General features: G+C 44.4%; 1 protein-coding gene and 1 pseudogene across 3 annotated transcripts; both read right to left on the reverse strand.

The window, feature by feature from the left end:
- LOC8084136 lies at nucleotides 12302–16708 on the reverse strand (annotated as a pseudogene). The gene is made up of 7 exons (XR_002454045.1): nucleotides 16383–16708; nucleotides 15308–15811; nucleotides 14586–14933; nucleotides 14427–14506; nucleotides 14253–14313; nucleotides 13987–14092; nucleotides 12302–13745 (listed from the first exon to the last, which is right to left on the reverse strand). The product of XR_002454045.1 is annotated as an uncharacterized LOC8084136 (transcript).
- LOC8084137 lies at nucleotides 48842–52006 on the reverse strand. 2 transcript variants are annotated; one of them, XM_021455359.1, is made up of 5 exons: nucleotides 51848–52006; nucleotides 50357–51764; nucleotides 49345–49468; nucleotides 49202–49240; nucleotides 48842–49116 (listed from the first exon to the last, which is right to left on the reverse strand). In XM_021455359.1, the coding sequence occupies exon 2, from the start codon at nucleotides 51756–51758 to the stop codon at nucleotides 50529–50531; it is 1230 nt and encodes a 409-aa protein (XP_021311034.1). In that variant the 5' UTR covers nucleotides 51759–51764; nucleotides 51848–52006; the 3' UTR covers nucleotides 48842–49116; nucleotides 49202–49240; nucleotides 49345–49468; nucleotides 50357–50528. The 2 variants fall into 2 exon arrangements, with proteins under 2 accessions (XP_021311034.1, XP_021311037.1); XM_021455362.1 differs by having other exon boundaries at nucleotides 49326–49468.

Below are 57159 nucleotides of genomic sequence, written 5' to 3' on the forward strand. Positions count from 1 at the left end.
GTGGTAACTTTGCCTGAGTCTCAAGAAGCTATCCAGTCCGCAGTTCAGATCCTTTCTTCAGTGCAGAATCCTGAATCTTTTGGAGTTGACCGAGCAAATCTTGATGCATGCATAGCTGGATTATCTGCATTGCAGCCAGTTGGTGCTTCCTGCAGCAATGTTGGTGCCTCCTGCAGCATTTCTGAAGCTGCTGAAGCTACCAGCACAAAGAAGGCTGATGAAGAAGAGACCATTGCATTGCAGCCAGTTGGCTCTTCCTGCAGCAATGTTGGTGACTCCTCCAGCATTTCTGACAACACAAAGAAGGCTGCTGCTGCTGCGGTGCCTGAAGCTGCCAACACAGCTGTGCATGAAGAAGGGATTTCTAAAGCTGCCAAGTCAAGAAGCCGTGCTACCAAGACGCCTGGTCTACCAACAAGGAGGAGCGCGAGGCTCAATGCTGCTGCTGTTGAGCCCAATGCTGCTGTTGAGCCCGGTGATGTAATTTCACCAATTAAGTCACCAATTAAGAAGCTAGCCAAAAAAAACAAAAACAAGTAAGAAGAACGTTGATGAGCCTAGTTCCCCGTGCTACTGCAAGTTGCTCCCTAGCTATGACGCAGCAGGGTGTCAGTGTGTCACCTCTGCTGTGTTTTGAGCTGTTCTTTTGCCCCGCTGTGGGTGTGTGTTAAAACTTGTTGACGTTGAAGCCATGACTTGCTAGTTTTTTTCTTCACATTCAGATTTCAGGAGCTTGTCCTGGTTGCAGAACTAGTGGAAGAAGGCACGCCTGAAAGAAGGAAGAAGTGATCCTGCTGCTAATGCATGATAGGTTGTACATACAGTAGCTGGTAGCTGGTAGCTGGTAGCTGGCGGTAGTAGATGTATATTTTGAAGCTGCAATGCTGCAGGGCTGTTATCTAGAAAGAGGGCTGGTTGCCATGAAACTCCTCAATACCGTATTTGTTAATGCCTAGTTCTTTAGCTCGAGGTTGCCGCCGAAATGGAGTACTTTAAAACCCCTTGTTGAAGCTAAAACCTTCCTCGTAAAACCGGTTTTATTATGTCGTCGAGCAGACCATTAAATATTAAGTATGAACTTTGTGCTTTCTGGCGAGATAGTACTTCAGGTTTTACTATTTCTCTCTGGGCTACTAAAATCTCCTTTATAAAACCGGCTTTATTATACCGTCGAGCAGATGAGCACTTCGGGTTTCACTCGATGTCTCTGGGGTGCTAAAACCTTACTGAATAGATGTATCCATATCAAAAGTAAATATGAGACGTCGGTAAAGTGTGATGACTGCTTTTTTTCAACGTTATTTAGTATGAAATAAGTTGTAAGGAGACAAAGTTTCAGTTAATATTACCTACTCTATGCAGACATCCATTTGGGGGAGGGAAAAAAAGTTAATTAGTTGAGTGGAGCCTTGCAAAGAAATATTGCTTCCACTTAGAGGGTCATCATCTACAACTAATTAACTTTCAAATTAATAAAAAGCAGGATGCATTATAAGCAGGATGCATTACAAACTCGTCCCAATTTCGTTTACGCGCGGCCCACTGCGGAAGGCCGAGCCCAGCAGCCTGTTTACAGCCCTCCCCGCTCCGCCACCCTCCCGACCAGATCTGAACTCTCCCTCAGACCTCGCTCAACCCTCCCCGCTCCTCCTCCCCACCTGCGCCGCCGCCACCTTCACCGTCGCCCCGAGCCGCCGCCGCCACCGCCGCCTTCGTCTCACCGGCGCCATCAAAAGATTCTTCACCCTCTTCTCACCGGCAGACAGCAGGTTCAGGTCAGTAATCGACCATTATGATTTAGATGATTAGTTGAAGTTAGTTTAGGTACCACATTTGAAGGGGAAATGATGGCGCAAAGGGTATCTTCTGCATGTTTCCATGATGTCCTTGGCGAGGCGCTCCTGCTCCTAGCGCTGCTCCTCGGCCTTTTGATCGGCAGGGTTGGGAGGAGCGGAGGCCTTCTTGGCGGGGTCGATGAGATCGGAACCGCCGCCGAGGCCGGGAGCGGAGGGGGCTCCAGTCATGGCGCGACAGGGATGGAGGGCGGTGACGCCAGGGGGTAGGGGTCAGCGGCGTCGGTGGCATCTCGCTAGGGTTGCGAAGTCCTCGTGGAGGCTACCGGCTTATAGACATCCACTTAGTTATGAGTCATCCACTTAGTTATGAGACATCCATAAATTTGGGCGAGACATCTACTCCTCCTTGGCGAGGCGCTCCTGCTCCTAGCGCTCCTCCTCGGCCTTTTGATCGGCAGGGTTGGGAGGAGCAGCAATTTTACTCATGACGGCGTTGCACGCCTCCTTGGCGAGGCGCTCCTGCTCCTAGCGCTCCTCCTCGGCCTTTTGATCGGCAGGGTTGGGAGGAGCGGAGGCCTTCTTGGCGGGGTCGATGAGATCGGAACCGCCGCCGAGGCCGGGAGCGGAGGGGGCTCCAGTCATGGCGCGACAGGGATGGAGGGCGGCGACGCCAGGGGGTAGGGGTCAGCGGCGTCGGTGGGATCTCGCTAGGGTTGCGAAGTCCTCGTGGAGGCTACCGGCTTATAGACATCCACTTAGTTATGAGTCATCCACTTAGTTATGAGACATCCATAAATTTGGGCGAGACATCTACTCCTCCTTGGCGAGGCGCTCCTGCTCCTAGCGCTCCTCCTCGGCCTTTTGATCGGCAGGGTTGGGAGGAGCAGCAATTTTACTCATGACGGCGTTGCACGCCTCCTTGGCGAGGCGCTCTTGCTCCTAGCGCTCCTCCTCGGCCTTTTGATCGGCAGGGTTGGGAGGAGCGGAGGCCTTCTTGGCGGGGTCGATGAGATCGGAACCGCCGCCGAGGCCGGGAGCGGAGGGGGCTCCAGTCATTTACAGGCGACGAGATATTGCATGTGGAGTGTGCAGTACGTACCGGCTCTGTTCCTCTAACTAATCCTGTGGCATCCTTTTGCTCTGTTATTAAACTCGTTCAGTATTGTCAATTTTCGTCAGTAATAAACTGCAAGAGGTACTGCAGTCGATGTGAGTGGTTTGTTCAATTGATTAACCACCGAATGCTTCTGTAAAAAGTGGCCAACACTTCTGAAAGATAAGATTATAGAGTAGTAACATTTTGTGATAAAACTAAGACAAGAAAGTACACTATGCAAGAAAGTACACTATGCACAAGTTCCTGAATTCTTACAGAGCCAACTTCTTTGTTTGTTTGTTCTATTTGTTGTGGTAAAAAAATTGTGCTTGTTCACTTTCTTGCAGGGGCGGGCCCACGTGTATTCATGGGTATTCAACTGAATACCCATTATTTTTGACAAAAAAATTTGTATGTATAGTGTATACCAAGCATATATACCAAAACAAACGAAAAAAAATAGCATGTGTTCTCATCAATTCTAGCCCGTTAAGGCAAAAAGCCCATCTCCCTCCTCTTCCCGAAGGCCCAAACGGCCCAAACGGTCCAAACCTAAACTCCACCCACCACCAGCCCATCTGACCATCTCTGATTCAGTCGAATCGTTCCCCATCGACGCTCATTCGCTCCCGTCGCGGCTCGCCCTCGCCCTCTCGTCACGTCGTCACCGCGTCGGGCGTCGGCGGGTGCTAACCCTAGGCGGCGGCCGCCGGCCAGCAGCGAACAGCCCAGGCGCGGAGGCGCCCACCAGCGGAGCAGAGAGGGCAGTTCGCGGGAGAAAAGCAGCGGGAAAGGCTGTCCCGCGTTCCCTGATTCCTAGAATCCAGCTCAGGCTTCAGGTCAGTAATCGACCATTATGATTTAGATGATTAGTTGAAGTTAGTTTAGGTACCATATTTGAAGGGGAAATGATGGCGCAAAGGGTATCTTCTGCATGTTTCCATGATGCTATGGTGTATTATTTTTTTAGACACAAAAATCATGAGGAGCACTGAATCCAAACATAGGTACAACACTCACTAAGAAGTCTACTGGAGACTGGAGTAACTAAATTGTTAGCTGACCCTACCCTGTTCCAATTTCATAGTGTTTACTTTTTTCTACATATAGTTTGGATATCATGTAACATCTTGGGTCAAAGGCCAAAGGCAAGTTTGCATGGCGATATGACCGATCTCCTTACGGACTCGAGGACTGCATCATAGAACTTGAGGTCGCCATCGTCGAGCGCGTAGGAGACGCAGAGCCGTGCGTCGGCTCGGAGATCACGGCACTGGGTGTATTCCATGGCCTTGGATCACACACGAAACCTGGCGCAGAGCACTCTCCTGGTCTCTTGGCCCTCCGCCAGAGCCACTAGAGCAATAGCAATGGCACCCTCCACGAGCTCCCTCAGTCCCGCAACCCTAGCGTAAATCCTGCAGGGGCACGCCATGGATCCCGCTGCCTCCACCCGCGCTAGTAGAGCTCGTGACGTACATCTGCATGCCTGCGCCTCCTTCCCCTCCCCTCAGCCGCCTCATTCTCTACATTTTTTACAGCAGCATCTCTCTCGGGTATCATCTATGTTTGGATTTTGTTCAAAGGTATGATGGTTACTCTACTTCGTAGATCCCCATTCTTTAATAGTTGCTTTCCAGTTTCTTCTGTATCAACCAACTCTTTTGTGAGCTCCTCTGCTCTGTTTGGATTTTGTTCAAAGGTATGATGGTTACTCTACTTCGTAGATCCCCATTCTTTAATAGTTGCTTTCCAGTTTCTTCTGTATCAACCAACTCTTTTGTGAGCTCCTCTGCTCTTCTTTTCATATCAGCCGCCTCATTCTCTACATTTTTTACAGCAGCATCTCTCTCGAGTATAGACCTTAAAAATAAAAAAACTATTAACTTTTTTAGGAGTCAATGGGCCGATGGACGCGCTGTAAAGTGGAAACAACCACCGCCTTTTCTCTCGTCCCTCAAAGTCGGCTGGCTTGCAAATGTCCAATAGATGCGTCTTGTTTGGATTTTGTTCAAAGGTATGATGGTTACTTTACTTTGTAGATCCCCATTCTTTAATAGTTGCTTTCCAGTTTCTTCTGTATCAACCAACTCTTTTGTGAGCTCCTCTGCTCTTCTTTTCATATCAGCCGCCTCATTCTCCAAAGTTAGCCGAGTGTCTCGCGTCCACGTCCCCGTCGCCGCCGAAGTCGAAGTCGAATCACCGTGCGTTGTGTGCGTGTCGGTGTGGTTTCTCGCACACGTTAGGGTTGGGTTTATAACAAACGAATGGTTCTCACGGACGGCGGCACTTGGCATGCGGCAGGGCAACGCCTCGGCTTCGTTGAATAGGTCAACTGAATGGTACCATCCTATTCAGTTTTGTTCAGCCCCCGAGCCCTCGGAAGGTTCGCACTCGGGGGTAGAGTTTTTCCGCCCTCGGAAGGTTCACACTCGGGGGTAGAGTTTTTCCGCAATCTTTTTCACCCTTCTATCAAGTTTTACTGTTAACTATATTTACACCCTTCTATCACTATATTTACAGTGACTTTTTCAATGTAATTTATTGAATAGAGTGGTGTAATTTGATAATAACCCAAATATATGTCAAAATTTTTCAAACAAACAAGAGGACGATGAAGCCGTCCATGGTAACCCATTGGGTGAAATCTGGCTCGGCGTGATGCCGAAGTGGGCAAGCACCTCGAGGAAGAACACGTGTAGCAGGACGCGCATGCCGGCCTCCATCACCACACAGAGACCAACATTGGTGGACCAGAGGGATTGCACAGCAATCAGATATTAGACTCTGGAACCAGGTTGGCAGTTACAATAGTAGCATACATCTCAGGCATATATTCATAGAAGGATCCTTGGTTCAGCTAACACATAATAGTTCATTAGTCCATACCAGTACTCTACACAGTTCATTAGTACCCTACACAGTTCATTAGTACCCTACACCAACAAAAGGCACCAGACGACTCAGGCACAGGAGCAGCTTCGATGACAGATGGCATGGAAACAGAGTACCAGGTGGAGTGAGGTTGACACATGGGCAACCTCTATATTATGGCTTCAGCACCTCCCTAAGTTCATTAGCAGAAGTCCATCATCCTAAGTGCATTAGCCTAAGGGGCCAGAATAAGTCGGCTGAATGCTTCATCCGCCCCATTCATATGTCCCACTACAAACCACCCAATCAATGCGAAAAGAACACACAGTGCCACACTCCCAGGTTTCACTGTAATTTTCAGCTTTTGAGGCTCATTCTTCATCAGTCGCAGCTCATTCTTCATCAGTCCCAATGAATCAGCCGTCGATTCCACATGTTGATCCACGGTTGCCAGCAGCTCAGTCTTCATCAGTTCTAATGCAGTAGCCGTCGATTGCTTGTGTTGATCCATGGCTGCCAGCAGCTCAGTCTTCATCAGTTCTAATGCAGCACCCACCTCTACCATCTTGAGCTCCAGGTTTTCCTTCGTCTCTCTGATGGATTTGGTAAGAGAATCGATGGCTTGCTCATAATCATTAAGTGCTATCATTAACAACTGAGTGACATGGGGAGGATCAGAGATAATCCCATCCTTGATTAACAAAATAGCATAGCTCCCTTCCCAGTGGAAAAAATCACATGACCTCCCATCCTGTATAGAAGAAAAATGGAATATGGTCACGTGATGGTTGAAGTGGATCATATCATTTGGTGATTGGTTGGTACATGTGTTGCATCAACATTGGAGGAGATGGAATGGAATGCGCAAGGCAAAGGTATAACCTAGGGCATTTCCATTTCACCGGTCATAGGTGTGTAGAGAAGTTTATGACCGGATTTAGGATAGATGGCCGTACTATCAAGAGGGGCAAACTTGTTTGCATATCGGTCATCTAGTGCCACTTGAGCGATCTAACTTTGCATAGGTGTTAGGATCGAGTGGGGTGGCAAGTTGAGAGGCTAACTCCTTTGGGAAATTGTTTGTGAAAAGCTAACACACTTGCACATTCGGCGCTTTTAAGAAAATTAAGTGCATATTTTCTATTGCGTCGGTGGGAAATTTGAAGAAGTCGCAGGAGTGTTTCTCGTGGACGCTGGTGTTGGCAGCACCGGACGCTGGTCCAGAGCGTCCGGTGTGGTGTCTTTGACTCAGTGTGCAGAGCGCACCGGACGCTGGCACCGGACGCTGGGCGGTTACTGTTCGAGCGTCCGGTGATGCGTGACGACAGCGAGTGCACGCGAGGAGTTTCTGACCGGCGAGCACCAGACGCTCAGGGTGCGTCCGATGGTTTACGTCCGGTGACCGTGCGAGTTTGCAGAGGTGGACTCGTTGAGCGTCCGGTGGTGCTGTGCAGGCGCGCGTGCGCAGTAGCCGTTGGCGGCAACGGTCGAGTTCAAACGGCTAGTGACACGTGGCTGACGCCTGAGCACCGGACGCTTGGGGTTGAGCGTCCGGTGGCTCCTTATGAGCGTCCCGTGCCCTCGTGTTTTGCCCAGTGAAGGGGCAACGGCTAGTTTAGCCCTTGGGGCTATAAGTAGAAGTGGTGGCCGGCCTTGACCGGTGCTGAGCACCCTTGGGACTTAGTGTCCATGCTTGGGGAGTGCTAGGAAAGCCTCTAACTCACTTGTGCTTGCAAGAGTCAATAGCGAGTGAGTGATTCTAGTGCGTTGCATTGAGAGATTGCATCTAGTGGCACTAGGTGTTCGTGTTGCAAGCCAGTGGTGCTTGTTACTTTTGGAGGTTGCCACCTCCTAGACGACTTGGTGGCTTGTGACTCCGTCGAAGCACGCAAGGAGATTGTGCGGTGCTCCGGAGAATAGATTGTGAGGGGTATGGTGCTCACCCCGCGGGGATCGCGAAGAGCAACTCTATTGGATCGTGCGTGTCATTGAGCTACCTCATTTGTGGGTAGGTTCTTGCGGTGTCCTAGTGGGGACGAGGTTCGTGTAACACCTCTTAGCCGCCGAACCACCAAGTGTTGGTCGACACAACGGGGACGTAGCTTGGTGGCAACCAAGTGAACATCGGGAGAAAATCATCGTGTCAACTTTGTTCTTCCCGTTGGTTTGCAAGTCCCTAACACAAGCTTGTTTTTTACATTCATATATTTGTGCTTGTGTAGTTGCTCTTGTAATTAGTTAGCTTGTGTAGCTTGCTAGTTACCTTCTTGCTTGTGTAGCTAGAAGTAGTTCCCTTGCGTGACTAATTTGGTTTGTGTAACCTTGTTAGTCACATTGCTTAGTTTGTGTAGCTAAGCAATTTGCGCTCTCTAATTTGGCATTAGTTGCCTTATTATTGAGCATTGCTAGTGAGCTTAGGAGCTTTGTGCTTTTTGCTTACTAGTTGTGTAGGAGCTTCCCAGTTTGCAAAGTACTAGTTGCATAGGTTTGTGTGACCTTGCTTCTAGATTTGGTTAGGTGAACTCTTGCTAAGGTAGCACCTTACTTGCTTGTTTAGGATCTTTTCAAGGTGTTAGAGAACTTAGATAGAGGGGTATAGTCTTGGCTAGACCGATAGTTTTAATTCCGCATTTGTTTCGGTTAGCCGGCGCGATAAATTTAGAAAGGACTATTCACCCCTCTCTAGTCCGCCATCTCGACCCTTCACGGTGTCGTTGTCGCCGTCGACTAGTGGTGAAGCTAGAGCAAATAAAAAGGTGGTGCATTTCTTTTATAAAAACATAAACTCTGGCTATAATCATGATGAAAAATTGATTTACTTAATGATGTTTAATTTTTTTTGGGTGTACGTGCACACACTGCCTTGTATGTGGCTTCGCCACTGCCGTCGACTCCGGCGACGATGGATGTCCGTACGTGCGACGCTGGAGGAGACTAAGGTCACGACGTCGTCGGCGAGGTGGAGGCTCGGTGCTACAGCTGCTCGCCGAGGTGGTGCCGTGGCCGGTGCGCACGCCGCGGCTGCTGCCGCACGGTGAACGGCGAGGCGAGGGCGAAGAGCAGCAGGTGGAGGAGAGGTCGCGGCCGTGGACGTGGTGCTGCGTGCGCGCCCAACACGGCAGTCGTGTGGCTCCATGGCGGCAGCGGCGTGGTCGCACCGTCGCGGCCATGGCGGCCTTGGGGGCTGGGAAGGTAGGCAGAGGGGATGCTGTGGCGGCTGGCGTGCGGAGTAGGTGAGGCGAGGCTGGTCGAGGGTCTTTATAGCCAGGCGACTAGGGCTCGGCGCAGGGAGAGGCGTCCTTGCAGGTGGCCGTGATCGTCTGAGTGCGTGCTCGCGGACACGCGGCCTCCATCCGCGGCTCATGTAGGTGAGCGAGCCGAGAAGGTTCGAGAAGCACTCGGCCGCGTTAGTCCGAGGCGTGGTCAAGATGAGTCCGCACTGGCGTAGGCAGCAACGATGGGAAATGGAGCTGCGCCGTCGGAAGGGAAGAGGGAGCGCGTACGGTCGGAGGAAAAAGGAAACGACGCTGGCCGCTGGATGGAAAAGAGACGGAGATTCGGCGTCATCCCGTGCGTGTGCTTTGCTCGTGAGAGGGTAGGGCTGGCTGCCCCTTGTGCTTAGCTGGGCTGGTTCAGTCCTCAGTCGGCTGCATGGGCCAAGACCGAAAGGAGTGGCCTAGGAACAGCAGTGGATACATGTTGAGTGCAGTGCCGTGCATGGTTGCTTGGCTAAATACGTGGTTCACGTACAAACAAAGACACAGGAGCATGCAGCTTGGTGCCACGTACTGCCACACCACGTGCATGCACAGGAATTAGGAGATGGAAATTAGGAAAGAGGGGGCCTGGTGATTAGAGATTAAATAGGGAATTAGGAGAAAACTACCTCCAAGCACAAAAAAAAGAACCAAACATTCATGCATCTAACTAAACATGGTGCATAAAAATATTTGTAAATCCAGTTCGAAGAAGATGGGAGAGAGTTGGGGTTTGTGTTTTAGGAAATAATAAATCATAAGTAATGCTGCATGTTAAATTCGAGTGCGGCTCGAATTCAACCAAGGTTTTAATTTTTCTCCGAAAACATTTTATTTGAAAACGTCGTTTGTCATGTAGGTGATCAATCCAGGTGACAACGGTTTGTTGTAAAAAGTTTTTAAGATCGGATTTTGAATTTGGGCAGGAAGGAGAAGCATTTGACTTAAGTTCGACCTAACAATTCACATGCAACACACATTCAAACAAAATTTTTAACAAGTCGGGATTTTTCTATTACACAAATTCTCGGAATGTTACATTGAAACTCTTCTGCATTGTTTCCAAAATATAGATGTGTTGAAAACAAACTCATGAAACCCTACAGAGGATGGTCTTATCGGAGTCATTGTAGAATCATGGGCAGTGACCAAGGAGAAAATAATTCGACCAATGAAGAGAGTTGTATGCAAATAGTTAAATTAATTAGACCAGTGAGAGGAGCCGCATGTGCTTAAAAAAGATAAAAATAATTATTCCTAGTTTAGATAACTCTGATTTTTAAAGAATTTTTTCGGGTAAACTACGATAAATAGATGGAGAGAGAGTACGTGCCAAGCACGCTTTCGGATAAAGAAGTTCAAAAGGAGGATGGTTGTAACATCAGTCTTCCCAATACTAGAAATTATATATAGTTGTTATATTTATCAATTTTGATAGACACTTCATATAAAAATCATAGTTCATGGATAATTTCTACAAATCAATATTTTATCAAATCGCATATATTCTACCTCCATTCTCTCTGTCAATCATATTCCTCTGCGTCTTGGTTCTCGTGTAAACATGATTTTGTCTTGGTTCTCGTGTAGACATGATTTTTAACTTAGACCTAGTTTGTATGATTCTTATCTCTTTTCAATAACTACTTTGTTACATCAGCAAAAACACTATATGACAATATAATTAATGTTCATATAAACTATGATGGTTTCTGTATTAAAAGTGTACTTAGTGCATCATCATTCATCAATGAACAATTGACAGCCATGGACATTAACTTCTCAGCATACAAACTCTTAGTCTTAAATGAAATAGAGTGAATTCCATTGAGAAATTTTAAGATTTTCTTAACCTGGAGAAAGGCTTTGCGAGTAAGCAGTTCGGTAAAAATACATCCAGCGGCCCAAATATCCACCCCCAGGCCCCAGATCCATACTGCTTCGAGCCAAATAATAATTCTGGTGCCCGGTAAGAACGTGCAAAGACCTACTTCATCCGTCCTATAAATAATTATATTTTTTACCTTTATGATTAATATTTGACTGTTCGTTTTATTTCAAAAAATTTTAATAAATATTATTTATTTTTTCATAACTTATTTTATAGTTAGATATATTTTTATAATGATGTATTTATTTTATTATTTGCAAAAAAACTTAAATAAAATGAATGGTCAAATATAAATCATATTAGTCAAAAAATATATTTATTTGTGGAACGGAGAGAGTACGCGTAAAAACAGTTAAAAGTCAGGTGCCTGCCATCACCAGGGTAAAATAAGAGGGCATTTGGTTAAAGGTGCCGAAACTTTAACAGGTACTACAATATATTTATAACTAAAGTATTTAGTGTTTAATTATAGACTAATTAGATTTAAAAAAGATTGTCTTATAAACTATTTTCAGCTCTATTTTTTGTTTGGCAAATACTTCGTACATACTCCCAGATCCATACTGTTTCTGGTGCCCGGTACGAAGGTGCAAAGACCTACGCGTAAAAACAGTTAAAAGTCACGTGCCTGCCACCACCAGAGTATGTCCAAACATGGATAGATGTTCAAAAAAAAAAAAACAGCACAAACTAACGAGGCCTAAATCTAGTCTTCTAGTTACTAAAGGAATGAAATACAAGGGAAACTCTAAATAACTGCTCAACACAGAGAATTAGAGTTGGCCTTTGACTGCATAGAATGTTACTAAATAGGAACTATGATGAGCAGAACTTCCAGTTCAGATGACAAACAGCGATGGTAATTATGTAAGAAAAATGATATCCTTCACAAATGAGTACTCCCAAATAAAATAAATTTACTAACTGACACAGTTCCAATTATCACTGCTCTTGCAAGGAAGCTGCATAGTCAACAAATTTCGGCATGCCATGGTTTTTCGGGGCGCCGTCTAAGGCTTTCGGGAAAAAAATTCAAGATTCTCCGTCACATCGAATCTTGCGGCATATGTATGGAGTATTAAATTTAGACGAAAACAAAAACTAATTACACAGTTTACCTGTAAATCGCGAGATAAATCTTTTGACCCTAATTAGTCTATGATTGGACAATATTTACCACAAACAAACGAAAGTGCTACCGCAAAATCTAAAATTTTTGCCAGCTAAACAAGGCTTAAGTAGGAGTAATCATCCATGCGACCATGCCGGCACGCAGATTTGAAAGTCCAGCAATGCAGGAATGCAGGGTAAGCAAATGCAGCTTTTGGTATTAGGAATCAGGATCCGGAATTCAGCATTGTTACACCGTGTAAAGCGAAACCAATGATGCAGAATGGGAAACCACTTGAGCAGGTTAATATTTATGGACAAGAATGAATGACAGTACTGAGACGTGTTTTATGCCTAGCAAGCAGCGCTTGTTGCTCATGCCATCTGAAAGCAGCTCCACAAGGAAACCAATTTTTTTGTCAGAAGTTAAACAGTACTACAAGATAACTGGGGCACAAGTAGAGCATTACGTGTGATCTACTGATGACAGAATTAAGCCTAGAAAAAGCTTTCCCAAACAACATGACCATCAGGTTCCCGCCTCTTTATCAGCTCCCACTGAAGGTAAGTTGGTGCCAACTGGGGCACAAGTAGAGCATTACGTGTGATCTACTGATGACAGAATTAAGCCTAGAAAAAGCTTTCCCAAACAACATGACCATCAGCTTCCCGCCTCTTTATCAGCTCCCACTGAAGGTAAGTTGGTGCCATTGGAAACCTCACATAGTTGACGAGTTCAGAGCCCTCCGCCTTGTAAGGCGCATTGCGTGGTGCATCCTCGCCCTCCTCGGTGCTCTCCTTGGTATAAGACCTGTACGGCTCCATTCTGTGTACAGTTCGATTTCTCCAATAATCGATCAGCCTCAGTTGTTTGATCATCTCTTCCTGCTCATTACTCAACACACTTTGGTTCCTAGGTGGATTGATCCCCAAATCATTTAAGCAACCTTTCTGGTATTTATTCAGGTTCCGCTGATCTGGTTTGTTTTGTGGTACCTCATAACTCTCAGGTCTTCTATTGATAGGGTAACTGAGCAAGGCATTGTTCATAACTTTTTTCTTCCAGCCATCCACATATGGTAATTTATCCAGAATTGCTCTGAACTCCTCAAATGATAACACAGATCTGATGGTCTCATACATCTTTTGGAAGAAAAATGAGCACTGCGTCAAAGGAACCAACGAGGCATGAACTGGAAACATTGACCTGGACTCGAATTCCCTCTCAATTACATTGAGCAGGTGCAAGATATCTTCAGGAATGTTGTACTGTATACCAGTTGGAGTAATAAGCTTGAAGAGATCTCGAATAATGTTAGCAGCACACTTGAAGTTTCTATGGAGACGCCTCTTGAATTCTGGACCTCTGCGAAGACAACTGATAATGGTGACATTCTTGAATTTCACTTTTCCTGTTTCAGTAAGTACAATATTATCTTCAGTGAAATCCTCAAAACAGATTTGCAACGCTTCATTGATAACAAGGCCCTTGAGCATAGTCCTGATACATTTCTTGCAGCGTTCGCTGGCAATGGTAAAGCTTTTAGGGTCTTCAGTTTCCCCGGGCAATGGATTACATCCATCTTCATCCAGCCCTACGAGAACAACTTTTGGAACGAGCATGTGGTACTTCAGCTTGTACACCTTCAAGTCAATGTAATGTTCACAGTGTACTTGTCCAGACATGACACACAGGTCATAGGCTACATACGGTAGGGTTCCTGCAGAAAAAAAACTACGTGATTGACAGGAATAGAAATCATCTAAAAATAAGATAGAAGTATGGAAGTTAATTTAAGAAGCCAGCGAACAGTAAAAACATATTTGCAAGCTAAAAGGTTAGTAGGTAGTGGTGTAAAGTGGCATCATTCAGATTATAATGTTCCTATAGACAGTTTATATCCAGCTAAGAATATATCCCAAACACTATGCAATCTCAGAATTTCATGTAAAGCTGCTCACTTGAGAAACTTCCGGATGGCACCCCCAGCAAGACGAACAAATGATGTTCAGCATATTTTACCAGCCTAGCATGCTTCTGTAGTGTAGCCCTCAACACAGATGTCTCCTACAGATACAGAATAAAGTGCAAGTTAAATAAGGTATGTGTGCTTCCATCAATTTTTTTTTGCAACTAGACTGTTACTTGTAACAACACTAGCATTCAAAATGGGAACCAGCACTTTCAGGAGAATGAGTCAGTGAAGCATTGGGGAGGGGGAACTTACAGGCAACACGTTGAGCACAAAAAGAGCGTGTCCCAAAACCAGAGCATCTACATCTTTAGGACTACATAGATACAAAAGGATATATTAGTGATCCATTAGGCCTATCATAAATAAATAAATAAATAAAAACTAATACAAACAACACAGGTATATGCAGGACGATTGTAAGTGTACCTGTTCCCAAAGAGGTACACTTCATCCTTAGTTAATGTTTCAGACAACATATCATAAACAGCCTCTGCCCTCCAATAAATCTGTTTAAATAGAAACCTGCATTAGGTTAGGTTGGCAGTAGCACCTAAAAAGAAAAAAGAATAATAATAAGCAAACCACCTCTTGTCCCAAATCAGCAGTTGACCTATTCAACCTCGAACATAGATCACGTTTTTCATCTCTTAGCCCCTTCCAGTGAAGAATCTTCCGAATTGGCCAAGCGATATCAGAGAAGTAGATATCATTTGCAATGCTTCCATCACTAACTACCCACAGTTCATACTGCAGGGCATCAGCAAGCCAGGTCGAAACCATGACCTTTGTGCGCTCAACAGAGGCTGATTGTGTAATCAGTTGGCTGCATGGAGTTTAAGTCAAGAATGCTGGTATCCCTAAGATATTGAATCACCCCTCCGCCCTCATTGTTCAAAGCCACACAATCTCCAAATTCAACATACGGTATTTGCTCTGCGCAAAAAACAAAACGCAGTGAACTTATCAGCAGGGGGCGAAAAAATCCCAACCAGAACAGTGACCTAGCACACAAATGCAGATCCAGCAGCGACAAGTGATTCTGGCAACAACTATCTAGCAACAAGGGTAGACAGATGCAACTATGGAAGAGCACCAAGCAATTCTGGCAACGACCACCTAGCAACAAGGGTAGACAGATGTAACTATCCAGCAGCAACTAGTGTCGATCCAGTAGAGCATCAAATGATCTACCTAGCAACAAGGGTAGCAACAAGATGCAAATATCCATGTGGATCTAGCAACGTCATGATATAACATTAAGGCACAGTAAACAGTGGATGAGAGGAGGTGGGGACTGGGGAGATCACCTGCGTTTGGGTTGCAGGTGTCCACTTCGAGGTCGAAGGGAACATCAGCCATTCTGAGGTAGAGAAGTACGGTTAGGCACATCGGGCAAGCGGTGGGGAGTCGGAAGCCTGGCTTCCGCACAACCAAAGTCTTCCGCGGCGCCGCCTCCCACTCGCGCGCCACAGGACCAGCACCCGCGGCCCTGGCCGCCACGGCCAACTTCGCGGCCATGGGCCCGGCAGCATTAGACGTCCCCCACTCCTTGACCGTGGCAGCGACCATGGACGCGGCCCCAGCCGCCAGTACTTTGAGCCCCAAATCCGCGGCCGCGGACCAGGTGACCGCCTCCACGACCGCGGACCCGGTCACCGCCTCCAGGGCCACGGACCCGGTCACCGCCTCCCACTCCGCGGCCGTGAACCCAGCCGCCGCGGCCGCCACGGCCATGGCACCCGCCGCCGCCACCGATGGCATTGGCTGGCTTCTGAGTAGGGTTTAGGTTCGGGACTTCGTCTCGGTTTGCCCTGAATCCGATTTCAAGATGGAGGGTTAAAAAATCAGGGCCCAGATAACCACAAAGCCCAGTGTGTGTGTGGTGATAATCCATCACTAGCGCGATAGGACGCTTCGCAATTCTCACGGTGCTTTCATCCGTACAACCAGCTAATCATCTGTTAAAGACGAGCCCAAAGCTGATAGGCTGATTTGTTTTAGGCCCTGTTCGTTTTGCCTCCAAAACGAAGGTTATTGGGAAGCATTGAGGCCCTGTTAGTTTGATCCAGGGCCAAGGGGATTGAGAGAAATCGAGGGGAAATTTACGAGTCAAAATCTTCGTCAACACTCTCCAATCCCTTTGATTTTGATTTTAAAAGGGAGATCCAAAACCAAATGAGTTGGAGGGGATTGAAAGGGCCTATATTGTAAGTCAAAATCCTCGTCTAACCCATTCAATCCCTCCAATCTCAAGATCAAGCGAAGTCCCCTCCAATCCTCATGATTTAAGGATGGAAATAAACAAACAAATAAAGAAACTAAAAAAACATTGTTGTTCAAAAAAAAAAGTAAGCACAAGTAGGCAGATGGATATTATCATACCAACGATAAATCTCCCTGAGGCCTTCTTGTTGGGTTTTGATCCACCATAGAGGACCCTGATGGATGGATCGGAAGCCGGAAGGCCGCCCTGCTGCTGGCTGTACAGCCCGACCGACGGGCCGTGCAACCCATCTTCCTGGCAAAGGTCAACCGGAGAGGCCAGACAACCGGCCGGGCCGATCCCCGATGATGACCATGGCACTTGAGAAGACTCGGCAAGAGCCTCTTCTTCCTCCTCATCGTCTTCTTGTTTTGATGGGTATATGGATGCAAAGAAGAGGACGACTGCTGGAGATGAAAGAGGTGGGGGGGGGGGGGGGGGGGTGGGGAGGGGATTGTTTGGGGGCAAGGGTGGAACAGCTTAGGGAGGGGATATAAGTAGAGGATGAGGAGCGTCCGGGACCGGCCTTTCCCATAAAACCAGGGCCGTCGGTAGAGTATAATTAATAATAACAACAACTGATAGATCACGCGACACGACACGCGTGCATATCGATTCGTTTCCGCCAGCGCGGCGCACGGTCCACATCAAGGCCCCCCACCTTTGAAAAAGAGGGCCCGATGGAGACGGCGACGGCTGCGGTAACCCAAGCGGCCACGTCTCGTCTGGTCTCCTCTCCTCTCCTCTCCTCTCGTCCGGCCCGTCCCACTCCGACGCGGACCCATCCAAATTTAAAGATGGTCCAGGCCTGCTCGGCTAGCGTTCAGCCCATCCAAATCCAAATTAAAGATGGTCCACGCAGGCACGCACGCACCCCACCACGGACGGATCCGACGAGTTGCATTTTATGGCGTTTTCCCTTTGGATTTGGACGCACCACCGCACCAATGCACGGCTTTCCTTCCCTCCACAGTCCACACCAACAACGACCACCGCATTTTCCCGCCCCAGGACCCGTAGTCGTCGCACGTGTCAAAAGGTATGGCCGGGCGCCGGCCATTCCCTCGGTTCCTCCGCCCCTGCTCCCGCTACGCCAACGACTTCGGCCTTGTTTAGATAAAAAATTTTACAAGAGCACGAATATTAAATATAGATAAAAAAACTAACTATATAGTTTATCTGTAAATCATGAGACAAATTTTTTAAGCCTAGTTACTCTATGATTGGACAATGTTCTAAAAAGTTTTTAAATCTAAACAAGGCCTTAGTTTACCAAGAAAATCAAAAAAGTTTTCAACACATTGAATCTTGTGATACATATATGAAGCATTAAATATAGACAAAAATAAAAAACTAATTATACAGTTTAACTGTAAATCGCGAGACAAATCTTTTAACTCTAATTAGTCTATAATTGAACAATATTTATCACAAACAAGCAAAAGTGCTACAATAACATCCAAAAAATTTTCACATTTACAAAACACGGACATGTGCTGGTCAACAGGAGTTTACTGTTCAGTTTACAAAACAATTGAATTTTAAAAATAGTGTAGAAGAGTTTTATTTCTATAAAACTATCTCTATTTTTATAAAACCATCATCTCTACTTCTTCATCAATATAATGTCATATTAACATATTTAATGTGCATAAAATTTTCATGAAACCTCCATCTTATTTACCAAATTTATTAGTCATTAAATAATATTTTCTCTCAACTGAAATTGTTAAGTCAGACATTAGACCAATCTTAGTGGCCCGTTTAATGCACTGTTTCCAAAATAAATCCGCTGACAGGGCAACAATGAAACGAATAATAAAACAACCTCCACAAAGCATGAGTTTCACCTTGACATTTCCTAGGCTGGGCAAAGCATTTAATTACTGCAAAATGATTGGATCACATGTAAGATGGTGAAACGATTTAGCCCTCAATGGGGACTTCATCCCGTTTCACCGCGTGGGAAACAACGTCCGCGGAATTTCACTATGATAAAACTACTTCCTTCTCTCTCCTTTTCGTTTCATGCAAAAAGTGTAATTTTACTTACATGACGCTCTAATAAATGTGCATGACATACTAGTGAAACCCCCCGCTCAGACTGACTTTATTATCACATAAACATGAAAAGTAGCGATCTTCATCAGTTCTATAAATGCTAATCAGATGAGTACCTGGTGACAACACGACCGCCGTAGCCTCTTCGGTAGCTGAGTATTTGCTATAGGACATGTTTAGATCTATTTTTTTTAGATTTTGAACATTGTAATATTTTTGTTTGTATTTATAATTATTGTCTAAATATATAATAATTAGGTTTAAAATATTCGTCTCGTAAATTACAGACAAATTGTATAATTAACTATTTTTTATCTATATTTAATATTTTATACACGGGTCTAAAGATTCGATGTAATAAAAAATCTTATAAACTTTTAGAATTTTAAAGATATCTAAATAGGTCCATAGTCTGCAAAAAATGATTCATCTGAAAACCCTGTAAGGCTGCAAGAATTTATATCCTTCACTGTTAGATAGGATACAGAAAAATCCTGAAAATATTAATAGCAAGTCAACAACATACAGTACCATCAAAAAATAATGGCACACAGCATTTCTCAGTACGTAAAGATAGATCAATAATAGTTTGTTGGTTTGAGATTATCTACCAAATCTGTCAGTCATTCAGAAGTGTTCAGCAAATAATATTTTTAGTCATAACTATTCAAGAGTGTAACAAATAATATTTGCAAGCGACCAAGCTGAAAAAACTAGTAAGACCCATGCGGCAAATGCCGCGGGCGCTAGGCAGCTACTATTCTAGCCAATTAAACAATATTGAGATATGTGCAGCAGAAAAGAGAGTACAAAATACTAGGAAAGAAAGTGCTAGTGCTGAACACGTAAGAGAGAGTGTGTATTGCAACACGAATCTTAAAACACTTTTGAATGGTGGAAGATAAGCACCACTAAACAGCCACATGCTACGATACATTATCGCAAATAACTAGTGATCTTGGAAGAATGGTCATATTTATTCTTTATTATTGTATAAAAGGAGCATCAGAATAACAAACGTAGTCGAAATAATAATTAATGTTCAAAGTATTACAAAATAGAAATCATGAAAAGATCAAAATCGCCTATGAACAGGTAATCTATAGTAGGTACAACCTAAGCCCTATTCTTTCTATTTGAAGTAGGCGAAGCATCAGAATTTACAGGACACTGTGATAATATGGTCTTGTTTATGCTTTGTTTACTTCCACCTAAAAATTCAAAATTTTTCAATATTCTCCGTCACATCGAATCTTTAGACGCATGTATGGAGTATTAAATGTAAATAAAAATAAAAACTAATTGCACAGTTTGGTCGAAATTGACGAGACAAATCTTTTAAGCCTAGTTAGTCTATCGTTAGACAATAATTACCACAAACAAACAAAAATGCTACAGTGTCGCAAAAATTTTTCCTTCACGAACTAAACAAGGCCTTAATTCATCCAAAAAACCAAAAAATTTTAAGATTTCCTGTCACATCGAATCTTACGGCACATGCATGGACCATTAAATATAATCAAAAACAAAAAACTAACTATACAGTTTGCCTGTAAATCGCGTATAACACTCCAAATTTTTGAATTTCAAATTCAGTTCAAATTTGATTTAATTTTGGCTTAGTTTGAATTTTTAGAGAATTATTAAATAATTTACAAAATTAATTAAAATAAAATATAAGGTAGAAACGTGTTTGATTTTTGCATTCATGCTGCTGCATAATTTTGATTGATTTGATTTATTTATTTTGCTGATGCTTGTTTTGTTTTGTTTTGGAGCAAGAAAATTTAAAAAAAAAAGAGAAAGGGGAGAGCCCCCGCCTGGGCCGACTTCCGGCCCAGCACCCCGCGCCCCTCCCCTCTCCCCTCATGCCCAAGTGGGCCGCGGCCCAAGCCGCACGGCAGCGGCCGGCCCCGCACTCACCCCCCGCTGCTCCCGCCCGCAGTCGCTGACGCGTGGGCCCCGCGAGTGGGACCCACCGCCTTCTTCCACCTCCGGCCGGGACGGACTCGGGGCGCAACCGACGCCCCGGTTTCCGCGCGCGGCGCCCCCAATCCGAGCCGCACGCGCCCCAAGGATCGTCGTGCCTTTAAATAGCCCCCAGCCGCCGCTCGCGAACCCCCCCTAGAACCCTAGCTTCGAAATCCGCGCCGCCGCCGTTCTCGCCAAGCTCGCGCCGCCGCCGTTGAAACCGCCGCCGTCGAGCTTCTCTTTGACTTCGTCGTTTCGCGGAGGTGAGCTCGTCATCGCGCTCGTCGTGACGCGCCGACCCCGCCCGTGCCCTCGGCACGCTCCCCCGTGCCCTGCAGCACCGCCGCCGAAGCTCCGGGCGGCGCCAATGGCGCCACCGCCGCCGCCGGCCGCCCCTGCGCTCCGCACCGGCGCGCGGTCCACCGTGGACCGCGGCCCTGCGCCCCCGTGCGGCCGGTCCACTGGACCGGGTCCAGGAGGCCGCCCCCCGCCGCTCCGCAGGCGCGGTCCACCATGGACCGCGGCCTTTCCCCCCCCCCCCCGCGCCCCGGTCCACAGCACAGTGCCGTGGACCGGCCACTCCCGAGCCGCCACGTGGCCGAGCCGGCCAGCACCCACGCGCGCCCCTGCACGTTTTGCAAAAAGGCCCCTGTTTTTATTTAAAATTAACCCGCTATCCTATGCAGTTTAAAATAATTATGTTTATGCCCTTAGTTTTCGCAGTTTAACCCCTGGCTCGGTTAGAATTTATTTATTTAGTCCAAAATGAGTTTTAATTCAGTTTTTAATTAGTTTTAATTACGAAAAATAGTTCAGTTTATCTACAGAAATGCCATTCAACTTGTTTTAGCCATAACTTTTGCATCGTGACTCCGATTTAGGTGATTCTGGTCGCTATGGTTTCGTTTCGTCGAGTAGAATACAGTAATGCAGTTGCTTTTTGTTTCCGCATGCTTTGGTGTACTGTTTCTGATTAAGTTTGTTTGCTTGCATGTATTGTTCCTATGATTGATGATTGTCGCGTATAGCCAACGAGACGTTCGTGAAGGAAGAGGTTCAGGATCCCGCTGAGTTCGAGCAACCCGACTTCGATCAAGGCAAGTGCAGACACCGTTTGATCATTTTGAACCTACTCATTAATGCCATTTACTTTATATGCATGTGTCCAATGAATGCAAACCCTAAGGACATGACTAGCTTTGCTTATTATTCCTTGCTCACCTGGGGTTATGTATTTGGGTAGACTAGGCTATACTAGGTCTGCTTAGCTGCTCTACTCATCTTATACACATGTCTAAACAAGAATTACTCTCTCTCTACTTAACTTGATGCTTAAACTGTGCTGAATCTTTGGTCACTGCGGTGATGGCGATGTTGGATGCTTGCGAGCATCGTGATGATGGTGGTGACAGGGGGAGCGGGTACCGTTGGTGGTCCGGTTTGCCGGGCGTACCCGTCTCTGCTCTCCGTAAGGACTTAGTCAGGGAGCGGCCCCCCTGGGACTTACAGTGCAGCTCCAAGCTATATGGCTCTGGCTTGACTAATTAGCAGGACCTCCACTAGTAGGGTGTTACTTTCCGGGTAGGCGTGAGGAAGTAACTTGGGTAATGAATATTAAGTTGTCGGTTGATCGGTACGCCATGGCTATGGGTATCGACTGCCGAGCGCCCCGACAAAAACTTGCGAGTGGCATCCTATTAGTTGGACCCTGTGAAAGGTCTCGTAGTGAGACCCTGCCTGCTCACCTTGGAAGTGTTTTGGGGAGTCGCGACCCCGGGCAAATGGGAATCACGACTTGGAGTGAACGTGCACACCTCTGCAGAGTGTAAAACTGATATATCAGCCGTGCTCACGGTCACGAGCGGCCCAGACCCTCACTTGATGAGCAAATTGGATTCACTGGTTACTTGGAGATGGACCTTGGCGAGGTTGCTACCTCGTGTTTTGGCGGAATGGCTATTCCGTGATGGCAGGATTGCTATCCTGTGGTAATAATTGGGGTTAATCCCTGGATTACTATAATAGTTAGGATAGTCATTTAAAAGATGCTAATTACTACTTACACTAATTAAGGGTTGGGTTTATACTACTCATATTTAGTAATAGGTTGTTCTAGTAATTGTTATAATTAAAAGCGATCAACTAAAATGCTACCGCAGTCAAACCAAGTCAACTTTACCTTGTTTTAAGCCTTGCATGTCATTACTTTCCGTCTGTGCTTGCTGAGTTCGACATGAGCTCACCCTTGCTATAATCATTAAAGGTTGCTCGGACGATCAGGAGTACAATTGCGATTTCCCTGAGGACTACCCTGAGTCTCCTGGTTGTTAGGCTCGTGTGGTTCTGCCGTCGACCTTCCTGTGGCAAGGTGGTCCTGCTACGTCGGCGTTTAGTTTTCCCTTTATTTATGGAACAGTTTAGTTTATGTTTCCCCTCCGCACTTTGATAAACATTTGGCTTGTAATAATGGTACTTTTACTCTCATTTATGTAATTCGTTTGAACACTGTGTTTTGTACCATTGATGATGTCGGTCCATGTGTGTGAATTTGAGATCCTGGCGCACATGTGATTTGGCACCCGAATGCTCTTTTACATCCGGGTGTGACAGAAGTGGTATCAAAGCCGTGTTGACCGTAGGATCACGCAGCCTAGTTAGAAACAGCCGTTTAGACTGTCCCTTTTGGGTGGAATACACAATTGGATCTATTAACTACCTTACTAACCTGTCTCATTAGACTTTATCTATTAGCCTTGTCTACTTACTTTTACTAACAGTTCAGTTTATTCACTTATTTCTTGCATTTATTACCTTGTTATCATTTATTGCTTTCTATTTCTCATATTGCATTTATATTCTTGTTTCAACTTTTACTACTTGTTATTTGAACCTTTCTTTTATACCTTGTCATTTATTATCATTCTACTCATATTACCTTCTTGTTCCTTGTTTTTCATTTATTACTTGAGTTATGTTTTATTTCTGCCTTGACAATAAATTTCATTACCTTGTTTTCACTTTATACCTTCATTACTTGCTTTTATATCTTACCATAAATACCACCAAAGTTCATATTGTCCATCCATTGTATAATCTGGGTTCATCTTCATTACACATACACTTTTACCTTCATTTATGTTATTCCTTTTACCTATCATTGTCATGATCTATTAACCGTTTCCTGCATGTCTATGATCTTATGCATAAGTAGATGACTCGCCACCTGACCTGCCGCAAGAGCGTTATCCGTTTCCGCCCCGTTCAAGCTGTGGAGTTCTCGTTGACTGGTCGCGTGGATAACATCGTGTTCCAGCCTAACCAGCATCTTGATGACGGTGCTAACCTCCAAGACGCGGAACCCTATGAAGGACAGCAACCACCTCAAGCTCTGGTGGTGCATGGAAGGGCGCCTTGCTGGGCACCTGGAGGAGATGATCCCTTCGGTGATGATGACATGGATGATGATGATGAGGATGATGATGATGATGAGGATGCACCCGGAGGACCCGGAGGACCCGGTGGACCTGGAGGTCAAGATGGACTTTTTGCTGCTGATGATGGGTGGATTGTGACAGTCTGCACCAGGGATGGTGGAGAGTGTTTCTTCCACAGCGAGCTGAAGCGTCTCCTTGACCAGCAGCTGGGACATGGCATGTTCTCAGTGGAGTACCGCAGTGAGCACTGGAGTCACCCAGACTACCCGGCGTACTGGAAGGTCTGGGCACACGTCGGCAGGCCTAACCCGACGTTGAGGGCACTGAGGATCATGTCCATACATGAGGCTGTGGCTGAGAGGTCTACCCAGATGGCAGGCATTAATGATGCTGCTCGCCAGGCTTTCTACGCATACCGTGATCACTTCTTCGAGGAGATCAGCCAGGATGAGCGTCGCTACTACCCTCGCCGTCGCCGTGGAGAGTTGGCGATGACTATTGCTTCCACCACTGATGAGCAAGACCCCCGCATGCACAGGACTGTCAAGCTGGTGGCGGTCACTAACACCGAGCTCAACAGTTCACTAGTGGAGTTGAAGCAAGTCAGGAAGGAGTTGGACGACGCCAGGAAGAGGATAGCACAACTGGAGGCTCAGATCACTGGAGTGCCACCGCCTTCACCTAAGTGGCCTGCTTTCTCTCCGCCTCGTGAAGATCCAGCCTATGGGGATGCCAGCGCTCGTACTACTATAGAATAGGAGCTATTCCCAACTTAGTAATAAATAGTGCCACGCTTAGAACGTTAGCACGATCTTAGCTATGCGAGTTTAGTGCTTAGTCGTTTGCTTAGTGTGCTTTGCTTGGTCTGTGTGAGAACTTGATTTATTATTGTGTTAATGGTGTGATTTGGTTCTTTGTAATGAGTGCGATGAGTGGTGGGTTATGTCCACAACGCATCAAGAATAAGATTAAGTATTAAGTTTATTTGAGATAGTTTGGGTTATCATCGGTCTCCTTTATTTGTGCCTTATCATATTTCATATCGCTTTATCTTATCAGTCTTACACTATCATGATCAGTTCATTATCTATATATTACATCTGTTGTGAGTACTGTGTTTATCAACTGAGACAGGAAAGTAACTATCAGCTGGGTCATACTTTGGGGAAAGATTATTACATTGCAGTTTACATTACAGCTCAGGTTTACACATATGAACTACATCTGATTTTATTATTTCTATATATCAGATGCCTGTCCACACCAGGAGCAACACCAATGGAGGAAACAATGGACAGTCCAACAACAACAACAATGATCAGAGCGGGACTAATGCCAACCCTCCTCCTCCGGGGAATCAGCCCATGACCATAGAACAGTTGATGACTATGCAGACTCAACTGATGCAAGGGATGGCTCATATTATGAACCACATGCAGCAGAACCAAAACCAGAATCAGAACCAACACCAAGGAGGTAACAACGCGTTTGCCCCACCTAGGGACAAGCGTGGAGAGTTCATGAAGGGACGTCCACCGTTCTTCTCTCACTCAGCTGATCCTATGCAAGCTGAGGATTGGCTTAAAGCTGTGGAGAAGCAGCTGGTTATTGCTCAGTGCAATGACAGGGAGAAAGTTCTGTATGGCTCTGGGCAGCTTCAGGGAGCCGCACAGGACTGGTGGGATTCATATTGCTTTGCACATCAGGACCCGGATACTATCACTTGGGATGAGTTCAAGGTCGCCTTCAAGACTCATCATGTGCCTGCTGGATTGGTGAAGTTGAAGAAGAAGGAGTTTCTGTCTCTGAAGCAGGGCTCCATGACAGTTTGTGAGTACCGTGACAAGTTCACTCAGTTGTCGCGGTATTGCCCCAATGAAGTGGAGAATGATGAAGACAAGTAAGATCACTTTCTGGAAGGTTTGAATGATGGTCTGTCCTACATGATGTCGAATGTCAAGTACGCCAGTTTCCAGGAGATGGTGGACAGGGCATTGGTGCTTGAGAGCAAGCGCCGTAAGATGGAGGACAAGAAGAGGAAGTATAACTCCTCTCAGCAGCAGGCTGGTGCCAGTTGTCCCCGCTACAACAACCAGCAGGGCCCTCAGTCTCGCCCTGCATATCAGTCAGGCAACCAAGGACAGCAACAGAATGTCAGGTACAGCAACCAGAGTCAGCAGACGAGCCAGCGCTACAACAACAACCAAGTGCAGCGCCCCGCTAGTCAGGCGCCTCGCCAGAATGCCCCAGCACCATCAGGCTCTCGCCAGAACTCCAACACTGTCCCAATGAAGCCCAATGTCAATCCCGCCCCCACTGGAAATACCTGCTTCAAGTGTGGTCAGCTTGGACACTACGCGAATGCGTGCCCCCAGAGGCAGAGGAATAACAACAACAATGGAAGGGTGAATCATGTGAAGTTGGAAACTGCGGAGGAGGCTCCAGATGTGGTAGTTGGTATGTTTCTTGTCAACTCTTGCCCAGCTACTGTTTTGTTTGATACTGGAGCATCACATACTTTTATAAGTGCACAGTTTGTTGAGAAACATAGTATAGCCACCTGTACCATGCAAAACACCATGATAGTTAAATCACCTGGGGGAAAGATGCATACTAATACTTTGTGTCCAGAAATGAGCATTAAAATAAGGGGGGTAGATTTTCCTGTCAATCCCATTGTGTTGGGTTCAGAAGGTTTAGATATGATATTGGGAATGAGATGGTTGTCCAAGTTTAAGGGTACTATTCAGTGTGCTGAGAAGACAGTGGCTCTAACCGCACCTAGTGGGAACAGAATTGAGGTCAGAGTTTCTATGTCACCTAGTAGTGAAGGAACAATTTACCATCTGAGCAGTGGGTCAGTAGAAGATATTCGAGTTGTGAAAGAGTTCCCTGATGTGTTCCCAGAAGATTTGCCAGGTATGCCACCTGAACGTGAGATTGAATTTGTTATTGATTTATTACCTGGTACTGCACCCATATCTAAGAGACCTTATAGAATGGCTGTTAATGAGTTAGAAGAACTTAAGAAACAACTAAGGGAGTTACAGTCTAAGGGGTATATCCGTCCTAGTTCCTCACCTTGGGGAGCTCCAGTTATCTTTGTAGAGAAGAAGGATGGGACACAGAGGATGTGTGTAGACTATAGATCTTTGAATGAGGTCACCATTAAGAATAAATACCCTTTGCCTAGAATAGAGGACTTGTTTGACCAGTTGAAAGGAGCTTGTGTGTTTTCCAAAATAGATCTGAGGTCAGGTTATCACCAGTTGAGGATTAAACCTAGTGATATTCCAAAGACTGCTTTCACCACCAGATATGGACTTTATGAGTATACAGTTATGTCTTTTGGATTGACGAATGCTCCAGCTTACTTTATGTATCTGATGAATAAAGTTTTTATGGAGTATTTGGATAAGTTTGTGGTAGTCTTTATTGATGATATCTTGATCTACTCCAAGACTGAGGAAGAACATGAGGAACACCTGAGACTTGTGTTGCAGAAATTGAGGGAACATCAGCTCTATGCCAAGCTGAGTAAGTGTGACTTCTGGTTGAAGGAAGTGTCTTTTCTTGGTCATGTCATTTCAAATGGTGGAGTTGCTGTTAGTCCGAAGAATGTGGCAGATGTTCTTAAGTGGAGTCCACCTCAGACTGTTGGGGAGATCAGAAGTTTTCTTGGAATGGCCGGTTACTATCGGAGATTCATTGAGGGATTTTCCAGTATTGCCAAGCCCATGACTGCTTTGTTAGAGAAGGGTAAGCCATTCAAGTGGAATGAACAGTGTCAGGCTAGTTTTGAGGAATTGAAGAAGAGGTTGACTACTGCACCAATTTTGACTTTGCCAGATGTGACTAAAAGCTTTTCCATCTATTGTGATGCTTCCAAGCAAGGTTTGGGATGTGTACTGATGCAAGAGGGAAAGGTGATTGCCTATGCATCTAGACAGTTGAAGAAACACGAGGTGAATTATCCAACTCATGATCTTGAGTTAGCAGCTGTGGTCCATTCACTGAAGATCTGGAGACACTATATTCTGGGTCATAAGTGTGATATCTACACGGATCACAAGAGTCTGAAATACATCTTCACTCAGAATGACTTAAACCTGAGACAGAGAAGATGGTTAGAGTTGATCAAGGACTATGAACTGGAGATTCATTACCACCCTGGCAAAGCTAATGTAGTTGCTGACGCTCTGAGTAGAAAGAGTCAAGTGAATATGATGGAAGCCACGGAGTTACCGATGGAACTACTGGCAGAATTTGAGTATCTCAATTTGGGGTTTGTTGCTAATACCCAAGGTACTTCCATGGACATAGAACCAACTCTTGAGCAAGAGATCAGAAAAGGTCAGAAAGAGGATGAAGAGATCAAAAAGATACTTAAGCTGATAGAGGAAGGTAGAGCACCTGGATTCAAAGTTGATCAAGAAGGGATTGTTTGGCACAAGGACCGATTGTGTGTCCCTGATATTCAGAGAATTAAGGATGTGATACTGAAGGAGTGCCATGAATCTGCTTACTCTATTCATCCAGGAGGTACTAAGATGTATCAGGACTTGAAGCAAAACTATTGGTGGCCTGGTATGAAGAAAGATATTGGTGAATATGTGGCATTGTGTGACACCTGTCAGAGAGTGAAAGCGGAACATCAGAGGCCAGCAGGGTTGTTGCAACCGTTGAAGATACCTGAGTGGAAGTGGGATGAGATCAGCATGGACTTCATAGTGGGATTGCCGAAAACTCAACGAGGTTATGACTCAATATGGGTTGTAGTAGATCGATTGACCAAGGTAGCTCATTTCATACCGGTCAGAACTAACTACCGTGGGGATCAGTTAGCAGAAAAGTATATGGAACGGATTGTGTGTCTGCATGGAGTTCCTAAGAGGATTGTGTCTGATAGAGGTACACAGTTTACATCAAAGTTTTGGGAGAAGCTACATGATGCTTTGGGAACCGAGCTCAGATTCAGTACTGCTTATCACCCTCAGTCCGATGGTCAGACAGAGAGAGTCAACCAGATAGTAGAGGATATGCTCAGGTCTTGTGCTTTACAGTATGGGGATAGTTGGGATGCTAGTTTGCCCTACGCTGAGTTCTCCTATAACAACAGTTATCAGACTAGTCTTAAGATGACTCCTTTTGAAGCCTTGTATGGAAGGAAGTGTAGGACTCCATTGTTCTGGTACCAGACTGGTGAAAGGCAAGTGTTCGGCCCTGATTCATTGAGAATAGCCGAAGAAAGAGTTCAATTCATCCGACAGACTCTGAAGGCAGCTCAGTCTAGACAGAAGAGTTATGCTGATGTGAGACGAAGGGAACTTGTATTTCAGGCAGGTGATTATGTATACCTGAAAGTGTCTCCGATGAGAGGTCTAAAGAGGTTCAATGTTAAGGGAAAGCTAGCTCCAAGATACGTTGGTCCTTTCAAGATCTTGGAAAGAAAAGGAGAAGTGGCTTATGAGCTTGAATTGCCTGCCAGCTTATCCAATGTGCACAATGTCTTCCATGTCTCCCAATTCAAGAAATGTTTGAGAGTGCCTGAGGAACAGTTGCCACTAGAGGAACTGGATTTACAGGAGGATCTAACTTATGAAGAGAGTCCTATCAAAGTTCTGGACACAGCGGAGAGAATTACCAGGAGTAAAACTATCAGGATGTGTAAAGTACAATGGAAACACCATTCCGAGAAAGAAGCAACCTGGGAAAGAGAAGATGATCTAATATCCAAATACCCTCAGTTATTCCCTGGTTCATCCTAATCTCGAGGACGAGATTCTTTTAAGGGGGGTAGGTTTATAACACTCCAAATTTTTGAATTTCAAATTCAGTTCAAATTTGATTTAATTTTGGCTTAGTTTGAATTTTTAGAGAATTATTAAATAATTTACAAAATTAATTAAAATAAAATATAAGGTAGAAACGTGTTTGATTTTTGCATTCATGCTGCTGCATAATTTTGATTGATTTGATTTATTTATTTTGCTGATGCTTGTTTTGTTTTGTTTTGGAGCAAGAAAATTTAAAAAAAAAAAGAGAAAGGGGAGAGCCCCCGCCTGGGCCGACTTCCGGCCCAGCACCCCGCGCCCCTCCCCTCTCCCCTCATGCCCAAGTGGGCCGCGGCCCAAGCCGCACGGCAGCGGCCGGCCCCGCACTCACCCCCCGCTGCTCCCGCCCGCAGTCGCTGACGCGTGGGCCCCGCGAGTGGGACCCACCGCCTTCTTCCACCTCCGGCCGGGACGGACTCGGGGCGCAACCGACGCCCCGGTTTCCGCGCGCGGCGCCCCCAATCCGAGCCGCACGCGCCCCAAGGATCGCCGTGCCTTTAAATAGCCCCCAGCCGCCTGTGGCAGAACCACCCTAATTATATGGCCCACATGCACTTGACATTGTCCTTAAGACCTCTGACTACTGCACATGAGAGTCATATAACTTGGATAGTCTGTCGGGTGCCCTCGGAGGACCCCGAATCATCCACATTTTAACTCGTACAGGATCAACATGGAGTTACCACAACATTACAACATTTGTTACAAAAATAACTTACATCAGAGTGCGGAAGATTTATAACTTAATTTACAACATATGATGAAGTATAAACTTAACTAAATTTCCAAAAGGTGTATAGAGTAGCGGAAGCATCTTAGGTGAAGCTTCTAAGGTAGAAGAGGTGGATAAATCATGTCGCGCCCACCGACACGACCACCATTAGCAGACTAAGTCAGCACCTGCAACAGGGGTTATAAAACCCTGAGTACAAAAGTACTCAACAAGACTTAACCGACTAGAAAAGAGGTGAAGACTCAGGTATGCAGGCTATAGGGATTCAAGGTAAAGCTTTATCAAGATAAAGCATTTCTTTTGCATAAAAGCTTACTAAGATTAAACCTACTTTCAAGTTTTAACTCAAGGTTATCATTTATGACTAACCAAAACTATTATCAAACTTGCATAATCATACCACATCTTTCTTATACCAAAGATTCACTTGTTACTACGATGATGGTGTGAGGATTGAGGCTCCATATCCGAGGAAACACGGCGATTCGAATCGATTAAACCCAGCTGGGGATTCAGTACCACACGACATATGTAGAACTTAATCTTGCATATGTCAACCTGTTTCTATAGATCCTCCCATACAAGAACGGGTCCAGCGTCACCCGAGAGTACAGTACACCACCATCCTACAGCCAATCTAGATGTTTCCCGGTCATCTCAGATCCGTAAGGTGGGTACACGCTACTCTCGCCATCTTTCCACTCCCAGTACGCGGTTAGCCGTTCTCAAGTATCGGAATAGCTATAGGTAAGGCTTACCGCCGCATGTGGGCTGTACTCAAAGGTCTCAATCACAACAGGCCAATCAACGGTACGGTCCTTAATCGACTCAGTTGGAGACACTACTTTAAGACTCCATTCTTAAAGCAAGTCCACCGACCGGTCTCAAGTTTAAACATTATTAACCATAACAGTATACCACAACGACCCTTCAAACTCTTTCATTTGAAAACTTATCTAATAAGCAGGACTAAGCATACTAAACATTTTCATAAAGCAAGTATCAAGGTAAATATTGAAATCATCAAGGTAGATAATGCAGCAAATAGGATTCACTCAACTCCTATTCACCTAATGCATCATATTAACTCAAGTGATATAGATAACTTTATGAAAATACAAGGATAGGGTTTAATGTCCGGGGCTTGCCTTGGTCGGAGGGGACGTTCGGCAACTCAACAACACTCGAAGGATCCACAAACTCGGAAGAAACCCACTGGGGATCAGATTCTTCCGGAGCGTACTCTATACGTAAAAGTGCATATGCATGATTATGATATACTCATGGCATGATAAAGACAGGTTACATGTTCTTGGATGACAACCATAAGCATGACTATCTCAAGTACAATTTACCTTCATGATAGAGAAACAAACTAATCTAGCTATCAAAGCATGGATTATTACTAAGCAAATTTTATCATCTTCATTAAGCAATGTTGTGTAGTTATTAAGCAACAAAGATCATTTACATGAAAGAATCCTTAACCAGGGAGAATGTTATGCTAAGTGACCACTGGTTGTCAAACAATCTAAAATATCACCCAAATCCTAAAGGGATTAATTATTTCTATTTCTTTTATAAGCATTTAAATAGCTTTATTAAGAAACAGAGCATACTTAATCAAAAATAACTGAAAATATTTCTGAAGCTAGGTAATATTAACACAAGTTCACATATTAAATTTCATGCCATTTGAATAAGTATAGCAGTTTCCATGAAAAAGATAAATTTCCATCACAAGAAAGCATGTAACAACAAGATAAATAAGAAACTCGACATTTTCTACAAACACATAGCTAAATTATGTATCTATATGATATAACAATTTCATATAAAGGTAGAGGAACCATATTTTACATTTATTCCTTTTTAGTTTAATTGTAAATTATTTAATAAGCACTACACAAGATAAATCAATAACTTAATCATATGTCATCTACTGAACATGAAATTTTTACTGCAACATTCAAATAACATCATGAGAACACCATAAAAATTTCAGGGCAATAGGATCTACACAGAATAAGATATGAATTTCTCCCTTTTAAACATAATTAAAAGGCATAAATCATAACCAATTATTTTACTACAAAACATGATCAGTTTCATATTTTTAATAAAAACTAGACATCTCAAGGAGCACAACAAAATTTGGTTCACCAAAATTGGAGTTGCCAAACTCCAGATATGAATTTTCAAAGATCTAACAAAACATCTACAAACAGGTCCTGATGGCACTATTCACCCGAGTCACGAACTTCGCAGTTAGACCCTTGCCTTGTGTCGAATTCCAACGCGAAGTCCCTGGCGCGAAATGGAAACAGAGGAGGCGCGCGGGAAAGCCGGATTTCCGACCGGCGACCGTCTGTTGGCGACAAGGGAGAGGTACTGGAGCATGGTTGGGCCTATGTGCACCCTCTGGTGACCACGGCTTGCTGCGAGAAGGCCTGAGGTGGCATGGCCACGGTGAGGTGCTCCTCGGCGGCGCTTTTGGCCGGAATGGAGGAAGAACGGACGTAGCCGGGGCTAGAGATGGTTAGAGCTTGCATCAAGGGGGCGCGAATGGTTGCTGAGACCTTGGTAAAGCTGCTGGGGTGCTCTGGTGGCTTAGAAAGGAAGTGGGAGAGGTGAATTTTTGCGGGCGCAGGGAGCTCACCGGCGTTGAGCGAAAGGAAGAAGAGAGGGTTGCAGTGAGGTGCGAGCCATGGGAAGAAGTGGATGAGGACGCCAGGAGCTCGGCCACTTCACCGCGACCGTAAGCAGGCGAGCAGCTGCGTGGCTGGGTGCGTGGCGGCGTCCTGAGCAGCAGTGTCTGCCGCGGCGGCAGTGCAGCCCGTGATCCTCATCGGTTACTGTAGCAGGCTTTATCCAACCAGTTTTGTGGTTTTGCAAAATTCGTCCAAATTTTGAACTGAAGACAAAATTCCACCAAAACAAAAGTTATTCAGAATTTTACAAACTACAAATCTTCTTTTGGTGACCAAAGCCAATTCTGGGTGGAAAATGACGAATTTGACAAAACAGTTTGAATTTCAAATCCCAAATTGGGGAAATTCCAAATTTTGAATTGGAGCAGATTAGAATTTCCAAAATTACTTTTGATTTTCCAAAACAACTTGAAAAACTCCCAACATGAAAGTTGTTCAACTTTTCAAGCCCTACAACTCTCATGTTGACCATTTTTCAAAATTCCAAACAGATTTTGAATTGGAGATTTAAGTTTGAAAAGGGGACACTTTCCGGAAATCTGTATTTTCAAAATTACTTTGAATTTTGTACTGAAACTTCAAAAACTCAAAACACCAAAGTTGTACATCTTGACAAGATCTACAACTTTGCTTTTGAACTCAACTTCAAATTTTGCTTAGTTTTTAAATTACACAAAAGGGGACAAATCTAGGGTTTCCCCCCTAAGCCTTTCGGAAAAACTTTCACCCAAGGTTTTTAAATTCCAAAACAAACATCCATACATAAAATAAACACACTTTACTTCCTAAACACATTCAACCAAAATAACCTTATTTTAAGTTGATGCATAATAATGTGCTCAACAATTATGCTTTGCAATGCTTATGATGACATGATCCAGTTTTAGTATTCGTAACATCAGGGATGTTACAGCCCTTCCCCCTTAAAGAAATCTCGTCCCGAGATTTCCAGGGTACTAAAACCCGTGGGGTTAAGTAATGGAAAAGGAAATGTGTCAAGCACATTAACTTCTGAGAAGTTCATAAAACAATTACAATTGGTCCGAGAATTACAACTAAGATCAACAGAATGTTGTAATCAATAAGGAATGTTAGAGAATTCATAAGAAGATATGAATCTCCAAATGAGCTTCCAAGGAGAATGAAAGCACACTAACTGTAGACTATAGCGGAGCATGACCAGAGATCCCGATGTTTAACGAGCACCTAGTAGTATTTCCTTATGGCTGCAGTCCACAGGAGACTACAAGGTTCGACGCTATAACGTGATCACGGATCATGGTACCTACTATAGAGTACGGTTATAATAGCTTTCAATGACCTATGTTGGTTATCTAAGTCAGGGGTTTTAGGTAATTCCAAAGAGATATGGGCATGGATTCCCATAATATTGTTCAAAGAGTGAGGTCACCTAAGTTGTGGGTCTATAAGGGATCATGATCATAGACTTTGATAACAGCGAGCGCCCGGCAGTATTTCCTTATGGTCGCGAGCCATAGGAGACCCCAGGTTTCGGCGTTGTTACCTAAGTTATGGGTCATGGTACCTTAAGAGGACACAATCATAGTGACATTCAATCAACAGAAATGTTGACAAATGACATCAAGGAGGTAGCATGTGTCCGAATTAGATGAAATCAAGGAAGGTCACATGCATAACAAATGAATCAAGGATTAGGATCTTATGGAGTAAAAGATTATCAATCAGTTAACGAAACCTGGTACATGATGAGATTCATCAATAAAACAGCTATACCGAATAATAACTGTTTTGAAGCATAAGGAGGGGCTTTTATGTATCATTATATTTGTCATGTTATGCTTGATATGCAATATGCTCGCCTATACGTCTTTACAACGTTAGCTAGGAGATAATTGCTTATATAGGGCATACTTTATACACTATCTTTATTGCTTCAAAAGGGAGGCTGCAAGACTGTTGACAAAGCATTGTTGGAGTAGTTTGATTCTTCACTTGGCTTGTCGAAGACTTGAAGCCTCTTTTAATGTCTTCTATTTGAGTCAGCAGAAAGTCTTCGTAGAACCCGAACAGCAAGCATAAGAAAAGTTAAGGAATATTTATAAGTTGTTATCCTCAAAAACTTTTAATTTGTAAATTTCTTTTGAACTTTTCACAATTAATGTTGTAGAAGATCCATGTATGAGCTCTGATACCAGCTGTGGCAGAACCACCCTAATTATATGGCCCACATGCACTTGACATTGTCCTTAAGACCTCTGACTACTGCACATGAGAGTCATATAACTTGGATAGTCTGTCGGGTGCCCTCGGAGGACCCCGAATCATACACATTTTAACTCGTACAGGATCAACATGGAGTTACCACAACATTACAACATTTGTTACAAAAATAACTTACATCAGAGTGCGGAAGATTTATAACTTAATTTACAACATATGATGAAGTATAAACTTAACTAAATTTCCAAAAGGTGTATAGAGTAGCGGAAGCATCTTAGGTGAAGCTTCTAAGGTAGAAGAGGTGGATAAATCATGTCGCGCCCACCGACACGACCACCATTAGCAGACTAAGTCAGCACCTGCAACAGGGGTTATAAAACCCTGAGTACAAAAGTACTCAACAAGACTTAACCGACTAGAAAAGAGGTGAAGACTCAGGTATGCAGGCTATAGGGATTCAAGGTAAAGCTTTATCAAGATAAAGCATTTCTTTTGCATAAAAGCTTACTAAGATTAAACCTACTTTCAAGTTTTAACTCAAGGTTATCATTTATGACTAACCAAAACTATTATCAAACTTGCATAATCATACCACATCTTTCTTATACCAAAGATTCACTTGTTACTACGATGATGGTGTGAGGATTGAGGCTCCATATCCGAGGAAACACGGCGATTCGAATCGATTAAACCCAGCTGGGGATTCAGTACCACACGACATATGTAGAACTTAATCTTGCATATGTCAACCTGTTTCTATAGATCCTCCCATACAAGAACGGGTCCAGCGTCACCCGAGAGTACAGTACACCACCATCCTACAGCCAATCTAGATGTTTCCCGGTCATCTCAGATCCGTAAGGTGGGTACACGCTACTCTCGCCATCTTTCCACTCCCAGTACGCGGTTAGCCGTTCTCAAGTATCGGAATAGCTATAGGTAAGGCTTACCGCCGCATGTGGGCTGTACTCAAAGGTCTCAATCACAACAGGCCAATCAACGGTACGGTCCTTAATCGACTCAGTTGGAGACACTACTTTAAGACTCCATTCTTAAAGCAAGTCCACCGACCGGTCTCAAGTTTAAACATTATTAACCATAACAGTATACCACAACGACCCTTCAAACTCTTTCATTTGAAAACTTATCTAATAAGCAGGACTAAGCATACTAAACATTTTCATAAAGCAAGTATCAAGGTAAATATTGAAATCATCAAGGTAGATAATGCAGCAAATAGGATTCACTCAACTCCTATTCACCTAATGCATCATATTAACTCAAGTGATATAGATAACTTTATGAAAATACAAGGATAGGGTTTAATGTCCGGGGCTTGCCTTGGTCGGAGGGGACGTTCGGCAACTCAACAACACTCGAAGGATCCACAAACTCGGAAGAAACCCACTGGGGATCAGATTCTTCCGGAGCGTACTCTATACGTAAAAGTGCATATGCATGATTATGATATACTCATGGCATGATAAAGACAGGTTACATGTTCTTGGATGACAACCATAAGCATGACTATCTCAAGTACAATTTACCTTCATGATAGAGAAACAAACTAATCTAGCTATCAAAGCATGGATTATTACTAAGCAAATTTTATCATCTTCATTAAGCAATGTTGTGTAGTTATTAAGCAACAAAGATCATTTACATGAAAGAATCCTTAACCAGGGAGAATGTTATGCTAAGTGACCACTGGTTGTCAAACAATCTAAAATATCACCCAAATCCTAAAGGGATTAATTATTTCTATTTCTTTTATAAGCATTTAAATAGCTTTATTAAGAAACAGAGCATACTTAATCAAAAATAACTGAAAATATTTCTGAAGCTAGGTAATATTAACACAAGTTCACATATTAAATTTCATGCCATTTGAATAAGTATAGCAGTTTCCATGAAAAAGATAAATTTCCATCACAAGAAAGCATGTAACAACAAGATAAATAAGAAACTCGACATTTTCTACAAACACATAGCTAAATTATGTATCTATATGATATAACAATTTCATATAAAGGTAGAGGAACCATATTTTACATTTATTCCTTTTTAGTTTAATTGTAAATTATTTAATAAGCACTACACAAGATAAATCAATAACTTAATCATATGTCATCTACTGAACATGAAATTTTTACTGCAACATTCAAATAACATCATGAGAACACCATAAAAATTTCAGGGCAATAGGATCTACACAGAATAAGATATGAATTTCTCCCTTTTAAACATAATTAAAAGGCATAAATCATAACCAATTATTTTACTACAAAACATGATCAGTTTCATATTTTTAATAAAAACTAGACATCTCAAGGAGCACAACAAAATTTGGTTCACCAAAATTGGAGTTGCCAAACTCCAGATATGAATTTTCAAAGATCTAACAAAACATCTACAAACAGGTCCTAATGGCACTATTCACCCGAGTCACGAACTTCGCAGTTAGACCCTTGCCTTGTGTCGAATTCCAACGCGAAGTCCCTGGCGCGAAATGGAAACAGAGGAGGCGCGCGGGAAAGCCGGATTTCCGACCGGCGACCGTCTGTTGGCGACAAGGGAGAGGTACTGGAGCATGGTTGGGCCTATGTGCACCCTCTGGTGACCACGGCTTGCTGCGAGAAGGCCTGAGGTGGCATGGCCACGGTGAGGTGCTCCTCGGCGGCGCTTTTGGCCGGAATGGAGGAAGAACGGACGTAGCCGGGGCTAGAGATGGTTAGAGCTTGCATCAAGGGGGCGCGAATGGTTGCTGAGACCTTGGTAAAGCTGCTGGGGTGCTCTGGTGGCTTAGAAAGGAAGTGGGAGAGGTGAATTTTTGCGGGCGCAGGGAGCTCACCGGCGTTGAGCGAAAGGAAGAAGAGAGGGTTGCAGTGAGGTGCGAGCCATGGGAAGAAGTGGATGAGGACGCCAGGAGCTCGGCCACTTCACCGCGACCGTAAGCAGGCGAGCAGCTGCGTGGCTGGGTGCGTGGCGGCGTCCTGAGCAGCAGTGTCTGCCGCGGCGGCAGTGCAGCCCGTGATCCTCATCGGTTACTGTAGCAGGCTTTATCCAACCAGTTTTGTGGTTTTGCAAAATTCGTCCAAATTTTGAACTGAAGACAAAATTCCACCAAAACAAAAGTTATTCAGAATTTTACAAACTACAAATCTTCTTTTGGTGACCAAAGCCAATTCTGGGTGGAAAATGACGAATTTGACAAAACAGTTTGAATTTCAAATCCCAAATTGGGGAAATTCCAAATTTTGAATTGGAGCAGATTAGAATTTCCAAAATTACTTTTGATTTTCCAAAACAACTTGAAAAACTCCCAACATGAAAGTTGTTCAACTTTTCAAGCCCTACAACTCTCATGTTGACCATTTTTCAAAATTCCAAACAGATTTTGAATTGGAGATTTAAGTTTGAAAAGGGGACACTTTCCGGAAATCTGTATTTTCAAAATTACTTTGAATTTTGTACTGAAACTTCAAAAACTCAAAACACCAAAGTTGTACATCTTGACAAGATCTACAACTTTGCTTTTGAACTCAACTTCAAATTTTGCTTAGTTTTTAAATTACACAAAAGGGGACAAATCTAGGGTTTTGAAAACTAGGGTTTCCCCCCTAAGCCTTTCGGAAAAACTTTCACCCAAGGTTTTTAAATTCCAAAACAAACATCCATACATAAAATAAACACACTTTACTTCCTAAACACATTCAACCAAAATAACCTTATTTTAAGTTGATGCATAATAATGTGCTCAACAATTATGCTTTGCAATGCTTATGATGACATGATCCAGTTTTAGTATTCGTAACATCAGGGATGTTACACCGCCGCTCGCGAACCCCCCCTAGAACCCTAGCTTCGAAATCCGCGCCGCCGCCGTTCTCGCCAAGCTCGCGCCGCCGCCGTTGATACCGCCGCCGTCGAGCTTCTCTTTGACTTCGTCGTTTCGCGGAGGTGAGCTCGTCATCGCGCTCGTCGTGACGCGCCGACCCCGCCCGTGCCCTCGGCACGCTCCCCCGTGCCCTGCAGCACCGCCGCCGAAGCTCCGGGCGGCGCCAATGGCGCCACCGCCGCCGCCGGCCGCCCCTGCGCTCCGCACCGGCGCGCGGTCCACCGTGGACCGCGGCCCTGCGCCCCCGTGCGGCCGGTCCACTGGACCGGGTCCAGGAGGCCGCCCCCCGCCGCTCCGCAGGCGCGGTCCACCATGGACCGCGGCCTTTCCCCCCCCCCCGCGCCCCGGTCCACAGCACAGTGCCGTGGACCGGCCACTCCCGAGCCGCCACGTGGCCGAGCCGGCCAGCACCCACGCGCGCCCCTGCACGTTTTGCAAAAAGGCCCCTGTTTTTATTTAAAATTAACCCGCTATCCTATGCAGTTTAAAATAATTATGTTTATGCCCTTAGTTTTCGCAGTTTAACCCCTGGCTCGGTTAGAATTTATTTATTTAGTCCAAAATGAGTTTTAATTCAGTTTTTAATTAGTTTTAATTACGAAAAATAGTTCAGTTTATCTACAGAAATGCCATTCAACTTGTTTTAGCCATAACTTTTGCATCGTGACTCCGATTTAGGTGATTCTGGTCGCTATGGTTTCGTTTCGTCGAGTAGAATACAGTAATGCAGTTGCTTTTTGTTTCCGCATGCTTTGGTGTACTGTTTCTGATTAAGTTTGTTTGCTTGCATGTATTGTTCCTATGATTGATGATTGTCGCGTATAGCCAACGAGACGTTCGTGAAGGAAGAGGTTCAGGATCCCGCTGAGTTCGAGCAACCCGACTTCGATCAAGGCAAGTGCAGACACCGTTTGATCATTTTGAACCTACTCATTAATGCCATTTACTTTATATGCATGTGTCCAATGAATGCAAACCCTAAGGACATGACTAGCTTTGCTTATTATTCCTTGCTCACCTGGGGTTATGTATTTGGGTAGACTAGGCTATACTAGGTCTGCTTAGCTGCTCTACTCATCTTATACACATGTCTAAACAAGAATTACTCTCTCTCTACTTAACTTGATGCTTAAACTGTGCTGAATCTTTGGTCACTGCGGTGATGGCGATGTTGGATGCTTGCGAGCATCGTGATGATGGTGGTGACAGGGGGAGCGGGTACCGTTGGTGGTCCGGTTTGCCGGGCGTACCCGTCTCTGCTCTCCGTAAGGACTTAGTCAGGGAGCGGCCCCCCTGGGACTTACAGTGCAGCTCCAAGCTATATGGCTCTGGCTTGACTAATTAGCAGGACCTCCACTAGTAGGGTGTTACTTTCCGGGTAGGCGTGAGGAAGTAACTTGGGTAATGAATATTAAGTTGTCGGTTGATCGGTACGCCATGGCTATGGGTATCGACTGCCGAGCGCCCCGACAAAAACTTGCGAGTGGCATCCTATTAGTTGGACCCTGTGAAAGGTCTCGTAGTGAGACCCTGCCTGCTCACCTTGGAAGTGTTTTGGGGAGTCGCGACCCCGGGCAAATGGGAATCACGACTTGGAGTGAACGTGCACACCTCTGCAGAGTGTAAAACTGATATATCAGCCGTGCTCACGGTCACGAGCGGCCCAGACCCTCACTTGATGAGCAAATTGGATTCACTGGTTACTTGGAGATGGACCTTGGCGAGGTTGCTACCTCGTGTTTTGGCGGAATGGCTATTCCGTGATGGCAGGATTGCTATCCTGTGGTAATAATTGGGGTTAATCCCTGGATTACTATAATAGTTAGGATAGTCATTTAAAAGATGCTAATTACTACTTACACTAATTAAGGGTTGGGTTTATACTACTCATATTTAGTAATAGGTTGTTCTAGTAATTGTTATAATTAAAAGCGATCAACTAAAATGCTACCGCAGTCAAACCAAGTCAACTTTACCTTGTTTTAAGCCTTGCATGTCATTACTTTCCGTCTGTGCTTGCTGAGTTCGACATGAGCTCACCCTTGCTATAATCATTAAAGGTTGCTCGGACGATCAGGAGTACAATTGCGATTTCCCTGAGGACTACCCTGAGTCTCCTGGTTGTTAGGCTCGTGTGGTTCTGCCGTCGACCTTCCTGTGGCAAGGTGGTCCTGCTACGTCGGCGTTTAGTTTTCCCTTTATTTATGGAACAGTTTAGTTTATGTTTCCCCTCCGCACTTTGATAAACATTTGGCTTGTAATAATGGTACTTTTACTCTCATTTATGTAATTCGTTTGAACACTGTGTTTTGTACCATTGATGATGTCGGTCCATGTGTGTGAATTTGAGATCCTGGCGCACATGTGATTTGGCACCCGAATGCTCTTTTACATCCGGGTGTGACATCGCGAGATAAATCTTTTAAGCCTAGTTAGTCCATAATTGAACAATATTTGCCAAAAAAACGAAAGTGCTACAGTATCCGAAAACTTTTCATTTTGCCAACTAAACAAGGCCTATGCTACATGGGCATCACCACTCTTTGCTTGTACCGTCTTGTTCGTTTGAGCTTATCAGCCGAATCTGTCAGTCATTCAACAATGTTTTTCTCTCATAATAAGCCAACAATACTTTTTGTCATATCTTATTAGCCAAACAAACAAGGCTTGCAAAATTTCTCTGTTACAGACAAAAGGTTCTGTGAACTATAAATCAACAATGTAGCATTTATATACCTTATTAGATGGCCCCTTTCAATGAGAACACAAGTTTTATAGACTTAGAGCAACTCCAACGGCTTGGCAAAATTTAGTAGTCAGATTCTATTTGTTTAGCAACTTTGTCAAATAGAAAACTTTTGAAAAAGAAGAGGTCTATAACAGCTTTGCTATTTTACAAAATTAGATAGCTAATGTCACTGGTTGGCTATATATAGCCACCGAAAATCAAGAGATAGCCAAGTTTGTATTTTACAAAACCAGATAGCACATCTGTTCGAACCACCTACATTTTAGGAGCGGATCTGCAGCCCAGGCCTAGTCGTTGGCCCAATAACATCATATATCCTATGTAAACTTTTAGCCCAACAAGGCAACAACCAAGGCCCAACACATAACTGGCCTTAGCTCCAAGGCCTTGTTTACTTCCAGCCCAAAATCTAAAAAAAAATTCAAAATTCTTCATCAAATTGAATTTTTAGACAAATTCTTCAACAACCAAGGCCCAACGCATGGAGTATTAAATATAGACAAAAATAAAAACTAATTACACAGTTTGGTCAAAATTTATAAGACAAATCTTTTATGCATAGTTAGTCCATAATTAGACAATAATTATCACAAACAAACGCAAAATCATGAACTAAAGACGGCCTAAAACTCTCACCTGTCTGTCTGTCTCCCAGTCCCTACTACGCCACACCAGCGTATGCCCCACGACCCGCCATAGTCACGCACGAGGGGAGGGCAGAAGGTGAGGAATTGGCCGCCACTGACCGCTACGTCGCACGCAGCTGGATCCCAGAGCCGCCCATCCCGCCGGCATCCCCAACTTCTTTCGCCATTCCGCGTCCACGGCTTCCGCTTCCGTCTTGCTGATGGTCGCCAGCCCCTAGACACTAGGTATTTATTTTCATCTCAACATATGTGTCTGCAACATTCTTACCATCCTAGAGGCCTAGTCTTGAGTAAAACCGGGCTCTGCCACCGCTACTTTTTGCTATGCAAATTCTAAAACAACCTCCACAACAAGAATAACCAAGCTGTTGGAGTTACTCTTAAATGCCAGCAATTGTAAAAGCTTGTTGTGACACTACTCTGGTAGACAAAGGTAACTTGTGTTTCTTTGCTTCAATTAGCAGAACCATTTAAGTACGATATGTAGACAGCAGGTGGTGCATATCAGTGTTCATTGTCAGGTGGTTTAGTACAAAGCATTATCGAAACTTCACGCACTCCGCATAACACTGAAGGCAGCATTGCAGATGCAAAGTATTCATAGCTTGAAGAATAAATATAACCAAGTAATCATGATGCATAAATAATAATTAGCTAATTTGGACGCCACCATCTCATCAGCTAGAATGGTTGTATTAGGGAAAAAAATTATACAGTTTGTACCGAGGCTACGAGATCAAGAGCTTTTTCTGTGCTGAAGCATAATGAACCTGGATGATGATATAGATCCTTTCAATCGAGATGGCAATGGTTGTCATACTTGAGTACTCAACTACTCCAGTGGCAATAGCCATCTAGAGAATTGCTAGCAGGTTCACATGTTCAGTGTCAAGAGAAATTGCATGCAAAAAAACCAAAATAACTCAACTCACCATGATGGCATGATGCATAAATAATTAGGTACTTTGGATGCCACAATCTCATCAGTTAGAACGGTTGCATTAGGAAATTATAAAAAATGAATACATATGCAGGTAATTAGGGAGTTGAGTATGCCACTGCAAGAGGTACAATGTTCCAATAGAAACAGCCTACAGAACCGTACAGAAATCAAAGAGGTCATTGTAGTTTGTTAAGGCAACAGAAAGTTCTAGTTTTCTATACCATAAAAAAGAAATCCTGATTAGCAAACCATCCAACCATCAAATTAACATGCTGAGATTATTAGTACCTTGTTGCAGCCGACCTTGAAACTGAACAGGGTTGATCTGTTTTTTCAGCAAGCATGCTCTGACCATGCACCCGATAAAATACTGCGTTTCTGAACATTATCTATTTGAAGAATTAATAATCTGTAGTGCGTCATCCTCATGTCGATAAGATTAGTTACACAGTAAACCGACTGATATTTGGTTGGATGTACACTGATCATGTGTTTGAGCACAGAAGCTGAGAAGCAGAAACATCGATGGATCGATAAGATTCTTTGTTGCAGTTGAAAAACCTTCAAAAATATTTAAGTCGGTTCCAAACTTATGAACTGAATATATATCATCAACGGGGGATGATGTATATGCAGAACCAAGCCGTCGTAAGGTACAACTGGTGGTACGTGGCCAACAAATCTATGATCTTGTCAGCCTGTACCATGTAACAAAAGCATACGGTGAGCCTCATAGCAGAGGTTAAAAAAAGACTTGCCAACAAAGTAACATTCATGACAGAGCACAGCGGAAAAAGTAGTGTGTAAATGCCATGTATAAGTGGCTTCGTATTCTTTCCATTTTTCATGACTGCTAGCAAAGAATGGGTTGTAGACTTGGACAACATTTGTATTGCGATATGGCAGAACATGCATGAAGCGGAGGCTCTACACTAATCTGTAAGTCAGCAAGAATTGCATAAACAGAATCAACATTTAGGTTAACTGGAAACCGAAGAATGACAATTTGTAAGAAGTATCGTAGCACACCATGATCACCGGATTCATTGTTTTTTGTGAAAATTGCCAGGAAAAACAAGGTATGACCTGTTATGTCAACATGGTATGAATGGTAACTGTACAAATGATGATTATGGGAGCAGTTATTAAGAAATCATAAAAACTAAAACAATATTAGCGAAAAAAATACCTGTTTAGGTTCAGCTCGTTGATCAAACATACCCGTGCACGTCTCCATCACATTCTCGTTGTCGGCATGCGCTATCTGGTAAATTAAGGATGAGCTATAAATGGGTATCCACAGTTCTTCTCTAGTCTAACCTATTTAAGTAAATGAACGAGACAGACACGGTGGTTGGAACCTTGGAGGAAAATGCAAGATCGTGTGGCCTATGGTTTGCGCTTCAAAATACTACGGCGGCTTGGGTCTGCCAAACATGAGTCCTCGGGTTCACCCTTCGCCTCCATTCGGACTGGCAGAAGAGGGTTGCAGATGCGCCACCATGGACCAAGCTGCCGTCCAAACTAGAGAAGCTTCTGAGCATGTTCAGCTGCTCCGTCGTGGTCGAGCTTGGCCATGGTGCTTCGGCTCGCATCTGGACTGATTCTTGGCTGCCAGTCAGGTCAATTGCGACCTTTGCCCCGCACTTGTTTCGCACCATTGGTCGTTGCTTTCTATTGGTATCCATCAAGGAGGTGCTCTCCGGTCACCATTACTGCGTCACATCTCCGGGGCACACACCACGCCAGTGTTGTATGAGTTTGTTGATCTCTGGCAAAAGCTGGAGGACGTCCAGTTGCAACCGCTTGTGAGTGACCGCTTTAATTGGCGATGGACGCCACATAGCACGTACTCAGCGTCCTCAGCATAACGCTCATTCTGGGCATGTCCTCCCTGTTGGGAGCCAAGGAACTTTGGGAAGCTTCCGCGCCGCCAAAGGTGAAACTCTTCTGCTGGTTAGCCCTGCATGGTTGCATCTGGACGGTGTTAGGTTGATCTCTGCCAACCCAAGTCCAAAGAATGCCCCGGACCCTTGACCTCGTCCTGATCGGGGGCGTCCAGCCCAATGACTTGGCTGGTGGGCACCCGTTGCAGTGTATAAAGAGAGGGTGGGGGCTAGGGCACAAGGTACGACGTTCATCGCTACAGTGCCGTGAGTCCCCACCCTAACCCTATACCGATCCAAAGGGAAGCACTGCCAGCGACGGGAAGTCCGCTGCCGCGACTGCCTTGGACAACGTGCTTCTCTGCGAAGGTAAGGTTAGGTATCTCTCTCATCCTCTCGTCCTCACTTCCTCTCTGGATCCAAGATGTTCTATGTTATTTATCCCAAATGGAAAAGCGGATTCCCCACTGATCTACACTCTAGACGATCTAAGAATATAACAAATGGTATCGGAGCCAAGGTTACCGTCGCGCGAGGCACCGCCCTCGCGCGGGCAATGTGAGAAGAGAAAGAAATCGGATGAATCCCAAACATAATGAAAGAATCTTAACCTAAATCCTAACGCTCGATTAGGGTTTCGGTAAGAACTAACAGAGTAGGGAGGGATCCGATACGGTCGGATCCTACCCCTAACCTTAGAAGGGAAAGAAGACGACGGAGAGGATGGATCCTACCTAGGGCCCACCTTGCTGCCGGCCGTCAATCGACGCCGCGTAGAAGAACCGCGCCGCCTCTTCATCGGCGTGCGCGTAGCTAAGCTGCACCGTCGTGGAATTATTCGACGGACGCGTGCTCGTCCTCGTGGGGAACGCGCTCGCCGACGAATGACTCCATGGCGGCGCCGCCGTTTCTCCTCTCCGGTCATCACCGGCGGCCGGCTCCTGCTGCTGTTTTTTGCGGCGTGGGAGAGAGGAGAGGAACCAGAAAAGAAAAGAAAGGAAGGAAAGAAGGGGAGGGCCAGGGGCGCTCTCCCTCGGCGCTCTCTCCCCACCGGCGCTGATCGCGGCCGGGATCCATGTCTGCCGCCGCGAAAGAAACAGAGGGAAAAAGAATGGACTAGGGTTTAGGGAAGTCACCGGCTCAGGGTTTTTGTTTGCCGAGATTGAAGAACGACCGTCGATCTCGATCGGACGGTGCATAACAGCTGGACTGGGGCCCAAGAGGGTAACCGAATTCCCGGCCCAGGCCCAGGTTGCGGCCTCGGCACGGGGAGAGCCGCTCGCCATCTCCGCCGATGGGTCGGCCTGCTTCGCCGACGCACGGGTCCCGGGCTGGGGTGGAAGGTGGCCGCGGGCCACTGCTGTGCCGCAGCAACAATCGTGCGCAGGGGGAAAGAGAGAAGACCATGGACTTTTCTCAAAAAAAAAAGAGAGAAGACCATGGACCGGCCAGCCTGGGCCACGAGCTCTAACTAGGCCATGGGGAGAGGAAAGGGGAGCGCGAGCTGCTAGAGATTTTCGTTTTTCTATTTTCCAGAAGCAAATTTTGAATGCAGTTTTGAATAAAATTGTATAGTTTTGATGCTATTTTCTGTACAAATATTGTCCAAAGATAATTTTTCACAGAAAATAGTAAAGTATCTTAAAGAGTTTCTAGAAAATAAAATTAAGAGTATACTAAAGTTTTCGCTGCGTACTTATAATTATTTATTTATTTTTTCATTGTTAAAGTCGAAGTAAAGGGAGAGTTTAATTTTGAAAAATAAAACAAATACAGATTATTATAATATTGTAATTGTTCTAACCAAAGTTTATTAATAGCAATATTATGATGTTATTATGGTTTTTTGTCATGCATTAATTCTATTTTTGGCCAAAGGTAATGTAGAATTAGTGTAAAAGAATTAATTGTATGTTATAATCTAATGTGGAGAGCAGTTACAAATATTCAATAAATTATAATATTTTTATTTTCTGAGCAAAGTTGATGATAAAAATATTATAAGTTATGTTTAAAGTTTAAATCTCTGATGAATTTTGCATGAAAGTGACCAATTTGTTAGAAAATGGATAAAGATTTAGAAATGTTCCTGAAAATAGAAAATAGTAGTATTTTTCACATTTTCGTTGTAGAGATTATTATGATACTGTCCTTTTCTGAGCAAAGTTTTCAATAGTAATGTCATGATATTGTTTATCAATTATATATAGTAATGTCATGATATTGTTTATCAATTATATGCATTAATTCTATTTGTACCCAAGGGTGATTTAGAACTGATGTAGAAGAATCATGACATTGTTTATCAGTTATATGCATTAATTCTATTTCTGCCCAAAGGTGATTTAGAATTGATGTAGAATGATGATTTATTCTATTTCTATCCAAAGGTGATTTAGAATATAAAAAGAAAGATTTAAAATTTTAATGTGCATGTCTTTAACCGGGTTATTTTCATGCTCCTTATTTTCATGCTCATTAATATAAAAGGATCTGCTACCTCGCTTTCTTAAAAGCAGAGGCTTTGCCTCCTTTGCCTCCTTTTTTTAAAAGAAAAAGGACATCTTTGGAACTAAACAAGGCCTTACACGAGGATGAGTCAATACAACAATTATTGTTTAACCATAAACTAACTAGACTCAAAAGATCGTGTCTTATAAATTACAGAGAAATTGTGCAATTAGTTATTATTTTTATCTATATTTAATACTCCATACATGTGTTGAAAGATTTATTTAATGTAATGAGGAATCATGAGAACTAAACAAGGCCTTACACGAGGATGAGTTGATACAACACATTTATGTGGGTCTGTCGCCACCAGCAGAGAATTGCGAACAGACTGTTCGCTTGAACTTACTAACTAAATCAGTAATATTTTTTTATAACAAATCAACAAAAAGTAATTTCTATCATAGCTTATCAGCTAAACGAACAAAAAATAATGTAACGTGCCACAAAAAATAATGTGACGTTGACTTCCGCCTCAGTCCCTCACAATACATGAGATTGGATTGCAGCTAAACAAAAGTTCTGTAATGTATTCCAAGGTATTTTAGATTGTCATCTATTACTTAGATATCAAAATTTGCATGCAAACCTGGTATGACACAGGCAAGTTCAAGGACCAAGTGACACATCCACACAATGACACTATACATAAATATAATACTTAAGGCCTGTTTGGTACAGCTCACAACAGCTTCATGAGCTGTTTTTTTTTGCCAAACACTTATTTCCAAAACAACTTCATTGAAGCTGTTTTTCTCCTCCTCTCACAAAGACATAGTTGGATGAAGCTGGAAAAAAGTAGCTTATTGCAGCTTCTCCCTCATTTCTCTCTCTCAACTATGCATGAAGTAGTTGGTGAAGCTATTTTGCCAAACACTTTTTCCGAAACAGCTCAGCTTCATCTAGAAAGTCACTCATGAAGCTATTTTCTAAAAAAACAGCTTCACTAGTGAAGTTGAGCTGTGCCAAACAAGCCCTTAAAAGAAGACGCCACAAACTATTTTTTAACAAAACCCACGGAACATGCCGCAAACTTGATGTCTTATCGATTTATATATACAGCGTAAAAATAGTAAATACGATCCCTTCCTAGTCCACAACACGAAATAGGTCCTTAAATTTTATTGAGAAACACGAGAAGCCTTTCCTGTGGAACCATCGGATATACAGAAGAAGAAAGCAAAATGGTTGGCAGGAAGGCATGTCCAAATGAGTTGGCAAGGCTAGCAGGAAAGTGATGCAGGCAGACATGACTCGATCCATATCCTTCTCCCTGTAATACATAAATACTGTGAGAAAAATGGTCTAGATGGATGATGTTCATATTATACTTGCTTCACTTAGCAAGAGAAGGGTACCATGCAATATGTGGCATACCAAGCTCTTGAATCTTCTCCCTGTAATACATAAATACTGTGAGAAAAATGGTCTAGATGGATGATGTTCATATTATACTTGCTTCACTTAGCAAGAGAAGGGTACCATGAAATCTGTGGCATACCAAGCTCTTGAATCGTGCCTGGGCAAATCACAGGACCTCTACCAGACCGCGTGTCATGAAGCTTGCTGCAGAGGGTGGTGCAACGAAACGTCTAGTAATCATCCGTGGGGCAGGCGCCCAGGGTCTGCCAGTGCATACAAGGATTAATTTGTAAAGTAGTTTTTTTATAACAAACTTCATTAACTTTAACAGCAACATACAGAGAGGAGCCTAAAATGCTCCCAGGTTACAGACTGCAATGCCTCTAGACAAGGCAAGAAAGATAGCTGCTATGAGCAGAACATGTACACAAGAATTGGGTAAAGGCATGTGATGGACTAAAGACTGCGGAGTAGCATTTAGTGAGCGGTGAATTTTGAGAGTCTTGAAGCCGTTTCCTGCCATATGTTCTAGGAATACTTACTTTTTGTAAAGGCTTCTAGTTGTACTGTGCCTCTGCCAAGTGCTATATTTACAGGATACAATTGACAGAAACAGACACTAAAGATAATGAGTGGTATACTTAGCTTCCATACTAATAATTTCCAAGATTTAAAAATTGACAACTCTTATTATTCATAAGCCTGATAAATATATTTCACTTGAACTTGAAAGCTACAATGTTTAGACACCTTTGGAAAACATTATTTAGTTTCATGAACCCAGTGCTTTGTCATATTAAATTGACTTGATTCACGTGAAATTGCATGCGAAATTTCTGTGTGCCAAAGGGGGCCTTTGCAGTACTTTTCTAGTTGGAGAAAGATGGTGGTCTCCCAGTAAGTGAAATGCCAAGACAGGGTCTGCTTGGAATGCGGGAATTCCCGATATAGGTTTAATTTCACTAGGAAGATGCAGTTTTTTTTTTTTTTGGGGGGGGGGGGATGCTCCAAAAAAAAACGAGGACAACAGTGAAGAACAGGTGCATATATGCGTCAATAAATAAACATACAACCAACCAGCACAAATCAATTAAGTATAATATGATACATAAAAGCCAGCACAGCAGCAAAGCAATACATATTATTATTACCTTGAGAGGAACTTGGAGAACTCGGAGGGGAGGAAGGGCAAGGGACATGCGGACTTTACTTGGGTCAACTCAATCTTATCAGTGTCAAGGTCCGCAAACCCATTGAGATACTGAGAACATGACTCCACGATCTTGGTGCTCATGTTGATGGTGACCACCCACATCTTCATCATCACGTACTCATAGTCACAGCAAAGGAAGTGCACCACATGTGGCCTGTAGATGTCCACCTGAGGGAACATGAGAATGTGGCGTGGGAGGTCCTTTGGGGTGTTTGCAGACCAGAGCTCCTTGAGGTGATCGTGTAGTCCTTCTCCCACTCCATGGATTCTAAGGAGAGGGTGTGGCAGGTGATGGTGAAGCCACCAACACTGGTTTTGAGTGCCCCATAGCCAACGCCGTCATGGCGGGCAACGTCGACGAACTTGAGCTCTCCACCACCGATGTCAGACGCGCCACGATACAGCCAACTGGATGGTTTGCCCCGGATAGGAAACTCATCCAGAGGGAAGCGGAGGAAGGAGACGGTAGGGGTGGGATTTCCAAACACGTCGCAGAAGATGATGCCACGGTAGTAGTCGATCCAGCACAGCCAGCGGTCAACAGGGATGACAGTGTCGGTCTGCCAGATGCAGAGTTGCCAGTTATCATCAGGGTCAGGGTTCTTGCAGAAGCTGCGGATTGGTACGCGGCAGGAGTTCCATTCGCCGCAAATGCCACCAGATCTGGGTATAGATTGTTGGTGCAGCCAGAAGATGTCGGCACAGACATCACGGCGCAGATAGTTGGTGCCGCCAGGCCTGAAAAGTCGTAGTTCTGCTACCACGAACTCCTCTTGGTCTCGGCACAAGATGCCCATGGATCGGACCGCCATCAGACGCCGCCGCCGCTGCTCCTTAGGAGGAGGAGGAGGAGGAGGAGGAGCAGCAGCAGCAGCAGCAGCGCGCCGGCGCCGGCGACGGCCACGGCGACCATCGCGGATGGGCGCGATGGAATAATCCACTAACGGCTTGTCCGGCAAGTTACAAGCGGGCAGTGCTTTGAGTTTGGAAGGGTCGTCGGCATCTGAGGCGCTGTAGATGAAGAGCTCCTGCCGCAAATCAAATGTATCGTCCTCGATACAGACGCGAAACAGGACGAGATGTTGGTGGCTCGCCAGGATGGCTAAGGGCACCTGTTTTAAGGGATCCGGAAAGCCCGGCAGCCGCGCGTAGAGGCGGGAGATCGCCGGGGGCTCGGCGAGCTCGAAGGCGACGTCGAAGGGTGCCTCCCACCAGGTGATGCCGGAAGCCCTGATGGGCAACTTGTTCTCGTCCGGGAAGGCCTCATCCATGCGGAAGACGAAGCGCTCCAGCGTCACCCACTTGAGGGGGGAGGCGGCGGCAGACATGACCGCTGCCATGGCGACCTTGAGACAGATGAGGAAATTAGGGGACCAAGGGGAATCACTCTGAGGACAAATCGGGAGAGTTGTAAGATGAGGTGCCTTACCTACGGAGAAGTAGGCAGCTGCCGGCTGGCCGCCGACCGTCGAGAAGAGCGGAGGGGAAGGCGGCAAGACGCGTGCAATAGCGGCGCTCCGGCGATGCGGCGGCTTCCCGATTCTCGAGAGGCGATGCGGCGGCTTCCCGATTCGAGACAGAAAAACAGATCTATGGTTACCTTGTTGAGTTCAAAAAAATTTTGCAAAATTTTTCAGATTTTCCGTCACATCGAATCTTTAGACACATGCATGAAGTATTAAGTATAGACAAAAATAAAAACTAATTGTACAGTTTGGTCAGAATTGACGAGACGAATCTTTTAAGCCTAGTTAGTCCATGATTGGACAATATTTATAAAATACAAAAGAAAGAGCTACAGTGTCAATTTTGCAAAATATTTTGGAACTAAACAAGGCCAGCACATATGCACTTTGGGTCATAGGCCTTTACGAAAGCTGTAACGCTGGGCCGGGACTATGGTTCAGGATCCAAAAAGTTTTTTAAATTGTAACTCTGTAGTATTTTTTTATTTGATAATTATTATTCAATTATAGACTAATTAGACAGAAAAAATTCGTATCGTAAATTATAGACAAATTATACGATTAGCTATTTTTATTTATATTTAGTGTTCCATACATGTGCAGCAAGATCTGATATGATGATAAATTTTAAAAGGTTTTTGGATTTTGGAACTAAACGATGTCTCACTAGTTTGGGTAAGAGACGCCAACCGGTTAGGCCACTTTCCTCCGCCAGCTGGTGCAGGGAAGGGTGGACCTCTAGAGTCATCAACAGGCAGATGGGTTTGGCAAGAGGACAAGTGCCGAGGCCCTGGGTGGGAGAAGGGAAGTGGGGTGGGAGAGGCTTCTGAAACAATGGGTGTAGGAGTTGGAGAGGATGTGAGGGGGTCTGACATTGTTTTAAGCCTGAATGATGAGGGTGGCGGGAACAAGGAAGGAGGCGAGGCTGTCATGACGAGTGGAAGATGCTCCAAGTGTTCAAAGAAAGGCCATCAGGCTGCGGCATGCAAGACTGAGGTGTACTGCGTCATTTGTGATTCACATGAGCACATGAATCACCGATGTCCTCTCCTCAAGGCGCCAAGGCCTGTGGCTCATGCTGCGGGGTATGCTGTGATGGATTTGGGTTTCTATCATATCCCTCATCCGCCTCTGCCTAGGGTGAAGAAGGATTCCAAGATGGCTCGAGTATCAGTGGTAGGAGGTGTGTTGTCTGGAGATCAGCTGATCATGCAACTTAGGAGGATTGTGCCAGTCAAATGGAATTGGGAGTTAAAGGTTCTTGGGGAAGGGAATTTTCTTACCCAGTTCCCTTCCAGGACTGAGCTTCAACGCTCAATTGCTTATGGAGGAGCTGATGCAAAGGGGGAGGGAGTGTCGGCTGGTACGCGATTGCAGTTTGAGGAATGGCAGGAAAAGGAAGAAGGTTTTTTATTACCTAAAGTTTGGGTGAGGGTGAGCTGTATTAGGCAGCCACTCCGAGAGTTTCCCATTCTGTGGGCAGTGGGTTCTCTATTGGGCTCAACCCAAACAGTGGACATGGAGACCACCCGGAAGAACGAATTCGGTCGAATCATGGTCGCGGTACTTGATCCTAAGCTAATTCCAAAAAAGTTGGACGTTGTTATCGGAGACCATTATTTTGATTTGGAGTTCGAAGTTGAGACGAGAGGCTATGATGAGAACGGAGAGGAGGTAGACATTGAGTGGGATGACGGAGGAAATGAGGGGGATGGTGAGGGAAAGGAACAGGATCCGAACAGCGAGAACGGTCTCTTTGATGACCAGGCTTGTGAGCGGAATAACAAGCGTGCTAAGAGGAACGAAGGGGGTCATGGCGGGGGTGGATTGGAGAAAGGTTCTCGGTCTGGGAAGGAGGCTCCAGTCTGTAAGGGACATTTTTTGAATGAAGAGAAGTTTCTGGAATTCCTTAAGTGGAAGGCTAACAAGGTTATTGAGGTAGCAGTGGAGAAGGCTCTGGAGGAGGCTTCCACAAAGGTGGCGGAGGAGAAGGAGGGTTCCTGGGAGGAGGAGGCTTCGGCGACACCTGAGATGAGAGGTGACTCCTCTGTTGGGACAAAAGAAGAAGTGCAGGCGATGGTGGTGGAAGTAGGTGTTGCTGTTTCTCAGGTAGAGGAGTTGGAGAAAGGTTCATCTAAGCTGGATTCAGAGGAGCGTGGCATGACGGTGGCTCAGGATATTTTTGCTGATGCAAAGTTGGTGGATGTTGCGATGATTCCAGAGGTCGTGCTCTCCCCCACCAGGGTGAGCCCGCGTTTGGCTGGGGTGGCGGCTGAGCACACTCTAGTGCGGGCTGAGCGCTTGGTGCAGTCCAAGAATTTGGAGTGTAACAAAGGTAACAAATCTATGGTCCCCTCTGCTTTTTCTTCTGTCTCTCAGGCTGTAGATAATCTGCGGGCGATAGGCTTAGGAGCGGGCAGTAGTGGTAGTGCTTCTTTTGAAACAAATGTGCAAAGTCTTTTGGAAAAGGATTTTAGCCATGTTGGGCATGGGGCTGTTCTGGGGACAGGGGAGACAGAGGTTTCAGATGCTGATTCAGTTGAATCATAGGGGTTTGAGAGAAAAGCCCTAGAATTTCTATGTGGGGATCTAATGGAGGAAATTTTTGATGATGACAGTTATCACCTAAGTAGTGATCTTAAAACCGTTCATAGGAAGCATGGCGCTAAGCCGTCTAGAAAGAGGGCTTCAAGAAAGCTGAAACTAAAGCTTAATAAAATTGGTATACAATGAGGGGAATTTTCTGGAATAGCAGAGGTCTTCGCGACATGGCTAAAACAAAATTTCTAAGTAATACTTCGAGGGAGCAGGGGCTAGATTTCATTGCTCTTCTGGAGACTGGAAAAAAAAGAGTTTCTACAAGCTAAGCTTGATAAGTACTGTGGGGGGAGAAATTTTGTCTAACACTGGACTGAACCACATGGAAGGTCTGGGGGAATGCTACTTGGTGTGAACCTAGATGTTTGCGATGTGGGTAGTATAGAGGAGGGAGACTTCTTCATCAAGTTTCATCTTAGGAATAGAAGTGATGACTTTCATTGGTGCTTAGTAGCGGTTTATGGGGCAGCTCAACCTGAGTATAAAGAGATCTTTCTAACTGAATTAGTACAGGCGTGCAGGAAAGTCTCTCTTCCTTTGCTGGTTGGAGGAGACTTTAACATAATCAGAAACCCAAGTGAGAAAAACAATGATAATTATGATAGTCGATGGCCCTTTTTATTTAACGCTATCATAGATGGGCTGAACTTAAGGGAGATTGAGATGTCGGGAAGAAAGTTCACGTGGGCCAATTCCAAAAATGTGCCAACGTACGAAAAATTGGACAGGGTTTTAGCTAGCACAGAGTGGGAGCAAAAATTCCCCCTAGTCACTATTGATGCGTTGAGTAGGGAAATCTCCGATCACACTCCCCTCCTGTTGAGCACAGGCGAGGGGGTGAAAAAAGGAGTCAACCTGAGTTCAAATTTGAACTTAGTTGGTTCCTTCAAATAAATTTCTGTGAGACAGTCACAGGGATCTGGAGAAGTGTTAAATTTGGTTCAAATCCCATGAAGAGATGGCAGAATAAAATTAGAAGGCTAAGGCAATTCTTAAGAGGTTGGGCAAGAAATGGGAACGGAAATCAGAGAAAAGAAAAGGAGAAGTTGTTTCGCTTAGCTGGGGAACTGGATATAAAAGCAGAATCCCAGATTTTGAGCCAACAGGAGCTAGATTTGAAGAACTGTCTGAAGCAAAGAATCACAGAACTGCTTCGGGAAGAAGAAATAAAGTGGTTCCAAAGAGCAAAGACTAAGGATTTGCTTGAAGGGGACAATAATACTTAGTATTTCCATATGGTAGCCAACGGAAAGAGAAGGAAAACCAGGATTTTTCAACTTGAACAAGAAGGGGATGTAACTGAAGGACAAGAAAACTTAAAAGTTTTCATAACAAAATATTATAAGGATTTGTTTGGTTCATCACAGAGAAATAACTTTTCCCTGGACGAATCACAAATAAATGATATACCTCAGATTAATGAGGAGGAAAACAAACAATTAATAGAAGAGTTTACAGAAAAAGAGGTAAGAGAAGCAATTTTTCAGATGAAACATAATAAGGCTCCAGGACCCGATGGCTTCCCTGTAGAGTTTTACCAGGCTTTCTGGTCTCTCATTAAAGATGACTTAATGGCCATGTTTAGAGAGTTCCATGCTGGTAATTTGCCTCTGTTCAATCTGAAATTTGGTATAATTACTCTGATTCCAAAGCAAAAGGAAGTCAAACAAATCCAGCAGTATAGGCCTATTTGTATGCTAAATGTGAGCTTCAAGATATTTACTAAGGTTTTGGCTAATAGGCTAACTGCAGTGGCAGAAAAGGTAGTGAGAAAATCACAAACAGCCTTTATGCCGGGACGAAATATTCTAGAAGGAGTTGTAGTGTTGCATGAGACAATTCATGAGCTGCACAAAAAGAAGAAAAATGGGGTTATACTAAAACTGGACTTCGAAAAAGCCTATAATAAAGTCAATTGGTCCTTTGTGCAGCGGACCCTTAGGATGAAGGGTTTCCCTCTTATCTGGTGCAAATGGATCGAAGATATAGTGAGTCAAGGCAGTGTGGGGATCAAAGTGAATGATGAGGTTGGCCAGAACTTCCAGACCAGAAAAGGATTGAGGCAGGGGGATCCCCTGTATCCCATCCTTTTCAATTTGGTCGCTGATATGTTGGCTATCCTCGTTTCCAGAGCAAAGAATGGTGGGCAGTTTAGAGGCTTAGTACCTAACCTAGTTGATGGGGGGCTGTCTATTCTGCAGTATGCAGATGACATAGTTCTTTTTTTAGAGGATGATTTGGAGGAGGCTAATAATCTTAAATTGGTGCTACTAGCTTTTGAGAAGTTGTCGGGTTTGAAAATCAACTTCCACAAGAGTGAGTTATTTTGCTTTGGAACGGCCAAAGACCGGAGAAGGGAGTATGTAGAACTTTTTGGTTGTGTAGAGGGAAGCTTCCCCTTCAGATACCTAGGGATCCCAATGCATTACCGAAAACTTTCAAATAAGCATTGGAGTTCAATTGAAGAACGCTTCCAGAAGAAACTTAGTTGTTGGAAAGGAAAACTTCTTTCTTTTGGGGGTAGATTAGTGTTGATTAATTCGGCATTGTCAAGTCTACCGATGTTCATGATGTCGTTTTTTGCTATCCCTAGAGGAGTCAGGAAAAGATTAGATTATTATCGATCTAGGTTTTTCTGGCAATGCGATGAACACAAAAAGAAGTACAGGTTAGCAAA

This window comes from Sorghum bicolor, chromosome 1, assembly GCF_000003195.3.
Source record: "Sorghum bicolor cultivar BTx623 chromosome 1, Sorghum_bicolor_NCBIv3, whole genome shotgun sequence".
Classification (NCBI taxonomy): Eukaryota; Viridiplantae; Streptophyta; class Magnoliopsida; order Poales; family Poaceae; genus Sorghum; species Sorghum bicolor.

Excerpts from the sequence above, each read along its gene's own strand:
- LOC8084137 (XM_021455359.1), bottom strand. The coding sequence starts at position 51,758 with ATGGCAGCGGTCATGTCTGCCGCCGCCTCCCCCCTCAAGTGGGTGACG.